General features: G+C 47.2%; 2 protein-coding genes across 2 annotated transcripts; one reads left to right on the top strand and one right to left on the bottom strand.

The window, feature by feature from the left end:
• Positions 1–29,087: 29,087 nt before the first annotated feature.
• COTL1 (coactosin like F-actin binding protein 1) lies at positions 29,088–49,091 on the bottom strand. The gene is made up of 4 exons (XM_083869898.1): positions 48,936–49,091; positions 48,326–48,408; positions 38,770–38,927; positions 29,088–30,420 (listed from the first exon to the last, which is right to left on the bottom strand). Exons 1-4 carry the CDS (start codon positions 49,010–49,012, stop codon positions 30,310–30,312), a joined length of 429 nt encoding a protein of 142 aa, XP_083726024.1. The 5' UTR covers positions 49,013–49,091; the 3' UTR covers positions 29,088–30,309.
• Positions 49,092–49,738: 647 nt separating this feature from the next.
• On the top strand, positions 49,739–69,641 carry KLHL36 (kelch like family member 36). The gene is made up of 5 exons (XM_083870035.1): positions 49,739–49,772; positions 54,959–55,030; positions 58,680–59,753; positions 60,662–60,819; positions 67,627–69,641. Exons 2-5 carry the CDS (start codon positions 54,971–54,973, stop codon positions 68,180–68,182), a joined length of 1,848 nt encoding a protein of 615 aa, XP_083726161.1. The 5' UTR covers positions 49,739–49,772; positions 54,959–54,970; the 3' UTR covers positions 68,183–69,641.
• The last annotated feature ends 596 nt before the right edge of the window (positions 69,642–70,237 follow it).

Raw genomic sequence — 70,237 nt, 5'->3', positions numbered from 1 at the left:
TTGGTGCATTTTCTATGTGCCAGAATTTCAGAGCCTGGAGAGCAGCTCTGAAGTGGTGTGGGAGATTCTCATCTGTTCCTTACACCCTGCTCTGAAAGGTCACTGATTTTGTTGCAGAAGCAAGCACTAATCCGCTGTGTGCACACCTCCAGCCTCAGCTGAGAAGAGCACTGTGAGCTTCCATGGATGGGAGTTTATTTTGCTCCTTCTTGGGATGGTTTTGTCTCTCTGGCTGTTTGCTTGGGCCTGTCTTCAATATCTGTTTACAGTGCTATAAATAGAACTTCATTTTTTTCTGTCCTTGTCCTACTTTATGCTCATAAATGTGCACACAAGGTCCATCAGATGAACTTTGTGAGGAACAGGAGGTTTGTGGAATTCCTTGGTGTGCCCACAATGAAGCAAAGTAGCTCGAGGGATCTCTCATTATATTTTATTCTCTGGATGCTGAATGCATTTCAGGGCCATCTTCCTCTCCCAAAGTGAAATGTGAAAAGCAATTCTGCTCCACCCACTGACCTTCATGTCCTTGCCCCAGGTGGAGCAGGGATTCCTACAGAGCTGATATTTTCTCTGCTTCTGAGGAAAAATTTCTTTATTTGCTCTGAGTCACACTGGATGCTGTCTGTGGCTCTGTGGTTACACAACTCATGATCCTACTCCCTGCCTAGAATTTGCCACAGGATTAGCAGAAAGCAGAAACTGGAGGACCTTTCTAGGTGTGAACACAAATTTTCCTGATTTATCTTGACTTATTCTGACCATTTGCTGAAACAAGTCTCTCTGAGTCCAGCTAAGATTTTACACAAATGTGCAAAAGTTAGAGCAACACATTTCTTGCATCCTTTGGCTGAGAGGGGGACGAGCTCTATGACTGGGGGGAAATAGCAGCTGAAGTGGAAAATAGGGAAAATTGAATCAAAAAGACCTTTTCAGTTCTCTAAAGAACAAGTCTTGGTGAGCTCCCACACGAATCTTGCTTTGGTTGCCTCTTACTTGATATAATGAAGAGAGATCTTGGGGGGGGATTAATTTTATTTTCAAGAAGTAGCAGATGAACATGGCCAAAAGTGAATAGGAACAATCTGAGAATTTGCAAAATGCTAAAAGAAAGTAAAAGCTCTGTGAGGGGTTATATTATTGCCTGAGCTTTAAAGACAGAACGTGCAGTATTTAATCATAGTTTCACAGGATTGTGCTATTGTTGAACAGTGGGGTTGGTTCAGCAGTGCCCTTGATGCCCACTGTGGGAAGTTTGCTCAGATCCCAGGTCTGATCCCAGCAGCTGCAGCCTCTCCAGTGCCAGTTCTGACACGGAATCAATTGCAGTGCCTCTGAAATGGCTGGTGCAGCACGAGGGCTCTCCCACAGAAATAGCTCACCAGTGATTACCCCCTCTGTGTCTCCAGCAGACAGCACAGCAAATGTTTGCAGAGCACAGCAATCCAACAATCATTACAGTATCAATCCTATTGCTTCTGAATGGAAACGCACCAGAGAGCTCCACGTACAAACCCCAAAAATATTTCCTGGGCACAAAGCCAAAGCAGAATAATTTGACTACATTGAAGTGCTTCACATTTGGGGGAGGTGGTTTTTTTTTTTTTTTTTTTTTTTTTTTTTTTTTTTTTTTTTTTTTTTTTTATGCCAACAAATGAAAGTCAACATGTTCTCAAGGCAAGCAGAGGTTTAGTGGAAGCAGTGGTGGCAGAATATTTTTTTCATTGAATTTTGACCCATTTTCCTGAGGCATACTGTTCAAAACTCAGGGGCAGATGCAAATTAGGGGCAAAAGTCTAATTGGCACATGGGTTTGCCACGACTGGAAGAACAGCATGGAAGTGATTTGGGTGTCAGGGGATTAATAATACCCTGGGTGTGAACAGAACGGGGGTGGGAGGGGGTGGGAGGTGGTTCCAGTTCCATTAGTCCTGCCAATGCCAACCCTGGCATAGATATAATTAGCCCACTCGATTAACATCTCAGAATAAAAATGTGAATAGGGGAGCTATTCTACCCTGGCAGCCCCAGGCTGAGGAGCTGGAAGGTGCAGAGAGAGGCTGAGGGTGGACAGCAGAACCTTGTGGGTAGAACAGCTGGTAATGAACTTTTGCTCACTGGAGGCTTAGCAGGACTTCCCTTTCCCTTGTTCATGGCCAAGCTCCAGTCACAGCCTCTTTCCTGACTCTGGTCTCTCTCAGAACCTTGTACAGTCCTGTCCATGCCTGTTCTGCCTTTCAGAGTGCTCTGGAGTCATGGATTTGTGTTCCCTGGATTTTGAGCACTGCAGCCCTCCAGGAACTGCTGAATGCCACAATTCACTCAGACAAAAGAGAGAGCATTAGCTGCTCTTTTTATTTTTTTCCCCCTCTACTCACAAGCAAAATAACCAAGGGAATCCATCCTTCCCCAGAATGTGGAAGTAGGAATAAGTAGCTGTAGAATCCCACAGGGCAGATGTCTGATAACAAATCCATGCACAGCTCTCCCTCGTGGAAAATAAAGGAATATAAGAACTCGTTATTACTCCTGCCCCAAGCAGAAGCTTAGCAGCTCGCAGGAGTGACAGCTCAGATTATTGGTGTATTTATAATAAAGTCTTTTAAGTCTGCCACATGGATTTGTGAGTCAGCAAACAGAGCAAATAGGTCTGCAAGGGCCAGGCCAGCACAGAAGGGAAAACTGTCAGGAATTACTCAACCTTGAACGTGCCCCAGTCTGCCTCCGTTTCCTTTAGCAATAACTATTGTTCTGGGAATGAGAGGTTTATTTTTAATTTCTTTGAAAGCAAAGTGCAGGGAAGGCAGTGAGAAGTGTTGGCTCCTGAGGAGCAGGTCAGGCTGCCTGAGCTGGCACCAGCACAGGGGTGAGCTCTGCACAGGGGGGTTCTCCCAAATCACCCTCCAGGCAGAGGCTGCTGCCCAGCTGACCCTCTTCACCCACATCTGGAAATCCACTGTGCTCTGCAGGTGCATATTGCAGTGGGTTTGGGGGAGCTGGTTGCCTTTTTAATAGGTTTACAGCCAGAGATACCAAATTTAGGGCTCATAGGAAGGAGAGTCCTTAATCCTGTTCAATCCTTGCAGGGCTGAGACCACCAAGAACCCAAAAAAAAAACCCACAAGAGATGGCTAATTATCAGTGTTTTAACATTTAGTAGTTTTTATTATTTATACAATGCAGACTTTGATGGTATGTAATTTTTTTGCACTGAAACTTCAGAAAAAAATGTATCACACTGCTGTGACTGGCCAGAAAGCAGCAGCAGAATGCTATAGCACAAAGGGGAGATTTTAATGAAATGGATGCACAGCTCATACCAAAAGTTGGTTGGAATGGAACACTAATTCACATCAGGATCCTCCAAAGCCTTGCTAAACACAGCTCCTAATCACCCACTGATGGTCCCACTCTGCTTTTTATAGCAGTGGTAATCCAGGTAACCTGGACAAGCTCCAACTTGGGTAATTACGGTCTCCTGGCCTGAATTCTCCTCGGGGTTTCAAATGGGTGCTATTCCTGGGCTGATACCCTTAATAAGCAATTGTGCACTTTGAGTTTCACCTGAGTGAGCTGCCCTGTCTGAGTTGTGGGAGGTTTATAAACTTTAAAAATCCTTTGCAGGAGTAAATTGGGAGAGAATTTAGTGTATTTCGTTTTGCATTGCAATTTACAGCATCTACTTAAAAAACTAAATATTTCTGTTGATATATATCAGTTGTAGTAATTAAATCAGATATTTTGGCGTGCACCCACAATCTGGGATTGGAGTGGGCATTGGAGGCACTTTAACAGGCAGTTCTAGAAATTCAGCTTTTCTTGGCATTTATCACTGGCTTCAAAGAAGGGATGCTCATAATTCTGCCAAACGCTCAGTGATGAGGATTTCAGCTGAGCATTTCCAGCTTGTTCTTCCCAGTTCCAGATGGTCAGTCAGTACCTGAGGCAGATCAGTGGTTTCTGGAACCACCTCTCCTCCAGGAGGGCTCAGCTCAGACTGAAGGACACTTGCAGATAAACCCTCTGGAGGGTTTTTTTGGTTGTTTGTTTTTTTTTTTTTTTTTTTTTTGTGGGGGAAAGCAGCAGGTGGAGGGTGTTTGGGGTTTTTTGTTGGTTGAAAGCTTTTTTTAATAAAGACTCATACATGAGGCAAGAGCCTGAGGGAACTGTGAAGCAGATCTGGTGGATCACCCTGGGGACATCAGCTGAGTCAACATCAGCTAAATTTACCAGACTTTCCTCCCCATCTTGATCTCAGTCTGCTCTGAGTGTGAAATGCTTCTCTCCACTGCTGTCACCTGTCTGATTGGTGTTTTTACCAAAAATCATTTTACTCATCCTCATCCTTCAGCTGGTGCTTGGGCTTTATCTGCCCTCTCTCACCATTTGTCACATCTTTCATACGGCCTGAGCTCCTGGGACATTCCTGGACAGGCTCCCTTCGCCAGCCAGACAAGGACAGGAAAACACCAGCATTTCAGGAAACAAAGAAACGTGTTTAGGAAGGGATCAGAAGGGAAATTGGGGTCAAAGCCCCGGGTTTGAGGAAGGATGGGACAGGAAGGAGGAGGGTGGCTGGAAGGAAAAGCAAAGCTGCTGCTGCTGCTGGTAAAGGATGTGTCAGCAGAGCATGGAAAAGAGGGAAGTGGAGAGGTGAGTGTCAGTGGGTGAGGAGGGAGGCACGAGGAGAAAGGACAAGACCTGGGGCTGGGAACAGGAAATAGCACAAAGTCACTGCTCAGAGGAGACAGGCAAGACTCCAGTGTCCTCAGCACCCCAGCCGTGCTGACATTCCCACCCTGAGTCCTGTCAGTGCAACACCTCCAGTGAGCTCCAGCCATCCACAGTAAAACCCCCTGGTTTACATCAGGGCACAGCCACGAAGCTGTGGCATTGTCACTGTGCAGTCAAATCCACAAATTCTGTATGTTTGACTCTGTTGAGTCCTGTTCTTTGCTTCCACACAGGCACAGCTGCTGTTTTAAACAAATTGAGATGCACAGAACGGGCCAGATCATTCCCCAATGCATTAAACATGGATGAACTTGACCTAAAATCTTTTAAAATTGCATTAACTTCCCTCTGTCACTAGCAAAAAACGTAAGCTATAAATGCTGGAGCCAGCTGAGGCCACCGATTCCTTGAGGAAAGGACATTATACACATAAAACTCTTTGTGATAAGCACAAGAATGATTGCAGAGTTCAGCTCAGGATCTTGAATAAAACATTTCTGGGATTTTGGGGAGGACTTGGTGTTACTGTGCTGTGTTGCTGCAGCCACTCTGTGGGTGCCTGAACCCAGAGCAGAGCCCACGGTGATCTTTTCCAGAGATGTTACAAGAATTAAAAAGAGATTACAGCATCACTTTCAACTGCCTTCCCAAATGGTTTTATTAATGGTTTCAGGATGTGGGTAAATTAAGCAGATTAACTGTTTTTTTTTTTTTTTTTAATTTCCTTTTATTTCAATGGAAAGAAAAGTAGGAAACCCCCTTGCAAATGAGTCTGCCCTGAACTCAGTTCTTCTTGGCATAATCATCTTTTGCTCCTTTTCACTTTTGTTTTTGGACTACTTTCATCTTTCAGTCTTGGGAAGTTATTGGAGGTAGAAGACCCCTGAGCTGCCAGGATTCACATTGTGCTGAGCCCCTTTTTCTGTGTAAGCACAGACTGGAAATGACCAGTTGGAGTAGGAACAGTTTCTGAGAGGAACTGAGAAAGAGGAGAGACTTTAAAGGGAAGTGGATACTGAAGCAAATGACCAAAACTTGGTCAAAAGGCCAGTGGTGCAGCCACTGTTGAGTGTGGGGTAGAACTTTTGTCCATCTGTATCACTGCTTTGAGTCTGTGTTTTTACCATCACCTTCTCCTCCCACCTCTGCACTCTGAAATAGGTGTGAAATACCATTCTTGTGTCAGGAAAAAGAGCTGAAGTGCTGAGGAGCTGAAATATCTCCAGATCTAAAACTTTTCCTTGGGGCCAGAACCACAGAAGTCCAGATGACTCCTATGAATTCCAAAAAGATGCAGCAAAAATTCAAATATGAATATGACAAGTTGAAGGCAAAGGTGCTCTTGGCTTTGGATAATGCCTGGAAGAAATGATCATTCAGAGACACAAAATGTACACCTGCTCCTTAGATCCACGCCTGGGACACAGGGAGCATGTGAAAGGGAAAGAAGATACAGCTCTAGTGCACACTACAAAAATAAAAATTCTTCCCCCTGCCCATAAAGGACCTTTTCACTGGAGAGAATTTTTCTTTCCCATTAATTCTGATAAAAAACCTGGTGCATTTTTAGGGTTTTTGGCAGTCTAGCTCCAAAACTGAAATCTGAAATAAGGCAATTCCTCTTTTTTTTTTTTTTTTTTTTTTTCTTTTTTTTTTTTTTTTCTTTTTTTTTGCACATCTTCTCCTCTTTAGTGCCAGAAGTCAGTAAAATCCCCAGATGTTGGAGCTCCTACAGACGATACAGGTATTTCCTGTGCAATGCAAAAGACAGAGCAAATAAATCCAGGCAGTGAGTTCCCTGTTTCACGGTTACCATAGAGACAACTCATTAACAGAGCTGTTTTCCTTATTCCTGCCAGTGATGGGGAATTAGGCACAACACCATTCCTGCTCTTTTCCCTTTTGTCGCACACAGACAAGGTGCTGAATTGCTGCTTCTGCCCTTGTGCTGAAATGCAGAGTCAGTGCCATCACCTCTGGGGTTCAGCAGAGTTCACACCTCAGCTCTCCCCGCTTTGTTCCTCAAACCTCACTCACGCAATTTCCTGTTTAGGAGCAAAAAGAGGGTTAAAGAGCTCTTGGTGCTTCCTCTTGTAGCTTCAGCACAGTCTCTTCTTCCCCAGAAGCAGCTGAGAGTCAGGATATTGCTCTGATAGACACTTGAGCTATTTTTTCACGCTCTCATCTGTTCAGATGGTTCTTTGTGCAAGCGGTTTCCAACCCTAATTTCAAGTGGCTGAAAAAATAATCAGATAAAATAGGTTCTTTTGAGTTGTAAAAGCATTAGCTGAGTAGGCTTTGCTCGGTGTCAGAGAAGCACAAAGCAGAAGGGACAGAATTAATACCCGAGAAAAGCTCTGTGAGCTTTATAAAGAAGGTACAAGAAATGTGAATCACAATTCTGCAGACATTGCTGTTCCTTTGCTGTGTTCTCTGAGGTCTAAAAAAGGCTTCTGATACTTATTAACTCCTTCAATTTAAACATTGTTTTATTGAGTTCAGAGGTGGAAGCTTTGCAGATGAAGCCCTTTGGTTTTCTGTTCCTCCTCTCTCTTCGGGGAAATCGGAGTGTCACAGTGACCAGGGTTAGCAGATGCACCAAAAGGTCACCAAGACACACCAAATGTGAGCAGTGAAACCCAAATCTCTCTCTCATGGCTTTGACTGAAGTCTTTCCAAGAGAGCAAGACTGAAGAGAAGAAAGAGGACAAGACTTCTGAGAAGAAAACAAGTTTTTAAAGTACACGGGGAGGTCAGTGCAGGCCGGGCGATGGAGGATTCATTACAGGAGCCCTCAAAGGCCTGGCTGCAAAATCTGCTGAGTGAAGGCAAAACCCCTATTCCAGATTCTGCTCCTTTCCCCAGGACTGATTATGTCCATGAGATAAAGGGGCATAAACCCGGTGACATCGTGGTACCACCTTTTCACCACCTTCAATATCCCCTCCCCGATGTTAACCCTGAATCCATTTTCTGCTCTGTATTATTTTGCCACTAATTGCACAATAATTCTTCAATTACTGCAGAGCAGGGAAATCCATCTGCCGAGTGCTCTGTGTCCTGACGCCTCTTCCTGACCTGAATTTGGAGGGGCCCCACTTTGCACCTCCTCTCCATCCCCTCGGGGCATTGACTGCCAGGCACTAAGAGATTAAACTGAAACTCCAAACCCTGCCCTGCCTCACTCCCAGCACTTCATGGGCTGGCACAAGGCACAGATGAGCCACATATGAAGCAGCATCTGAATCAGGCTGTAATTTGTAGACCAGGATGTTCGAGTTGTGAAACTAGAGGGTCTGCCTGCATGTGCAAGGCCAGAAAGTGGTGATGTAAAATTCCCTTTTCTGCTCAGAGAGAAGGAAGCTTTGGATCCCAGGGATATCTTTAGGATAAAGCTGGGGATCTGAATTAGATGGTGCCCCTTTTTTTCCTCACCAGGCAGTGGGATTTGGATGGTGGGATGCAGGACTCACCATCCAGCTGTGTTGATGACTCAGGAGTGGTGTCTGGCATTTATTCTTTTTTAATATACATTTTTACCCTTTGTAACTTTATGATTCTGTTGACTTCTCAAATCCAATAATAAGCTCTCTAACATCTTCAAAGTGCTCACAGATACTATCTCACTTAATCTCCCAGGGAAGGAACATAAGAAAATGATCAGCAACAGATAAGAAAAATGATTTAATTGTGTAAAAGAACTTAAAGGTTGTGAGGAATTAAAGACCTGATGTCAAACTAAATCAAAGCAATGGAAATGAGCTGGAAGCTTGTATCCATCCAAGGTTTCTGGTATCCACTCTGTGGGTTTGGTCTGGGTGTGGAGTCCCTTGTCTGCTGAAAGGGCAGAAGAAAGAAAGACAGAGTTTTTCTGTCACACAGAAAGAGTCACACAAAGAGCTGAGCTGATGTCCCTGGTGAGAAGGGCTGGTGGCTCCATTGCCAGCAGGATGGTGGAGCTGCCAGAGCAGAGAACTCCTCTCCCTCCATCCCCTTGCAGTGCCGTTTGAGCCTTTCCACAGGGGCAGGAGCTCGTGGCTCCCTTGGCAAGTGCCCACATTGCCCTGGCCAGAGCAGCCCCTGCCAGTGTCCCTGTGCTGGGAATAAATGTCACACCAAGGAATAAATTACAGATGGGAGTGCCCAAATCCCAGAGAAGCGCCCAGTTTGCAAATTAACACAAAGATTCTGGCTTGTTTTATTACAGGAGAGGCCAGCTGGATGAAAATATTTCTTTTTGGATAGTAGTTGTGGAAGAATGGGAGGACTGGGGTCATAGAAAGCCAAAATCTTTGTGAGTGCCAAGTGCTGGTTTGAATGCACTCTTTTCTTTCAAGTCCTCCAGCTACTCCCTGCATGCTGGGAAACACTTTCTGAAGGGCCATTTTGAAGTAGTGCAGCACAAAAAAAGCATTCCTCCTTCAGAGAGCACAGAATACTAATTTAGGGTTGGCAAGTCCTGGGAGAAAAAAGGCTCCTCATGGTCCCCTTTCACGAGGATGTTTTTCCCCCCTGTCCTTTTTGAATTTAATAATGTGTCAAATTAGGGTTAAAGTGCTCTGTTTCCTCAGCTCTGCTCTGACTTTGATGCTGTACAAGACCTCCCCAGTTCTGCTTTTCTCTGTTCAAACATAAGAAAGTCCCAAATGCACTCTGTAAAGCTGCTTGTTGAGCAAAGGAAAGAAGTGAAGGGAGCCAGTAAACAAGGCAGGCATCAGCTCCACCCCAGCACCCCACACTGCTGGGAACACCAGTTTGGCATCCCTGGCTTTGGGTCTGCCTGGCCAGCACATCCCAGCTGGACACAGACTCCCTTGGAAAGCCCCCTCTTTTTTTTTTGTCACCTGCTGTTGAATAGATTTTTTGTGAGCCAACACTCTGATATTAAACATCTGGGCACTGTTTGGGTGAGGGATGTTGTCCCCTGCTTTAGGTTGGAGTCATTATGTGCTGAGTAGATTGCTCATGTTCAGAATTCCTTTATAATAAGATGGATTTTGGGGAAAAAAAAAAAAGCCAAAAATAAAATTTCCTGCACAATTCCTGAGAGCCCCCTTGTTGCAGAGCTCAGAGCTGCCCTTCCCCACAGAAATCTCCCCAAATTCCCCCAAACATTCCCTTGCCAATGCAGACACCAGGAAAGTCTAGACTCAGGTTTAAATTGGCAAGAATTTCTGAGCCAGGCTGGGGTTTAGCTTGTAATGATTGTTCATTACACTAAATTATGCCCTTAATGACGTCTTTGAATCAGTTTATTCTTTCCAAAGAATTAATTGTGATGACATTCTTGATTTGTGGAGCTTAAGTAGGAAAGTGCATCTACAGATGTCATCCAAAACCTGGGTTATGGGATTATATGTTAGTCTTTTAGAGCAATGAAAAAATGTGCAAATTAATGTTCAGGTTTTCCCTTGGAGCTCATCCCTACCACACACAGGACAATCCAAATGTGTGAAAAGCCTTGGAAAGGCTTTGTAAAAGTGCTGTGTCTGTGTGGTGATTGGGCCATAAACCCTGGGCTGGTTCACTGTATAAAACACACCCACTGCACTCCCAGACCTCCATAAATCTCCAGATATTTACAGGAACAGTTTCCTTTTCTCACCTGTGATCAAACAGTGCTTTAGAGCAGGGCTGGCTGGTACCTGCCAGGTCCAAACCTTTCACACAGACAATAAAACTGATGGACTGTGAGGGACTTAAATCCCCTTTTTATGAGAGACACTGAAATGACTCTACAGAGCTGTCACTGCCACAGTTGGTGTGACCTGGAGCTGAAGGTATATTCAGAAATCAATCAAACTAAACAAAGCTTTTGGAGGGAGATCAAATGTGAGCTGGTGTTTGGTTCATGTGCTGTGCATTTTCCAGATATGGGATGAATAAAAGGTTGGATGAGGGATGATCAATAAAAGAGTGAATTGCAGGTACCAAATTAACTCACTAAATCCAAGGCTTTTGGCAACATAATTATAATTCTGATGTTATAAATCTGCTGTCTTGCGCCAGCAATGTCAGGAAGGACAGATGACAACCTGGCATTCATTATATTGATCTGAATTCATGCTCAAAGTATTTCAGGTCCTGTGGGTTTTTAGAGATGGATTGTGCACTGAGATTAAGGAGAATGGCCCTGAAAATTACTGGGCTCTTTGTAATCATGCACAGCACACATGGCTGGGGAAAAGTTATCTTGCATTTTTCATCTTTTCTTCTCCATTTTCACACCTGTGAGGTCAAGCCTGGAAATGCTCCCCAGTTCTGAATGGTCTCATACTGGAACATGCAGCTCTGATGTGCACCAAGACTCCTCTGATCTTATCAGAGAGTCTCCTGTCAGACTGAAATGGGACCAGAAACTCTTCTGAAATTCAGCACAGCCTCTCCCTGCCCTCTGGCATGACTCCCATGTTTATATGCATGACCATGTATAGTTATTACATGAATGATACATTTATTTACATAATTAATATCCACATGTATAATCCAGGGGGGAATCACAGAGAGCAGAATTGTATCATCCCAGTGTTTAAAGCTGGCTTTTTGAAATTACATGTTGTGCATGGAGATATCCTGGTGTGTCAGGCTGTGGCCTTGGCTTTGTCCTGCTCCAAGGACAATTACAGGGAGAGTCTGTGGCAGGAATTGTTTGGGTTAAGAAGTTTCTTTTCTTGGTGTAAATCAGAGCCCAGCTCTGACTTAGCTGCAGCATCTGCAGCAGAAATTCCCTTAACCCAGCAGAGTGTGGAGCACAGTTCAGTCCTGTTCTCTTGTATCTCTCAATTCCTTTGGGATGTTTGAAAAATACAGGAAAAAACCCTCATTCTCTCCTTCAGCCTTTTATTTAGTAATTTTTTTCTTCTTTTTCTCCCAATGCCTTCTCAATCTCATTTCCTCTTTTCCTTCCTCGTTTCATCTCGACTCTGTTTCATGTTGAATAAAGTGCATTCCCTGTTAACAGGCAATTTAATTTAAAAAGAGATAACACCTATTTCATTTTTTTTTCCTTTTTGTAGCAGTCTCCTTCAAGTAGGCAAAGGTTCTCTGCACTGTGTTCTGTAATTAACTTGTCTTTTGAGTCAACCCATATGCTCAACTAATGCAAATTATTTTCTGGCTAAGATCATTTATTTGGTTGAAAGGAAATTAATGTTTTAATCAAAGTAACACTAAAAAAATAACTCAGCTGGTTTGGTGATTCTGAAAATTTGGTGAAAAAAAATGAAAAATTTCCAAAGGATGTCAATATTCAGGAAGATTTGATTGGATCTGAATGGGGTTGTGTTCTGCATCCTGCAGTTTTATATAAGCCACATTATATTCCATCTTCCAAAATATTCCACACTGCAGTAGAAAGGATCTTGGGCCTTTCAAAATGTCTTGGAAAAGAATCTTGGGGGAAGAGATGAGAGAAGTGGCTTTTCTCCAGCTCTGACTCCTCAGTCACTGGCTGGAAGGACACCAATGGCAGGCACAGGAGGATTAAAGAAACCTTTTCCAAAACAAGGATCATTTTAGTGTTTCCTGCCTGAAGCAGGGTGAGTGTGGGAGCATCAGCTGGAGCAGGAACACTGCAGAGTGGCTTGGGCAGAGAAGGGGGCAGGGAAATTGAGGATGCTCAGGATCCTGGTGTGAGCGTCCTCCAGCCCCTTCCCAAAGGAGAGTGGGATGGGCTCTCCATCATCCTGAGAGAATGAATATCCTCTCCTTGCAGCCTCAGGGCAGAAATTCAAGCCACACCAAACCTGCCCCATATGTTCTTACAGAAAGTTCAGGTTTCAGCAATCAAATGGGTTTGTTCAAAAAAAAAAATTCAGAGATTTGCTGTTGACTTCAGCCTGACCGAGGCTCCTCTTGTAAACTGCCTTAAAACCTCCAGCCCTTGGCTGCAGTTCATTTCTCTCACAAATCCCTGAGGTCATGATTCAACAAAACAATAAATCCAGCTTAAGGGCTCCTTGTGCCAGCTCAGGAAAGTCATGACACACAATCACACCACGCAGAGCACTGATCCAGAGCAAGCAAACTCGTCTATTTGGGTGTATTAAAAAGTAGTGAGAAGTTTATGTTGGACCAGGAGTCTCTGTCCTAATGAGGCATCTCCTGCAGCTACTGCTCCAGCATTTTTACTGGATCAGAAATGCTCTGTGCTCTTCTGGGCAGGGAAAGTGAGAGTCAGTGCTGTGTCCTGCACTCAGCATTGCACCAGCAGCACAATCCCAATGTCTGATCCACATCCAGAGGGTATTTCTGGCAGATCAGCAGAGCAGGGCTCTGCTATTCGTGATCCCAGAACCAGAGCCTTGCCCCAGCAGCCTGGGAAAATGCTTGGGAAAAGCAGCAGTGCTTTCACAGAGGCACTCAGAGAACAGCAGGGCAGTCATTTCTCCTGCTCCTTCCATCAGGGAAGTCAGCAAAGCTGCAAGGGCAAATCACTGCAAAGAATTCCTCCTGAAGCACAGGGAGAGTCCAGTGAGATGTCACCAAATGGGAAAGCAGCTGTGAGACATTCCAACTGTGCTGCAACAGGGAGTTATTCCTCCCCAGTCCATCCTGTGAATATTCCCTCAGCTGGCCCCTGCCAAACCTGCCCTGGCAGTAAATGCCTGAAGTCAGGCCTGAAATAGTTTAAATTCTTTGTCCCAGCAAGGAGAATCTCAGCAAATCCTGGAGATTCATTGTTAGAAGTTTCAGACTGAGCTCCTTTTGGGAAATAGGATTGATCCCTGATAGCAAATCTGCTTGAGTTTTCTGGATTTTTATTTTTCGTAGCCTGAAGCCATGGTACATTTATTTGCCTTAACAATTTCAACACTTTTTCTCTGGGACTTGTGTTCTCGTGTCATGAATTTTATTATCCATTTCCATCTGGGCACTTTGGCTGACACAGGCACCAGGTGAGCATTTCACACTAACTGGGAACATTCTTTGCTGGCCCCTGAGCCACGCTGCTGAATCCTCCCAGCCAGAGAAATAACAACTGAGACATCTGAGGTCACATGCACAACAGCCAGAACAATCCTGGAGCCTCTTCCAGAAAACAAGGGATTGCAATAAACAAGGGAGAGGCTTCCCAGAATCATTTCACAGTGAGCTCAGTCCATCCTGAGCTGCAGAGGATTGAAGCAGTTTGTGGCAGCATTTCCAGCCATCCCTGATGGAGGGTGAGGAGGGAGCTTTGCAAAGCTGAAGGCTCTGAGTGACATTTTGAGGCTGAGAGTCCATTCTGAGCTCTGCTGTCATTGGCCTGCAGCTGTTTTGGCTTTGTAGCTTTTAAATATAATCTGTGCTGAAAGGGGGAAAAAATGGAAATGAGTTCATTAGTGATAATGCTCATTGTTTCCTTGCACAGTTTGTGTGCAGAGCGCACAGCAAAGTGCAGCCCCAAGACTTTACCCACTGGAGGAGAGGAGCTTTCCCATGCCACAGCACTGACCCCCTGGAGCACAACAGAGTGTTTTGTTCTGCTCAAGCCAAGGTCAGCAGGCAGATAATCCTAAAACCTTTCCAAAAGCAAACAGAATTAAATTGTGTAACAAAAGACACAATTCAAGTCAAAGTAGTTCAATTTCTTAGAGTCAATCAAAATCACAGGACTCCTGGGGTGGAGGGATTCCTGGCAATAAAGCAAAATCAGAGAGACAGGGATAAAAAAAGAGAGAAAGAACAACACCTGAGCATGCAAAACAATAACAACCAATATTTATTTATTTTTTAAGTGGGATAAAAGGAAAGGAAAGATTACAGAAATGTTGGGGTGGTCAAGATCTCACTGCTGATGAGAAGGGGAAGGGCAGACATTGATCTCTTCTCTCTAGGCCTGTGGCAGGACTCAGGGAACAGCTGGAGCTGCACCAGGGGAGGTTTGGGTGGGATTTAGGAAATTGTTTTTCCCCCCAGAGGGTTCAGGCACATTCCCCAGGGAATGGGCACATTCCCAAAGCTGCCAGAGCTCCAGGAGAGCTTGGACACCTTTCCAGGGATGCCCAGGGTGGGGCTGTTGGGGCTCTGTGCAGGGACAGGAGCTGGAGCTGCACTGGAAGACTCTTGTGGGTCCCTTCCAGCTCAGGATATTCTGTGAATCCCTGAAAACTTCATCCAAGCTAATTATCCTTCCTTTGGAACCCCAGGACACCCATATTAACACCAAATTATGGGGGTCTTGAGTGAGTCTCTGATTAACAGTAAAAACATTAACCAGGAATTGGTGTTTTAGGAGATTTTGTCATGGCAAATCAACAATGCCCAGAGTGTGGCACAAACTCATGTTAATACATTTAATTAATCCAAAATGTCCTTTTTCCATTCTTGCAGTGTGCCACAAAAAGCTGTCACAGGTTGGATGGGACTCTAATGCCAGCAGAATACTCAGTTGTTGACAGATGTGGCTTCCTGTTGGAAATAAATGTAAACCAGAATAGCAAAGCTGACCTGGTCCAACTGAGGTCTTTTTAGGGTGAAAAATACAACAATTCCCGGATACAGGTAGATAAATTTTTTTCCTATGGAAAAAAAATTCTGTGAGACGTGCTGATTTTGCACAACTAAAACCTTTCCTGGGAATGTGTCAATTCAGTTTAGCAGGGAAAGAAAAAAAAAAAGATAAGTTGAATATTTTACATTTTTATAGTACTTGTTGTTATTTATTGCTCTTTGAAGAATTAAGAATAAAAGAAACATCAGTGGTGAGACAAAATTTCTTATAGAAGCAGTGTGTCAAAATCAACACTAAATTGTTTGGTTGTATAAATATATATATATTTATATATATTGTTGTATAAATATGTATTTATATATTGTTGTATAAATATATATATGTATAAATATATACATATATATAGCTTTGTTGTAAGCATCACAACTTTTTGTGTGTTTTATTTTTGTTTGGGCTATGTTTTTTTTTTCTCTAAACAATGAGTGTTTTCTGAAGTTTTGGCTGTGTTTAAAAACTTTCATCGTTTGAAATACAGTCAAAATAGAATATATTGAATATATATATTGAACATATATTCAATAGATATTAAATATAAATATATATACTTTATATATATGCAATATAAATATATATGCAATATAAATATATATATTCTATATATATATATCCAATATAAATACATATATTCAATATAAATAGAATATATTGAATATATGGCCAATATAGAATATATGTCCTATTGTCTTTTTATCATGTGGGTCTGTGGGGCAAAGAGAGCAGGATTGATGAATGAACTGAAAATATTTCCAGTTCCTGTTTTCTGGTATTTTGTGCTGTTGGTCAGTACAGGAGACCTTGACCATTTTTCCCTTTGTTGATTTTCCTGCCCCTGGAGGGACATGAAAGGCTGAAGGTTTCCTGTCTGACACAGATTGCCCAGCTGGTGGTGGCCTGAGGTTTCTCCTGGATTTCAGGCACAGCTGGGGAGAGGGAGGAGCAGCAGAACCAATTTTCAGGAGAGCCCAGCACCCCTGGTTTCCACAGGCACACACCAGCAAGGCTGGAAACTCAGACCCCTCCCAGGCCAGAAATAAACACCTGCTGAGAGAAGCTGTCAAGATGTTCCTTCCTGACTTTTAAGAAAATAAATTCTGAAGGCTGGAGAGAACGTGCCCAAAAATCAACATGACAAATCAATTAATAGCTCAATTACCCAAGTGCCTTACATGGACAAGGACAAAATACAGAATAAAATGAAAGCCCCTACCAGAATGGGGTTTTATGTTGCATTCAGGGACACTCAAGAGAGGAGGAGCTTTAGACAAGTGAGGAGGATTTTCTGTTAATCTGGAGCAGAAAAAGCAGCTTCCTCTGTTCCTTACCCTGCCATTGCCTTGGGAGGTGCAGGAAGGCAAACAGAGGAGGTGTATCAGGGGCTCCAGTTCTTGTTGAGGTCTTTTAGCAACCAAATGAAGTTGATCCCATCCTCAGACAGGTCAGAGCAGGTACAAGGACACTGCAGGGTCAGTGGGAATGGTGTGGATAATGAAATTCAGGTCTCAGTGATGGCCACAATCATGTATCACACACCTCTGTCACTCCTGAGTCCTGCAGTAAAGAGAAATGATCAAAAAGGGGTTTTCCACATCAAAATTCTCTTGTTCTGCTTCCTTTGGAAAGGACTGTAGGTGTAGCATTATTTCCACCTTTGTAGAAATATTTCATCTTAAAAAAGAGTCTTATTAAATAATCTCCTGCTGGGATTGACGTCCAGAGGGGGGTTATCTGAGCACTCCAGAGGGCTCTGAAAATAGAAGAGGGTAAATGCTTCAGTGAGGGAGAAAATACACATCTGTTCATGAACGTTATTGTGAAATGTCCCAGTGTGTTGGTGACACAGAAAATCGTGGCTATTGAATTCCTTTTCTCACTAAAAATATTCCAGTCAACTCCAATTACTCTCCTCTCCTGTGTTTCCAAAAGCCTTCTAAAAATTTTACCTTTGAAACCAACTTTTTTTTTTCATCTTCTGCTTTATCATCTTTGCTTTTGGGGTCAGTTTTTCCTTCTTAGTTTCTTCCTTTGCCTCAGGTGTAACCACTGCTGTGTCTCCCACTGAAAACACACCTTGGCTCTGGAGGAATCTCCAAATCTGAACCAGCTCCTGAACGAGGAGTTCATTTGGAGGAACTGTGTTGAGAACTTTTATTTCCATGTTGAGAATTTTTATTTCCATTTATTTTCTTCAACAGCTTGGGGACCCTGAACTCATCCTTGGCCATATCAGTGTCCAAAGAGATTATCACAAGCACTGCACACAGAGAAAAGTTAAATTTAAAAAAAAAATAAAATTAAAAGTTAAAGGTGATCCAGCCCAGGCCATCATTTGTCTTCTGGTATATTGAGATGTACAGGAACTCTGTGTGTCCTTCCCTTTATCACTGGGGAGGCAGCAAATCCAGAAAACACTGATTTCTTTAAAGCCTTTCCCAGGCAAACATTGATGGCTGAAGGAAACAAAACTCATCGTCACTTCTACATTCTTCAGTGAACCTCAAAAACAGCTCCCTCATGTAGGACACTGTTCAGGAGCTGCATCACGGAGGAGGTTACAGCTGCAGAGCAATCCCAGCAGTGGGGATGGCCCTGGGTCAGTGGGAAGCCTGAAGTTCATATAAAACTCTCACACAGAAAAGAGGGGGAAAAATGCAACCACAGTGCAGTGATGAATCTGCCAGTGCCAGAGCAGTGGGATACTGCCCTTATAGGGATCATTTCTTCCCTTTTAGGGACCATTTCTTCCCTTTTAGAGATCATTTCTTCACTTTTAGGCACCATATCTTCCCTTTTAGGGATCGTTTCTTCACTTTCAGGGATCATTTCTTCATTTTCAGGTATCATTTCTTCCCTTTCAGGGATCATTTCTTCATTTTTAGGGATCATTTCTTCCTGAGCTCACCAGCTGGGACATCCTGGCCTGGTGACCTTGCAGAGAAACCCCTTTTCCATGTAACAGATCCCCAGGATGCTCCCCAAGCTCCAGCCACCCCTTTTGCAGCACTCACTGCTTGGAAACCAGTCCAGGACAGCTGCCCTGTGCTCCAGATAAATCAGAGCTTGTTTTTAACCAGCACAGCAGGGGAGCACATGGATCCTTGGTGCTTTTGATTAATGATGGTGAAACCAAATGCAGCTTCTGGTGTGAGAGGAGGTGGGGGGACAGATAATGTTGTTTCTGAATCAAGTTATCCTTTCTTTTTATACTTAATCAAGAACACGATCTCACTGGAGGCTGAAAAGCTTTGGCTTCAGTTTGCACAGACACATCACATCTGCCTGTCCAAATATTTTTACCCTTCCACTTTACAGCAATATCTGGGCCTGTAAAAATGATGGCAAAAAGCCTATTGATTTCATCTGAACAGGAGCCAGTAGGAGCTGATTTTACCTGGACAGTGTTCTCTAACAGATGTAGCTCAGTAATAATTCATGTTATTGAATCCAACATAAAGCCATGAATGCACAATTAAAAAAAAATAAATCACAGTTCTGAGTCTGTTATTTTCCCCTCTGCTTAATCAACAGGAACAGAGAGAAGGAGCAGACAACCTCTAATAAAAGATCTTTACCATTTCTTTGTTGAAATGAAATCATCTTTCCCTCTGGAAGAGCAAGAGGGTAACACTGCACCCTGTTACCATTGATGAGACATTTTCCTTGGTGATGCTTTCACCACACCACGTTTGTCACTCCTGAAACATAATCTGGACCGGAAACTTTGGTGGAATAAAAAGGTTGTTGTTCTGTAGGAAGGGAGAGTGAGGTACAATTTCAGTCCTGGGGTGACAGAGCTGCTCTCAGATGATACCAGCAGAGGAGATGTTGCTGTAATTTCCTCTGCATTCAGAAAACCTGAGCTGGTTTCCAAGCAGTGAGAGCTGCAGAAGGGGTGGCTGGAGCTTGGGGAGCATCCTGGGGATCTGTTCAATGGAAAAGGGGTTTCTCTGCAAGGTCACCAGGCCAGGACGTCCCAGCTGGTGAGCTCAGGAAGAAACGATCCCTAAAAGTGAAGAAACGATCTCTAAAAGTGAAGAAATGATCCCTGAAAATGAAGAAATGATCCCTGAAACAGTTCCTGAAACAGAGGAGCTGTGAGTGTGTGAGGAGACAGACAAGAGTTCTCCAGGTCTGTCCTGGAAAATACCAGAGATCCCTGGGAGAATCTGGGTGCTCCCATTCCCCCCAGGAGGAGAATTTTCAGGATTCCATGGAGGTTTATCCTAAATCCACCTCGTGCCCCAGTAAACCTTGTACATCAGGTGCTCAATGGGAGCTCTCAGCATTCAGAAAGTTCTGAACATAAACTCTGGATGTCTTTTCCTCCTTTCCCTTGAAGCAGAGTGCAAGGGCAGATCTGCCTGTGGATTCAAACACTGAATTCTGAATTTCAGGCCTGTCTGTGGCTTGTGTTGGTCTGTCATGTTTAGAACATGAGAAGTGCTCTGTTTAATGAGAAAGTGGACTCTGTGTTCCAGCTCCCAAACCTCTATTTCCATCTAGACCATGATTCCCTCACAAAGAACCTTTCAAGAGCAAAGAATTTCAAAAATCGCTGCTATGAGAGGTCTGAGAATCTCCATAGTAAAGTCCCCAAATGATCCGTCCTCATTGCAGATTTGTTTGTCAGCTTGAATTTCTTCCTCCAGCAATGGGTCAATTTTCACACACACACACAAAAAAAGATCTTTTGTTTTCCTAAGTATGTGTGAATTTCGTGGAATTCTTCGAGGATACAGAAAAGCATATTTCTATTTTCAAAGCCTGCCATGCCACAAGCAGTTGCTTTGAAAACATCCTCATCCTCTAACAGTGTTTTTCATTAGGAGAATGTGCTCCCAGGCTGAAATCAGCACCAGTTTTCCAGGAATCAATCCAGTGTGTTCTTTCCTTGACATCTGTTAGTATAAATAATGCCGTAAATTGTGAATTTGGAGGAATTATTTGTGTACATTTGAGGAGAGTTGTAACTGTAATTCTGACAGGCTGCTCATGCAGGCAGAGCTGCACTCAGCTCAAATACTGAAGCCAGCAAAAAAAAAGAATTATATTATTGCTGATCAGATTTACAAGTTGCAACCAAATAAAAGCAAGAAGTGTCAGACTGGCACAGGAGTGTCACCAGGAGCAACCTTGGGAACAGTTAAGCCTGGAAAGGAGGTTTACAGTGAAAGCTGTTTTGTTGTTTGTTGGGATTTACATTTCCAACAAAGCTGAACCCCACGGGAGGATTTAGGCCTGTGTGGGGTGTTTGCAAATGGTGAAAGCAAAATGGGGATTTGCTCTACCAGGCAGATTTTAAATTAATCAAAAAATATCCTTGTGGAATGGAAAGAGAGAGCTGTGCACTGATATTAGGGACAATTGCACTACCAGGGCAATAATTAATTGGTAGTTGCCCTACTGGACTCTTCTGAGCTTAGACTGACATTTATTCATTATCATTTTGCACAGGGTTTGCCATGCAGAGTAACCACTGAGCCCTGCCTGGTGTGCTGAGGGATGGGTAAGGGACTCTCATTCTTTCTGCAAACAAAGATCGACTTGCTGGGAGCAATTTAAAGCCTTGAATGGGAAAGTCTGAAAATTTAGCAAACATTTCAGTGCTTTTTACTTCAGTTTTTGAGCTCTGTGCCCTCCTGCCTTGAGTGCAGTGTTCTAGTTCTGGTGTCTGGAGGAGGAGTGTCACAAGAGCCCCTCACCAGCTCTGCAGACACTGGAGCTCCTGCTCTGCTTTGTGCCTCTGTTGAGTGAAGGATTTGTTCTTTCTTGCTGTTTCTCCTGCTCAGAGACTTTCAGTTTCTCTTCCTGTGCTGAGAGCAGCACTCAGTGATGTGCAGGCAGGTTCTGAGCTCTTTGGGGTGCAGCACCTGCCAGGAGGGCAGAGCTGGAGGCCACTGACCAGTTCTGTACCTTGTTTTAATCTGTCACAGCTCTTTCCCAGCACATCTTGCAGACTCTTTTCTACATTTCGCTCCAACGTGCACTAAAATCAAACTTCCTCCATTCCTTGCCTGCTTTACATTTAAGGGGATGGGCTTGTGCTGCTTTATTTTAATACAACATCAGTTCTAAAGTACTTTTTGGACTGGAAGACTCCAGCTTTTCTGGCTGTGCTGAAAGCAGCATTTGGTATAAGCCATAAACCCTACTCCAGACAACTTAATCTATTCAAAATGGGGCTGAAAAGGAACAAGAGCACTACAGCAAACAAAGGCTTGTGTGTCCTTATTTAAGGCTGAGAGTCCCATGGCTCTGAAAGATGAGTTTTTCTTTTGGATCCCTCTAACATGTGAAGAGATTTTATTCCAACTGTTTGCCCAGTCTGGAGCAGAGCTGGCTCACTTTTGCCTTTGCCACTGAAAATGCATCTGAGCTCTGTGAAAATGCTCTTTGAATCATCTCTGGTATTGTTGTACCTGAGACAGGGAAGGTGCTTAAAGTTCATAAGGGAGCTGAGATCAAATCTAAATCATCTGTGCACTGCAGACAATTGTGTTTCCCATTTGTTAAATCCAACTGTTGGTGTTTCATTCAAGCATTTACTGAAGAGGGTTCTTGTTTTGTGTTGTAGTGAAAAGGTTCCTCAGTCAATTGTTTTATTTCTTCCAGAGGTTAATCACCTTCCCTTATAAAATGTTTGTGTCCATTTTGTTGTTTCAGTTAATCTGTTTTCAGCCTTTTGCCATTGGTTCTTGGTCTGCCCTGCCATGTTCAGCTGCAAGACACCAATTCAGCCCCCAGTAAAATTCATCTTCTCTCCTCACCCCCAGCTGGGTCTCACTTACAGCCTGGTGTCCCACCCCAGCGGGTTTTAACTGGATAAAACTGTAATTTGAATCTCCTCTACGTCCCAGGTCAGTGATTCTCAGAATATTCCACCCCTCTCACTGCAATTAAATCAGCAGCCAGGGCAAAAAGTGCTCAATTTATGACTGACTCCTCCGTGCACCCGTGTAATAATCCTGAGATAAACTGATCATGGGCTTGCACTGCTTAAAGCCAGTGTTTATCTTTCCAAGCACTTAAGGCATTAAGTGTCAGTGTGAGAGGAAAATGAAATGTTGGCAGGGAGTTTTAGGAAACAAACATCAACTGGAATATTAAGGGGTTTGATGCAAGGAGCAGATTTATGGTTTCATCTGACAGGTTTGAGCTCTTAAATCAGGGAGATAAATATAATAAATGCTGTAATAGATCTGATTTACAGCTCTGATGTGAGATAAGCTGACTGCTCTATACAGATCACAGTTGAGATTCCCTCTCAAATCACTCCATAGCTGAATCCATATTAAACCTCTGAGAATCCAGAAGTGGGATTCTCCAGAAACTTTGTGTTTTAGAAGGAAGGTACAGCCAGACAAAAGGTGCTTCCTGGAAAACAGATTAAAAGAGAAGGAAAGTGCTGATTTCTGACTTAAAAAATAATTTTGTGATTCAGCCCAAAAAGTTTTCCATCAGTCCTGTCATTCCAACTGAATTAAAAGTATTAGGAGGAAAAAAGACAAATAATTCTCCAATGGAAAGTGGTATCTGGTGACAGCCAGGATGGATATGGAAACCAGCTGCTTGTGCAGGGAATATTGACACACAGATATGGGCACTGAAACCCTCCCACTGCAAAACAGACATCTAGAAAAGAGAGCAGTGCTTCTCTTACTCTTACAAGGCATTTCTAAAAGCCCACAGAATAATTTGTGACTTCGTAATAAGAATCTGTTTTATGACCAAGAGTTACAGCTCTTTTTCTAAAAAATACTGGGAATTTTGCATAAAACTTTAGGGGCTTTTGCAGGATTCTTGCTCTCAGGAATTGTGACAGCTTTTAGTTTTCTCTTAGTTTGGAACTCAGTGTCCTGGGTTGTAGTGCAGGATGTGCACAAAGTATTTATTCTCTCACCATCCCCATGAGCTGTTGGAACCAGGTGGGGCAGTGTTTTCCCAGGCCCCTCCTTTGGGCTCTTCTGCTCATGGCCCATCAATGCCTTGCCCAGGACTCACAGGGAACTCCCTCCAGGAGCTCTCTCTGTTTAATGGGCCATCAAGGAGCCACTGCACGACTCCTCATCCCATTGGGAGATGCTCCCAATGCCCAGGGGGAGGAGCCAAGCATTCCCACCTGGAGAGAATCTGGGATTTGGGACAGGACAAGCAGCCCTGAGCCACTGGATTCCCAGAGGAGCAGAGCTCCCAGACCTTTCTGTGGGATCACTGCTTCAGGAAGAGCCCCTCACCTGGACTGCTCCCCCCACCCTGCTCAGGGTGTGTTCTGACTCTGTCACTGCTCCTTTGTATTATTGCATTGATTTTATTTTACCTTTTTACCTTCTTCTTAAATTGTATTTCTGACTTGGAGCCTCTCACTCATTTTGCTTTCAAACCATGACACTCAGCAAGATTGAAACACTGACGTTTTAAGTTAAATACACTTCTGTGCTCTTTGTTATGGTAACACGCCCTTCCCTGCTGCATTCAAGAAGAGAGCTGAAAATTCACACTTTGCCACAGCGTGCTTTAAATCTCATCTGAGCCCCATGTTCTGGTGTGGGATTTCATCTCTCTTTGCTCACATGGAAGTTTTCCTGGCGCGTAGTAACGCAGGAATCCCGGCGAGAAGGCGGCGTTCACACCTTGGCTCAGGGCTGATCTCACCAGGCTCCTTTGCTCTCACATCCTCTCTCTGCTGAGGACACCCCTGAGACCTCTTTGAATCCCGATTTTTTGGCAAAGCATTTTCTTCCCACGGAACGCTCCTTCCCACGAAAAGCGACGTCGGGATTAACTTCGAGATCCAGCTCTCATTATTCCTGAATCCTGTCACTAATATACTCACTGGAGCCTTGCCCTGGTGTAATAAAACCGAGTTTAAATTGCTGAAAGGCTCAGCTGCTGCCTCCAACAGCTGCACGGCTGTAATTTGCCAATGGGATGTATTACATCCTGATTACAGTTTCTTTTGAGTGATGGGCCGAAATTACAAGGCCGAAATGTGGCTAATCATGATAAAGGAGATAAGTCTATTCATCTCCTGCCTGCATTTAATATTTGCACAGCAGATGCTGTTTGTTCCCTTCAGCTGCCTCTCCACGGAGATTCGCTCTCATTCTGAAGAAGTCTTGAGGTTAATGAAAAACTTTATTGGACATTTTGATGGTGGAGGGAGGGAGGGAGGAAGGTGAAATATCCTGGAAGGTTTTTCTTCATTTTCCAGCCCAGATAAACTTACATGAATCAGCCAACCCTTGAAAGACAAGCCAAGTGAGCTACTCCAGGCCAGGAACAGATGTCTGGGAAAGATGAAGAGGACAAGGATGAAGGCTTGAGTGAGCTGAATGTCATTTATTGCCCTCATTCCCACCAAGCCGTGCACAGGCTGCAATTAAACCTCCTTTGGTGTTTTGGCTCATTGGGCCATAAAGCCAAGCCTGAGATCAGAGAATCCCAGACTGGACTGGGATTGAAAGGGACTTAAAGCTCATCTCCTTCCACCCTGTTGTGAGCAGGGACACCTCCCATGGGCAGGGACACCTCCCACGAGCAGGGACACCTCCCAGTGCCCCAGGTGTTCCAAGCCCTGTCCAACCTGGCCTGGGACACTCCAGGGATGGGGCAGCCACAGCTCCTCTGTGCAGCTGAGGGCTGCAATAACACATTGCACCCTTACAGACCAGAGAGTGCCCCAAAGTCTGAGATTTGGGGCAGAGGAGATCTCAGTAAGAGATGTATTGCCCTTCCAGCTCTTGGATCCAGTCTGGGGAATCTGTGGTACATTCCCGTTTCTACTTGCAGTTCCCCCTGCTCTGTTGAGATGCAGAGACAGCTGTGAGCAGATGAGTGTCCACAGGGATCTGGGCACAGAAACCAGCCTGGAGCTGAGCTAAGGGCCTGTGTCCTGACTGAGCTGAGCTTACAGCCCATACCCTGACTGAGCTGAGCTTAGGGCCTGTGTCCTGACTAGAGCTGAACTTACAGTCCATGTCCTGGAGCTGAGCTTACAGCCCATGTCCTGAATGGAGCTGAGCTTACAGCCGCTGCCCTGGAGCTGAGTTTACAGCCCCTGCCCTGACTGAGCTGAGCTTACACCTTGAAACAACGTCCCTGTTTGTGCCCTGTGTGGAGCACTAAACTGATCTGAGCTGAGACAAATCCCAATTTATGTCGCGCTCTTGTGATATGCCAAGCGTGAGATCTCAAATGCACCACAAATAATTGATCTCAAGCTTTTGCTCTTTGTGTCCCAGTCATTCTCCTGCTCCGTTTTTGCCAATTGTTTCTTGCATTATTAATTATGAGCCAGTCCCATCTCTTCACTCCTCTCCAGACCCCTCTCCTGGTGCTCTGCTGCTCAACCCCTGCCCCACCTGGAGCTGGAGAGATCGAATCCCTGTGGGATGCTCACGGCAGAACCTCCTTAAAGCCCGGGCTAATCTGGCATTACACACCCTCGGGGACAGCAGGCTGTAAACCCCGGCAGTTTCCAGGGGCCAGCACTGCCTGGCTCAGCTATTTTCTCCTCTCCCGAGTCCTCCTTCTTCCTCTGAGTGGGAATGTGCTGCTCACGTCGTTGCAGGCTGCTCTGACTCACTGCAGCCTGGTTTTCTCCATGCTCCAAGAATGGCTTTGCCTCTGGGTACCAAACCTGGGGGCTTCCCTGGTGTCCTGAATACATCCTGGGTTGTCACCTGTTCAACCCCTTCCCTTCCCTTCCCTTCCCTTCCCTTCCCTTCCCTTCCCTTCCCTTCCCTTCCCTTCCCTTCCCTTCCCTTCCCTTCCCTTCCCTTCCCTTCCCTTCCCTTCCCTTCCCTTCCCTTCCCTTCCCTTCCCTTCCCTTCCCTTCCCTTCCCTTCCCTTCCCTTCCCTTCCCTTCCCTTCCCTTCCCTTCCCTTCCCTTCCCTTCCCTGCAGAAACCCCCCAGTCAGGGCTGGCTGGAATGGACTCATCTGCTACATGACTCTGTGTTCATTAAGATTTTTGGAGTTTATTTCACTCGGCTCTGTTGCTTCCTCCCTGCTAAAATTGGATCCTGCCTCGGATCTGCCTCGCTCCTCATGGGGTGGGACAGCAGATCCTTCGGCGATGCCAAATATAAAGCAGCCATTGATCCTTTTCCATCTATTCCTTGCCAGACACGGCCCCCAGAGCTCTGCTGACACTGTCCCAGCTCTGGGAGAGGCACAACAGGGTGTCCCAGCCCTGGGACACACAGGGCACAGCCCCACGACACCAGGAACACCACAGGACACAGGGCTTGAGCCTCAGCAGGTCCTTAGAGCCTGAGGAAAGGGCTGATAAGGCAAAGCCAGGCTTGGAATGGTAAATGGACAAAAATCAGGGCACCTGACTCTGTTAAAAATGCCTTAAAAATGAAAAAAAGGGAATGCCTGTCTCATATGGTGGCTAGCATCAATCCCAGCATTATTGCTGTGATAAGGAGAGCAGTGCACACAGCCAGAGCCTGAATTCCCAAGGTGTGGGGCCCTGGAACACAAAGAGCCTATTCCTGCTCCTGTTTCATGGTGAAAGGCCCTTCCTGAATGAGGATATCATACTCCAGGAGGAACATTAGTGCAGTCTGGTTTATATCAATAGGTAAAAATGGAATTTTTGGGAGGAATTTCTTTGCTGAAAGGATTGTCAGGCATTAGAAGGGATGGAGTCACCATCCCTGGACTTGTTCAATAAACAACTGGAGATGGCACTCAGAGCTCTGGTTATTGTTGGCCCAAAGGTTGGACTTGATGATCATGGAAGTCTTTTCCAGCCTTAATGATTCTGTGATTCCAATCTTCCTGAAACATTCTGGGAACTCCTGATGAGCAGGTTACAGCAAAAAGTGGCATCACCAATTCCTTCTTTGTCTCCACCACTTTGCGTGAAAATACAACCCACAGCAGAGTCCCTGATGCATCTGATCAGAGCAGCCACTCGGCTCCTCTGGGGGTCTCAGAAAGAGACAAATCCCAATTTATTTTGTGCTCTTGTGATGTGCCAAGCCTGAGATCCCAAATGCAGCACGAATAATCAATCTCAAGCTTTTGCTCTTCGTGTTCCAGCCTTTCTGCTGCTCCATTTTGGCCAATTGTTCCTTGCATTATTAATTGTGAACACAGAGGGAGAATGCCTGCAAACACTGTGGGGTAAATACTTTTGTGAGCACAGGAGAATGCCTACAAACTGTGGGGTAAATATTTTTCCAGCCAAGGACTCCAGAGATGAATTTTAGGCTGCAGAACCGATTGTGAGTTAAGCCAGGCTTGTGTAGCTCCCTGGACCAGCTGAGCTGCTCCTACCACCAATGTAAGGGTTTGACATAACCCCAGTAAAGTCAAACCATTCCTAATACTGAAGTATAATTAACATTCTAGAAGCAAAGCCATTTAATGGCTAATTCAGATTACTCCCCAGCAATGAGAAGTACAGAGAGAATGAAACATTTAGTTCTGGAAACACATTTTGCCCCAAACACTCCCAGGCATCCCCCTGGGATGTGCATTCATCAGCTCGGGCTGGGTGTGTTTCCAGGACATTCTTTGTGACCAAGATAATCTTCTGTTCGACTGAGGCTTTGACAAGCAGGGACTTGATTAACTTGGCTGTTGCAGAGTTGTCAGAGGGACAGGACTGTACAAACAAGAACTCCCTGGTGGGTTTTTTCAGCACTGACAATGAGGCCAGAGGCAGAGGAGCAGCAATGCTCCCGTGCATCTCACCACAGCTTTTCCCCACAAAGTCCTTCATAACATCAGCAGGGTGGTATCCCTACACAGCCTGCCCTAAAGGGTGAAATTGAGGTTGGAAAAAGCCCAACCCCTCTGATTCTCTGTAATTACTCTCATACATCAGGCTACTTTCTTTTTTCTCACAAGGATTTATCCTCATATCACAAATCACTAATTCCTTCTCATTTTTCTCATGTGTTGCTCACACAATGCTTCACTAGTGCCTGCAAACTTGATATTCCTGTGCTCAGTGTCAGAGTCCATGTGGACCACAGAGGTCATTCAAAGAGGGAATATGAGATTTTTCATCTTCCAAGAGCTGGATTAAGGATAGCAAAGCAACCAGAGCCAGGGTGATGCCTTCACTTCCCCCATCCCTGGACCAAAGCTTGCCAAAAGCTACACAAGTGCTCCATTTGTCTTGCTGAGATGCCTTTGAAGGCTGAGAAAGCTGATTTGCCTCTGCTGAGCTCTGTCTTGAGCCCCCACCACAGCTGGTGCCGATGAATTTCTTGTGATGGTGCTGCCAGGCTTCGAAACCAGGCTGAGATTTGTGCCACAGGGTGTCAAATTAAAGTTTCTCGTGGTCACTGGAGCAGTAAGGCAAAGCCTCAGAGCATCACAAGCTCTCTGCAGAGCTCCTGCCCATTAGTTATGCCTGTCCCTGCTGTCAATCCTGTAAAAAACAACCCTCTCCCTTCTTTCAGGGCAAGGTCTAGGAAGTCCTGCCCAGGATTGTAATGCCCCATGTGTAACCCTGTGCAGGAAGCTGCAAAACTTGTCTCTAAAGCTTTGTTCTTGTTCCCGACTCTCTTCCTGACCTCTCTACATTTATTTTCCGTGGCTGTGAAATTCTCTCTGACCTAATTACAATTCCCACTTGGCGTTTTTTGGCGCTGGAAATGGAGGTTGTGGAGCTGCTGAACAGAAAGTGTGTCAGGTGCAGTGTGCTCACCTCTGCCTCTCGGGGCAGGGATGAGCAGACAAGGGCTGCAGGCACTGGGATCATTTCACATCTGAGCCACTGTTTAACCCTCCTAATAGCCCCAAGATTGCTCAAAGCTTTGCACCAAAGATGATGAAACCTCCTAAATATGGGCTCGTTGCAGGGAAGGTGAAAGAACAACAGAGTCGCTGAGAACTGTTCTTGAAAAACATTTATTTCTGTAATGGATTTAGAGCGCTGACTCCCAAGCCCCACAGTCTCTCCCAACATGGAATTCTGGGGACAGTCACCTTTGATGGGAGGAAAAAAATAAAAAGCCATACAAAGAAGCCCCCACAAACAAAGAGTTTGGTACCAAACCGAGCCCAGGTTCTCTCTGCTGTTGAATATTTAACCCCAGTGGGGTGGAGCTGCCCTGCTCCACTGATGGTCACTGCCAAAGGCCCCAGAGAACTGAAGATGTTGTGCTGGACTGCAAAATAACCAGGGGGGACATGGGCAGGGAAGGATTCAGCAGCTGCTATTTTTTTTTTTTTCAGACATCATTGAAAAAGGAAATCTATTCATTTCAGTTTCACCTCCTGAGCCCCAGCAATAGGAAAGTCAGATACAAACCCACAGACCAACGTACACAAAATAGTGACCAAGTGTCCAGACATTTCTAAGCCCCTCAGTTGACTGTGCTGTGATGCCTCCAAAAAAAAGCAACAAAACCCACTTTAGGATTGTGCTGGATCTTATTTTTAAGAGGGAGGGACAGAGGTGCAGCACAGAGCATAGCAACTGTCAAGCAATGTTTAAGGCAAAATTTATTCCCATTTATCAGGAGTCAAAGAAATTTTGTTTGTTTGTTTGTTGGCTTTGTTGTTTAAGCTGTTAGAGAACATATCAGCTGGACATTTCTGCTCAGATGATTTAATCAAAAGTTTGAGGGAAGTCATCTCAAGCTGATCTGAGCCTGGAACAGCAAATAATGTTATTCCCAAGAATATCAGTCAGAACAAATTTGTCAAAAATTAAAGTGATCGATGTTCAGAACTCCCCCAAAACTTTCTTCCCTCAGAGACCAGGTTGAGCCCAAGTAAAATACACAGACATGAAGAAGGACACCGTGGCAAAGCCTCTACAAACACAGGGCTGAACAGGACCAAAGCAGAGCCAAACCTAAATTCCACAGGTGTGAGAACAGACAGAGTTATGAGTAAAAAAAAGGGGGAAAAAAAAAAGAAAAATCCAGAGAGGAATGTTTCATGAGAGAGAACAGAAAATAAAAGTCCACTGTATGCAAAAAAGGGAGTTCTTAGGTGCAGCCACAGAAAGCTGGGGAGTTCAGTTGCCTCATCTCTCGGGTGTGTTAGTTTGTTGTGCCTTTGCCCTCCCTTTGAGATCCAGGTGATGGTGCCAGGAGGTTCCTGCCTTTACTCAGTCTGTGCATCATAATTAGCCCCCCCTGCTTTCTTCAGCTCGTTCTTGATGTAATCCTCGTCCAGCTCTTTGTGGTCACTGATCACAAATTCTTTGGCAAAGTTCTGCAAGAGATAAAGAAAAAAAAAAAAGCCTGTTAAGAAAGGGGGCTGTTTTCTAAGTGGCTGAATGAAGATGGGTTATCCAGCTTCCCTGGGAGTCTGAGCTGAACACCCTCATCTCCTGTGGCTGGGATGATAAACAGAAAGCTGTGGATGAGACAGAAGATTAGTGAAGGCAAAACTCAACATTTAACCTGGAAAAATGATCTGTATTTACTTCTACAGTCACTGGCTGCAAGACCCAACCCAGGGCTGCAGCTGCTCCTCCTGGAGATGCCCAGGCCAGGTGAGGTCAAGTTCCCTACGTAGTGTGTGAACTAAACCACTCAAAATTATTGACCTCCTGACCACCACTGACCCTCAGCCTGATCCTGGGCAAGTCCCTAATCCTCTCTGTGCCCTTTTTAGGGCCCCTTCTCCTAAAAAAAGAACAGCCCCACACCAGAGTGCACTGGGGTGTCACACCTGCCACTGAGGGGAGAGTGCCTTGGTGACACATTGAGCAGCACAGGGATGATGGTGATGCCTTAAGTTTTAGCTTTCATCTTTTCCAGATTCTGTACTGCATTGGTGTATAACTCTGAACTTCATATAAAGTGTTAGCAAGTTCTCTTCACTGTTTAGTGAGACAACACAATCTTTTTCCAGCCTGAGAACCAAGGACACCATTGCAGCTTCAGGTACAAACAACAGGGAATTGAGGAGGGCAATCTGGAAGGATGGGACTTCTTGGGACAATTAATCCCAAAATGTAAATGGATCAAAACTTATCAAAGTGTGAAAACTCATGTCCATCTTGGGTAGAGCCATGGCCAGGCTCTTGTATTGGATACCCAAGTCTATCCTTTAAAAGCCTTTTAATAAATACCCACTTTATTAATTTAACTCTGCTCTAGGTAGCCTGATAAGGCCTCAGTGGTACCAGGAGCAAACTCAGCTCCTTCAGTGGATTTAGTGCCTCCTCCCCTCATCTCCACACCCCCAGCCAGAGCCAGGACAGTGCCCCAGGCAGGCTCTGCTCTGCCCCTGCTCTGTGATCCCAGTGACCTCTGAGGACACACTGGATGAATAAATACGCTGGTGTGATGCAGGGCAGCTTTCCCCTTGTTTGAGAGCTCTCTGCATCTCCTGAGAGCTGGGCAAGCCCCGAGCAGAGTGCTGGGAGGTGAGGTTGTGAACACACAAACCCCTTCCTGGGAGCAGAATGGGATCCCAGGGTGCCTTTAGGGCTCTCTGGTCAGAGCAGGGACAACTCAGGGATTTTTCCCCTTGTGGGGGGTGTCCTTCCTGCCTCACAGCAGGGCTGGCATGGCATCCATGTGTGTGTGTGCACAGCCATCTCAGCAAACAGCCTTTCTGCTGCTTGCTTTAGCATTTTCCTCCCCTTCCTAACCACAACTGAGAGCTCTGCATGAGTCTCCCTTCCCCCAGCCCAGGGAGCTTTAGCCAGAGTGACAAACACAAGCACCCACTGCACCCCACCAAAAATACAAATTAAAATCCCAACAGCTTCACTGTGACGTCCCAGGAAATCTGCAATGCCCAAATTCCCCTGGGCAGTGAGTTCCCCTAAAGGTGATGGGAGAAGGAGGCAGAGCTTTGGGAGAGCAGCAGGAATCTTGTGCAGGTTTCCCTGGTGCTGGAACAGCCCTGGCACAACGGGAACAGGGGGTTCTCATTGCTCTCAGAGCCAGGGGAGAGCTCTTTATTTATTTGGCAGCTCTCAAGGGTCTCTGTTTGGGATCAGAGGGGGTGGAGGAGGATGAGGCTTGAAAGAGCCTCAGCACCTCTTTCATGCGCTGGGAGAAAGGGAAGGGAGAGGAAAACAGCTCCCTCCTCCCCCGGGCTGCGGCTGATCGTGTTTCACGCTGGAGGAAAATCCTCCCTGCCGGGTGGGGAGAGAGCTCAGGGTGCTCTGCAAGAACTGCCCGGGTCTCCTGGCCATGGGGACAGAACAGGGACTCACCCACAGCCTGGCAGAGTCCAGGGGAAATGGGAAAGACTTTGCTTTTTGGAGAAAACAAATCCCTTTCTTTTTTATTTTTTTTTTCCCTGAGATGGGAATAAAGAGGCAAACCTGCCCAAACCATCAGATTTAGTCATGCTCATGAGTGACCTACTTCATCTCTGCAAAGCTCAGCTCTTGCTAAGACCAGCCCCAGGATTTTCAGCTGTTTGATGCTCACTGAGGTGTGCTACCTATGCGAGTTTTGAGCTGAGCCTTTGCAATTCCTTTTCTATGGTACCAGGTTTAACAAATTTCCCTCACTTTGGGAAGCAGATTATCCAGGACTACCTGATTTCAGGGGGAGTCTTTTCTCTGCTTTAGTGAGCACTGAGGCAGGTCTATAAAACCATTTCTGAGAGGGATTCCATGCAAAGTGTATTTTATAAATGTGGGGAGGGTTTTCTCCAATGCCCACTCTGCAGAATCCAGAATTTCAGCTGATTCTGGAATTAAAACTGCAAGTGCACTCATGCCCGAACAGAGGAGAATTAGTTACGTGTGCCACAAAATAAATATAATTATTTAGATGCCTTTTCAGCCAAACACTTATCCAGACAACCCCTGGGTGATGGTCTGTGGGTGTCACCCACGATTTCACAGCAGCACCACCAGGACACCTTGCAAGGAATGAACAGCATCCCCCTGGCAGTGGCCAGATGGGTTCTGCTCCCAGCCACTCTTAAATATCCTCTTAGCTGACTGGGCCACCTCTTGTGCCAGATTTGTCCCCTCAGAGTGCGATCTGGGTCACTGCTATTAATAACTCTGCTCCACTCCATCCTCTCAGGGTCCTCCTCACACCAGCTCTTCCCCACCACGGTGTCTCCTCAAGCCTGGCCCCAATGAGGGAAGAGGCTTTTGGTGAGTTTGGTGCCTGCAGTTTCTGATTTTAACATCCTGCTCCACCTCCTCCAGCTACAGCTTCTCCCTCATCATTGTGAATTTGCTGTCTGAGCTCTCTGGGGCTGAGCTTTTGTTCATCAGGGTGCAAATCCCAAGGCACAGTGCATAACTCTGATGCTTGGGCCCTTGATTTGCTGACCTGTGTCTTCACATTACATCCTCCACTTCCTTTTCCCTTCTCCTCCCCCCAACCCCAGGCTTTCCACAACCACAGCAAGCCCTGCCAGTGAATTCTACCCTTTGTCTTCACCCCAGCCACCAGCAGCCTCCAGATAACAAAAACAATGATGCCATTTATCTTTATCACTCTCACAACACAACAGTGGCCACAGTTTCTTTGCTTTGCCTCTCAGATCAGTGAGCAGGACACAGAAATACTGAGATTCACTCCTGGTTCTCCAATGCACCTCTCTGGCTCCAGCTCCTCTTCGTGCCTGAGCAGCAAAGGGTCCCAAATTTGGAATTTATCCCCTGTGTCAACCTCCACAGCAGGTACAGACTGAAAGGGCTCCAACCATGCAGGAGCATGAAATTCCTGCAGAAAGCTCAATCCTTCTCTCCCAGCCAACTTAAAGGGGAAAAAAAAAAGGGTGGAGTAGATTTTGTTCCTCTTCCAAGCCCTGAATGTTTAGCATATGGGCCATAAAATCTCCCTAAATTGCCCAAGGGAAAATCCATGTGGTGCAGATATTATACCACACTAGATCTGCAGAGGCCTTTTTAAATCCCAGCTTGGGAAGCCTGAAGCCAGGAGTAAAATCCTTGTATAGTCTACTACAGACACTGGGGTTTTCAGCAGCTACAGATGGTGCCAGGTAGCTGAGCAGCTTCTTGCCATTTTTTATTTCTTTTATTTTTTACTGGGGCTTGGAGCAGTTTCTGCTGATGATCAGAATCCTCAGTTCTACTGTGCTTGATGTCACCACTGCCATGCACTGGTCACCTCATCCTCAGTGCAGATGCAGCAGAGAGGAGATGACACCTCCCAGGTTTCTTTTGCAGCATGGTCTGAGTCCCAGGCCTACAGCAAACCTGCTCCTGCACTCAGCTGTCAGACTCCCAGCTCAGCAAAAAATCCTCTCTTCAAATCTACTCCCTGCCAGTCTGACATGGACCAGTTCCAGGCACTGAGAGAAGCCAGTCCAAACCTCTGGCAAACACTTGTCTCAGCACTGGGAGCTGCATTTCAGCTGCTCTGCAAATTCTCCCTGTCTGTGCTTCATCCCACTGGAGGAGCCACAAGTCTGTATGTCAGACACAGGGTGATGAGGAGCTGCTCATTCTGAACTAGGAGTTGTTGTAAATCCATCTCCATTTGGTATGGTCATTACAGTAAAGCAGAACAGGAAAAACACTCCAAAAAGGAGAATTTAGTTTGCCTTCCCAGCAGGATCTCACTCACCCTCATGAGTAACTCTCAAACTCACTGTGACAGAGCTGTTCCCTGTGAGTTTGATTTCCTGGCTGCCTCTAACAAAGCTATTAAACCTTCTGGTTTAATTTAGCTATTTAATCTTCTGCTCAGGACTCTGTACTGATATGAGAAAACCAAAGCACACAGAGGGAATTCTGTGTGATCCCAAGATCAGGGACAGGGACCCCACCAGTGGGTGCTCCCTCATGGGACACCATCACCAGTGCAGTGAGGAATCCAGAGGAAAATGGAAAGATGAGCAAAAAAAAAAAAAAAAATATCTGGGCATGAGCTGCAAAGCAGGAACTCAGTAGGGCTGTTGACATCACGACAGCCAGATGAATTCCTCACCAAAAATAATGATGAATAAAATGCCTCGAATATTTGCTCACAGAAACAGATCTGTTTTACCCTGAATATGAATTAGGGAAATAGCAGAGCACATGATTTTGTGGGGGAAGGAGTGCTGATGGAAACAGAGAAGACTCAAAATCCATGGAAAAATCAGACAGCACTGGCAAAGATTGGGCAGTCCCTTTGCTGGGAGAGTCCTGCAGGACATGAATTCAGTCCTGTCAGGAAAAAGACCCCAGTGCTGCCTAAGGAAGAGTTAAATCTCCTGGTAGGAAATGCAGTCAATGAAGGGCAACGAGTTCACAGAGAGGAAGGAACACTCAGAGGGAAACCAAGTCCTGCCTCCAGTTCTTTGGTGTTTGTATCCAAACCACCCCATTTCAGCCTGTGTGCCTCTCCCAGTGCCACAGCTCCTGTGCTGGGCTCATCCTTGCTGTGGGTGACCAAAGTGCAGGGGACACCAAAGCTGTGGGGTGGCTCTGTCCACATCTGCCAGGTCACCCTGTGCACAAGGTGACACACAGCTGCTGCTGCAGCAGATGCAGCCTTGCAGAAGCTGCTGTTCCATAAAGTTCCCAGTTGTTTGGATTGTTCCAGGGGTAGGTTGAGACTCCACCCCAGAAATTATCTCCCAAACATCTTAAGCAAACACCTGCAGTGGGAAATGTTGTGCCACTTCTTGTCCCATTAGATCTGTCCTTGGCATGGAGAGAAGCCCAGTGGATAAAAGATGGAGCTGTGCATCTCTCTGTCTCCACTTGCACAGCAGTCTCACACAACAGCACTTAGCTAGACCCTAAAAAGATACAAATAAACACTCGTTCCCCATCCTGGCCTTACTTCTAATCTGCTCCCAGCTGAACTACTTGGACCAGGCTGGAGGCTGGAGCCAAGATTTCCAGCTGACTTAAGGAGGAAAGGATGGAAAAAATAAATGGCTCTGGGGAAAAAAAATAAAAGCTCCTGATAGTTCCTTAAATGGATTTTTTCTGCAATCCAAAAGAAATACAATAAACTCAAAAAGCCATTTTTCAACAACATTAAAGAGGTAATAAGCTAAGCCCAAGTAGTGCCAGAAGACCTGGCTCTCATCTAGCACACATCAGAAGAACTACAGCTATTTGTAGCAGATGAGGTCCACCCCTGTCATCTTACAGTTATTACAGCTAAAAAATCAATTGTCCTTTCTTCCTGAGAGGTTTTCTGGCAACCTCCTGCACTCACTGTCAGCGCTGCTTCCCCAGGGATTTCACAGCACCTGCTCCCCCTTCCAAGGGAGGGACACAAAAGCCAGGAAAACCCAGTTCCTCTCTCTGCTTTGTAATAGTTCATCCCTTTGTTCAGAGCCCAGAATCTACTCCTCACCAGTTAATATCCCTGGTGTTTTCCTTGTGGCTTCTGGGATCCCAGTGTGGGATTCTCTTCCTCCCAGGGCTGGGCTGTGCTGGCAGGAGGTGCCTGAGCTGACTGATTTTCACTTTGTCTGGCAGGAACAGCAGAGTTTATTGGTGTTTGTTCAGCTCTGAGCAGAGCTCAGCCCCAGCTCATCAGCCCAGCAGAGCACAGGACACAAAGCAGGAATCCCCTCACACTTTGGTCTTAAAGAAAGACCCAGAGTTGCTTTGGCAAATTGTACAAGGTTGTGAGAGCCCTTCAGGTTTTACTGAGGGATCCTCAGAGTGAAGAGCTGCTCTTCTGCAATCCCAGCCTGTCCCTTGTGTAGATCTAAGCTGTACAAAATCCTCTTTGTGCCACCCTTCCACAGGCACCTTGGGCCCTGCACAGAGCCCAACTGCACCTACCTCCTGTTCAGAGTTTGCAGACCAAAAAAACTCCCACCTTAGTTACCTTAGGGCACTGTTTATCCATCACCCAAATGATGAACCAACACTGACTCAGGTTTGTAGTTTGTCATTACAGCAAAGCACCAAACAAGTGTATTTTTTCTATGTATAACTCACAACTGAAATAATCTCTGTTGAAAGCAGAAGACCGGGGATGTACCTGAAGGTCAAGGGAACCACTAAGAGTGAAATAGCTCTGGGATAAATTCCCTCTGTTAAATTTCAGACTTTCTTGTCCTTGACCATTTTGACAGATTATCTGCAAGGTCACAGGCATAAAAAGAAGAAAATAGTTCTGCTTTTATCTCACTCCACTCAGAGGGATTCAGTTGCATATCAAGAACTGTTTAAAATACTTGTCAAGATAATTTCTCCTGGACAGGAGATCCCCATTGCTGAGACATTCAGAAATGCTCTGCAGGGGTTTATAGGCAAGGTTGCTCAGTAAAAGTGCACCAAGCACCAGTTGTATTGTTTTTGTATTTTAGTACAGACTAATTGGAATATGAAAGCTTTTAAGCAACAGCCAAGAATGGTTAATGCTCCACCAGATTATTAACTTGTACAGACTACTAATCAAAGATGAAACAAGTGAAATTGCAAATTATATGTAACAGACCGAGGGACAGATCTGAGCACAGAGCTCAGGAATGCTATTCAACTCAACAAGACTACATTGTCTAAACAGATTTTTAAGAAAATCTGGGGCTTAGTGACTCATGTAAGAGTCATTCTTTAGTACTCTATAATTTCGTCTTCAGCTACAATTACGCAGTTCCAGCTCCTTCCCATGAGCAGAAAGTTGCTTTCCTGTCTCTCAGGTGTCATTCTGGAAATTTCTTTGGAGAACAGACCCCTGTGAGTCGTTTGTCATTGTGAAACATTTAGCACCAGAGTTTATCTTCTGGAAGGACAGGGATGTATTATCTTCTTCATTCTTCTTATCTAAAGGTAATCTTCTGTGTCATATAAACTACCAAAAAGTTGAGTTGGTGCTTCATTCTCACCCTTCACAGTGTCCTGTTGGGAGATTTCTTTACACAGGCAAGAGCTCAGTTACTGAGGGGGATTCATTTAATCATCAGCCCTTTTCTCCAAAAGCACAAACAAAACCATTTCTCAGGCTCTGGCCAGCTGGTTCTATGTTCTGTTGGAAGAGTTAATCTTGCTTTAAATATTCTCTAGGAGAAACATTCCAAACATCAGCATCCTCCCCATCACAGGCAGGTTTCAGCTGTGGCTCTGTGCAGCCTCCCTCCAGTCACTTCTCTCCTGGCTGATGTTTGCTCTCATTTCTCTTCCCCCTGCTACGCCCAAGGCCAAACAAAGCCTGCTCACGTCTAGTTAGCTATTAAGAGTTGGTTAATTGGTGCAATAGGGACTTCAGACTTGGGGTGATTAGCTCCACAAATTCCCTGTGCAAAGACAAAAGGCCTCCGGAGAAGTTTAAACAAGGGTGTGGGTTTTCCTGTTTAATTTTACCTGCTTAACTTCCCACTGCTCGTGATCATTCAATATTGAATTATTTCTGTGTCGAGGCAGGGGATGGGAGAGATGTCAGTGGTGACAAGGAGGGGAGTGCACAAATTCCCTCCTCATGAAATAGCCAAGGCAGCCTTAAGCTCAAAAGGTGCTTCTTTATGCCTGAGTGCTCTAAGGGCAGATGTTAAGCCTTCCTAGGAGGAAGACAGGCTGTAGGAAATTGTCTCCTTTTGTCAAGGATTAACTCCTAAGTTGGAGGATGAGCCAACCCTTCCCTCTCTCTCCCTCCTGTTGGTACAGAAAACAGCGAGGAGAGCTGGTGGTTAGGAGCATAAGGAAGAGGTTACCTGTACTACTTCCTTGACCAGGGTCTTGTCAGTCCCAGTTTTGGCTCTCTGCAGGCCACTGACATCCTCTCCAATCCAGGTGATGAGGGCAAACTTGACTCTCTTGCTCATGGCATCGCCAGTGGTGAATCGGACAAAGCCGAACAATCGCACGTCATCTGCGGGGGCAAAGGAGGGACAAAGTGAGTAAACCCAGGAACATCCCCCTTTTCCCCTTTTCCCCTTTTCCAGGCTGAGCCTGTTGCTCTCAAACACCAAGACAAGGCACTGATCCTGTGTTTCAACACCAGCATTTGGGAATCAGGGTCTCTGTGCTTACAACTCTGCCTGTGTTAGCTCAGCCTTTTCTGGGTTCTCTGAGTTACTGGGGGGAAACTAGTTGTTCTGGACACCCCACAGCACAGTGGAAATGGCTAAAATACAGTCAGCAGGCAGGTCAAGAGCACAGAGTTAACCCCAGTCACACAGTCAGCCTAATGGTTCACCTGCAGGTCTGGTGAAGAAAGGAGGAAAGTGATATCCTGGCATCTCTTACAGAACAGGATTGGGGTCACATTTTATAACATTACCAGAAACTGGCCATTGTGAAAATCTGACCTTTCTCCCTCCTTCCATTCATTTCTGGCTCACTTGTAGTAAGAATTTACAAGAAGGAGAAAAAGAAAACTCTGCAGTTGCTCGCCCAGATGTGTTTTTTCTACTCATTCTGAAGCCCTGGAAGGAAAAGCCCTGGATTTTTAGAACTGTGCTGATCTTTGTTTCACAGCTGGTTTGTGCTACATCACACCAGCCTGATTCAGCCTGGCCATATGTGTGCCAACCTTGTAGACTCTTATCTCAAAGAGCTCCTTCCTCCATCTCCTGGTGACTCATGGAGCAGTTCCTGATCAGCAGCACCATCCCCCTGCAGCCTCAGGCTCCCCCAGGAGTGGCAGAAAGCAGAGCAGATGGACACTTGTGCAACTGTGCAATATTCCCCATGGTGGCTCCTCCATCTCTCAGAGGTCACTCGAGGCCTTTTAAAGGAGGTGACTCAAGGCAGGAGAACAAAGCTGCTGTTTGAGAAGACTCCTGGTAATCCTGGCACACTTGTTGTGACCAGTTCAACGTGCCCGAGAGGGATTTGCTGGGTTGACTAACTGCCAGGTGAAAATGCAGGCTCCAGGTGTAGGAGTGGCTGCCAACATCCCCAGCACACTCCCTGAGCAGCCAGGGCAGCCCCAAGAGCTCTGGAGACAGGGGAGGAGCAGATAAAAATTGAAATTGCTCATCCCCAGAAAATAAGCTGTTAGAAATCAATGTTAAAAAAAAAAAATTAAAAATTGGGATATTCTCTGCAAGCTGACATATCTCAGAGCTTCTTTAACGCTCTGATTTGCCAAAGTGTGGACAAAGTCCCCTTGATAAAAGAAAAGATTTTTTTTTTAAAAGTGTGAAAAAATTCCACTTCTGCTCTCCCTGTTTTGTTCTCTCTGTTCTTTTTAATTTTGTTGTCACTGACTGAGTAATACTGGGCAAACTGGAAAATGGATGTAGGGGGGTGTGTGAGCCAGTAGAGTGTTCAAAACAAACTCCTCTGAAGAATTCAAAATAGACACAAAGAGAAAGATCATATTCAGGGGAAAAAATCCAGATGGATCTTTGGAAGGAGAGAAGGAGTCATGTATCAACAATGCAGGCAAACAAAACTTCTCCCTCAGTTACCCTGCTGCTGGTGAGTGCAAGAAACACACGTGGAGACTCCTGGTTCTGACAGTAAATCCTCTTCCCAAGATTGATTAGAGCCATAAATGAAGCGACAGCCAGGAAATACCCCAAGGGAAGGGAGACAGTAAATCCCCTGATGTTACAGTGAACAGATCCAGGAGCAAGCCTTGCTTCCCCAGCTCTGACAGCAAAGGAGGCCAAGAATTGTTCTGTGGCTCCTCTGGGAACAGTCCTGGAAGGCTCTTTAGTGGCATTGAGTGCTGGGACCTCCTGCACTGCAGTGGTGTCACTGCCCTCCCCATGGGGCCCTCAGTCCCCACCTCCAGCCTGGGGGGTTTTCATCCCTGCCCCTTCCACAGAGCCTGGACACTGGACTATGCTCCTTGATAATAAAGATACTGGGAAAAGATAATTAATGTGAAAAAAATCAGTGTTTTTTCATAGCAGCACAGAGAGGAAGTTCCAGGGATGCTCCGTGCCTGGAAGTGTCCAAGGGCAGGTTGGATGGGGCTTGGAGTGACCTGGGATAGTGGAAATGTCCCTGCTTATGATGGGGCTGGAATGAGATGATCTTTAAGGTCCCTTGCAGCACAAACCATTCGGAGATTCTGTGAATTTGTCTGTCAGAATAACTTCCATTTTACATTAACCCACAGCTCACTGGCAGCAGCAGGATTTGCTTCTCATCAGAACATCCAGTGCTCACCCATCCTGGCTGAGAGCAGCTCAGTGACACTAAAGAGATCCAAACCCAGCAACTCCAGCTTTTATCCATGAGCTCACCTGAGCATGAACAACTCTTACTTCACCCTGTTCAGTCCAGGTAACTTTAATGAGCACCTGAGATTGGCTTGAGGCTCTGAGTCACCTCCTGGGCAGATTCTCCTGGGGCTGCTTCACTTGTGGGGGCTTGAAGGGGTCACACCCCAGCTGGGTCCTGTCTCCTCCTGTCTCCCCATGGAGTTTCCATCCCTGCTGGAGGCAGAACAGGCTCCTCATCTGCCTCAGCTTCCAGCCCAGGATATTTAGCACAAAAGTGATGCCTTAGCTGTGTATGAGTCTCATTGCACACAAAGGGGATGTGAATTGAAGCCCTGAGCAATTAACATGTCTCTGTTCCTAAAAGGGCACCAGGGACAGATGGGGAGGTTTTTAGCTCATGGGGAGGGTTTTAGGTCTTGCTCAGCCCGGGTATAAACCTCTCCAACTGGAGGTCAAAACCCCCGAGCAGAAGTGGCTGAGTTTCACAATTAGTGTGAGGCGTGTTCAGGGTGATAAGGGGATCAAAAACTCAAGTTCTTTCCTGCTCCCAGCTTTCCCCTTTCACAGTTAATCAGTTCTGCCCTGCCGGATCAGCTCCCCACGCTGGGAGTCATCAATGCCATCAGTGCCAATTCCCGGGGAGATCTCAAGGCATTAACATCCACCACCCCCTTCTCGCACAAAACCACTCCCGGTGGTTTGAGGAGTTTGCTGGGAGTGAGGGGAGCAGAACAAATCAGAGAGAGACAGAGTAGATTTCCCCTGAAAGAGGAAATCCTGCCTAGTGCTGTGCCACCCCCTTCCCAGGCACCGAGACAGGAATTCCAGGGCAGAGAGAAGGGAATAACTGATCCAGGAGAACGGAAATAGCGGCTTTGTTTGAGATCGCACCAGATCCAGACAGCAGAAATTAACAATGTTAATTCAATTAATACCGCGACTCCTCTCACAATGGCTGGACAAACAATGAATGCCTTAACGAGCATCACTTGCTATTCCTCTCCAAACTCTTTATTTATCACTGAAGCAGGATTTTCCAAATATCCTGATTAAGCTGCCCTTGGCTGTCAACAGAGCTTGATGCCAAAACTACAGAGATTTCCTTCCTGGTATCCTTCCCTTATTCTACATCCACTCAAGTGCTTTTGGTTCAGCCTGTGGTGAAAATTTCCTCCTTAGATTAAAAGGCAGTGAGTCATCAGTAAAAGATAATAGCTGCAGGAAAGAAATACAGTCACAGTTCTCAGGGTGAAGGCTCTGAATGGCCAAGCCAGAGGAGTGCCATGATAAAAACTCTGCTGAATCAAGGTCACAGGCAGCAGGGCAGGTGATGGACTGACCTGCTTTTTGTTTTCCGTCCAACAGGAATTACTACAGCGCGTGACAAGGTTCCGGGAAGGTTTAATTTGTTGGCTTCAATTGGATTAATTTTAGATTAATTTGTCAATTTTCCACCTCTCCAGTCAGCCCATTGATCCCATGCCTAGGAGTGCAGACAGAAATGTTCCTGACCTCTTCCTGCACTGTTTTTTCCTCTTAAACCCTGCACTGAGCCCACAGATGTCATGCAGGGCTGCCTGGTTCCACCCCAACGTGTTCATTAAATCATCTCAGATGTGTCTGACCCCAGGGCCACCACAGGGCTCTGCTGGAGCACCAAACCTCCTCCAGGTGACTCCAGGGGTGGCTGATGTGAGTGCAGGACCACAAGTGCTGGGAAAATGATTTTCTCTGGTCCAGTGAAGCCACCAGGGGGTTGCTGCTGGCCCAGGGACAGTCACGGTTTCTCTCCTGACCTGGGCAGATGCTGAGGGGAGAGTGGGAGCCAAAGGGGACCCAGCTCTTCCCTGGAGGAAGGAATGGGGCTGTTGCTTGGCCAGGCAGGCCCCAAAACAAAGGTGCAAAGCTCTTCTTTCCCTGCTCCTGTGCCCCCCCCAGGGGATGGCAAAGACAGACCCACAACCACAACACTTTAATTAAACATCACACTAAAACCCAAAGAGTTGCCATCACTGCAGGCCTTGACCCAGTGAGTTACTCCCACAAAAAACAGTGAGAATATTCCCTAAAGCCACAGGCTGTGCACAGCCAGGGCTCCAGCTGGCAGCCAGGAGATGCTGTGACCCTGCCAAGAGCCCGTCCACACAGGCAGGGAGGGCACAGGGGCAGGGTGACAAATGCCATAAGCCACCCGTGGCCCCAGGTCTCCCTCTAAATAGCCAGTAAGGGAAAGCAGGAGAGATGAACTCCAAAGAGGAAAAAAACAAAAGCAGTAGGAGATTGATTTACAAGGCCCATTTTAGCAACTTAAGATGCAGCCACATGCAGATAAGCACCTATCTCATTATATGTCCTCGTGTGTTTTTACAAATCTTTCCTACAACCTCAGGTGCCAACGTAACCTTGGTGATCTCTCAACTCACAGCTCCTGCCTTTAAAATGTGCAGCCCAGGCTTTTCTGAGACAATTGATCTAAACCCTAAAAAAAATCTTGTATTTTTATTAGGAGCAAATTCTGTTTCTATTTTCTAATATTTTATGTCAACCCCAAATGATTTTATAGGGTATTTTTTTTTTTTCAGACCAAAGATTTTCTGTTCTTCCTGCTGCTGAATGCCCAGTGTGGTTTTAGGCTGATCTTTTCAGACACATGAATAACTATCCCATTTCATGCTGTCATTGCAATTATTTATCTGGACTGGGGCTTTCCAAATAAAAGGCTCATTATTTCTTTTGTCAGAGATGCATTGAAAACAGCTGTTCACATATGGCATTGGGGGGGGGAAATACAGTCTTCTGACCACTCCATTGCTTAATGGCAGAATACACACTAAAAAAAAAAGTGAAATTAAACCACAGACAGAGCCAATGTGGTGCTTTGCTGCTTCATAACACAGACACTGAGGCAATGTCCAGGGCAGTCAGGTACAACAGAGACACAAAAGTTCCACAGGATGTCATTTCAGTTGTACCTCATTCCACTCTTCTCAGCAACAGCATTACAGCCCAGCTGTAAGACTTTGAAATTAAAAACATTTAAAAAAAGTCCTAAGAGCTGTCACATCCTTCCATACAATAACCTTCAACTCTTATCTCTTTCTGGCTTCAAATCCACCAGCTCAGCTGCTTTTTTTCAAAGTGCACTGATGGCATGTACTACTAACCACCAAATTAATGCTTCCTCTGGAGCCAGGCCATCTGCAGAGGCAAGAGCTGCAACTGGGAAGCAAAATGGATCAGAAGCCTTGAATTAAGTCCTTGTTTAATGCAGAGGTAATCTGTGCTGTTAAGACCAAACAGTCCTCAGCCAGGAGACACAGGGGGTGTTTAATGACCCTGACACAGGGAATGTCCTTGACTTTGGTCTCCAGACACAGTGAATGTCCTCAGCTTTGGTCTCCAGACTCTCTGGGTCAGAGCAGGGCCAGCACAGGCAGGATTTTGGCCATCAGGCAGCACTGCAAGAGGAAGAGCCCCCAGCAATCACCTCCAAATCATAGAAGGATGTGCTGGTGGTTTAAACCAACCTCCTGGGCTTTACTTTGGGATGGGCTGGAGGAGAGGTGCTCCCACACAGGGGCTTTGGAGGACAGAGGAGGTGAATGCCTGGCTCTAAAGCAGGGCAGTGTTGGAGCTTCTTGGGACAAACAGACCTTGGCAGGATAGTGACTGATGTGCAGAAGTTCAGAGTCCAGGCTGCATTTGCAGCATCACCCTGAACAAAAAGGCACTGAAGAAGCTCTTCTTTCCATGTTTCCCCCCTCTAAGAGTGGCAATTGCTGTCCCCAAACAGGGATGGGGAAAATGTGACCGTTTAATGGTGCTGTTTGTTAAACCTTTCTGTTCCCACACAAGGCTTGGTGAGGATCTAAGGAGGAAAAGGATCTGTAAGGTGCAGGTGTGATGTGGGATGTGTGTGCAGCAGAGGAGGAATGAACCCCCAGCAGGGACAGCAGCAGCTCCTGGCTCAGCTCAGCACCTCTGTCACGTTTGCTCAGGGCTGCTGGAGGTGTGCAGAGCTGCTTCCTGACACGGCCTCCCTCAGCTGCTACTTCCTCTAAAAGAAGCAATTTCAGTTTCCCCCCTTTCCCTTTGTCCCCAGCCATGCTGGTGCCCCGAGGAGGTTTGCAGAGTCAGTGATGGGCACAGAAAGGGTCATGGACAGGGGGGAAAACAGCAAAAACACATCCCTGTTACCAACCAGCCCCTTCCAGCCCCCTGAGCTCTGTCACTGCACAAGGCAGGACATCCACACAGGCAAAAATATTCCAAATTGGTACAAAACCCCTCCCTGGTTCTGGAGCCACAGGAATCAGCAGTGACCCCGCCCAACGCCCGGCAGAGGAGCAACGTGCACCAACCAAGGTGCTTTTAATAAGAATGGCTCTTAAAGAGAGGGGGGACACGGATGTTTGCAGCTCAGAAACAGCCAGGGCACAAAGTGGAGCAGAGCGAGCTCTGACTGGGACTCTTTGCACACTGAAATTTGCAATCCCAGCTCCTGCTCTCACCCCCAACCACCAAATGATGCTCAGCTTCTACCAGAGGCAGCTGCAGCACTATGTGGCTTTCAGGGCAGTGTTTCTCACACAACAGGAATTCAAAAAAAAATGAAGTTTATTCTGATATCAAGTTTTTTTAAAAATTTTTATCACGTTTTTCTGAAGCTGTTTGCAGCGAGAGCAGCTCTTCTCCCCTCCAGTGAAATGTAAAAGGAAATGAAAGAGACCAGGAGGAAAGAGATGTAGCAACGAGGAGAAATAACATTTAAAAGTTTCCCCCCTCCCTTGCTACTCTTTTTTACTTTTGTTTCAGTGGAAATATTCCAACTCCACTTCTACTTTCTTCCAGATGGGAAGGAAAGCTCCAACTCCACTGCTGGCACAAGGTTTGATTCCTGGCTGTGTCTAGCAGGGCAGGTGAAGGTTTGCTGCACAGATGGAGCCTCCAAAACTTGCATCTCTTCCTTCCCCAACTGCAGCACTGAAATTCGTGGGTGGAGGAATATCCTTCTCAGCTCTCAGCCAAGGACCAGGCACCTCAGTTTGCCTTTTTGTTGAGCCTCACCCAGCTGTGCTCCAGAGGTGGGTTTGGGGACAACTTGTTGGCCCTGGTCTGGCAGGGAACTGCCTTCAGCAGGTGCATGCCAAGGGAAAGGGAAAGAAGGAGCAGGGAAAGGGAGCAGTGGAGCAGCTCTAAGGGATTTAGCTCCCCATTAAAGGCTAACAATAAACTCACATATTTAACTCTTCCCTTACTGAGCTTATTTCTAAAATATGGAAAATTCCCTTTTTTTCTGTCTTGGGGTCAGCTTGGTCTGAACACCTTGTTAATAAACCCTGTTTATAAACCCTGTTGAGAACACAAATGTGTTCTCCACAGTGCAGTGTGTGCCTCTACTCATTGTCATCCTCATCCTCACCCAACTCATGCCTGTGCTCTGCCAAAGCCCCTCTGCCTGCTCAGCCACCCCAGAAAAGGATTTCCTTTGCCACAGAATGGAGGGGAGGAAGTTCTTAATGGGGTCCCATCCAGAAAAAATCATTAAAAATCAGCTCAGACAAAAAGAAAGGCGTGGACTGTATAAAGGCAAGGAGAGAAAAGAAATGGGGAAGGGTCCCTCAGGTGTCTGGAGACACCAGAGATACTCAGTTAAGTTGTCCAGGAGAGGAGACAGAGAACTTGGCACTCAGATCCTGAAGTCATTGACCTCCCAAAGGAACAATTAACCACTGCCATGAACTTCCAAAGTCCCGAGCCCCGGGGTCTCCTGGATTCCAGGTAATTGCTTTTCCCTTCTGTTGCCCACTAAAGAGAGTGGAGTGGGAAGGAGCTCCTGCCGTGCAGTGATCAGTGACTCTTCTGACACCAACCACAACAGGACCTTTCTTAGCTCTGAGAATTTTCCCTGCAGGTTCTCAAGAACAGCTGGAAACGAGTGGCTGCATTGATCTCAGTGAGACCCCTCTGCCAACATCACAGCAGAGCAGCCCAAAGCATCTTCATCCCATGGCTCCTTTCCAGGGACTAAAATACACGTTTCTCCTGTGATTGATCCGACCTGTTCTGCCCTCGGCTACACTCCTGGGAGTTATTTCCACTCAATAAAGCACAGACAGGGGCTCTCAGTCCCAGGGACTGCCAGGGGACTGCCTGAGGTCCCCCCAGGAGCTGCTCCACCTTGGCAGGGCAGAGACTGCTCAGCACAATTCCTCCAATTCTGAAAACACAGGTGAATCATAGCACTTGATTCTACAGTAACTGGCCGAGCGAGGAAGACTTTGTTATAATCCAGTATTAGTTAAAAAATCCTCCATATCTCACCTCACTTGGTGACACTGTTAACTACCAGCCAAGACAGGACCTAACTGAGATAAAAAACCAAACCCTGCTTTTGTGAAACTCATCGAAAGTCACCATCAGACGGAGTTAAACCCTCCTCAGTGTATTTTCATCTTCCCCAGGCTTTGTTCCTGCCCTGACTGACTGTTCCACAGCGAGCAGCTCCACAATCGAGTGCCACGTTTAAAACCTGGAGCCGCAACAGTTGTGGTTGTGCAACGCCCCATCTGCGATTGTTTGTTGGGCTGGTATTGTTCACTTCGAGCCCAGCTTTGCAATGAAATGAGCACCCTCCGCTCAGCTTAAAAAAAAAAAAAACCAGCGAGCCTTCCAGCTGCAGTTACTTCAGTGCTCTGATTTTTAGAAGAATTTTATAAGTATTTAATTCCCAGTGATCTGTATGGCCGCACCTTTCTAGGCACAACTGAGTCGGTTTTGCTCTGAAATTGCATTTCCCAGCAAGGAGAGCGTTGCTTATCACGCCTTTTATCTGGTTTATAACCGAGGAGCAGCGAAAGATTGTGCAAAGAGGGGAGAAAAGGCCCAGAGGACTTTAAGTCTAAGGGTGAGACAAAGGACCCGCTGGACTATGGACTTGAGGGAGTTGCACAGGCGATCCTGCAGGGCAGGGAGGGCTCGGACAGCACCAATCCCACTGCCCCGAGTTTCCTCCCATCCTTTCCCCCTCTCTTTGAACAGCAGGAAGGGCGGAAAGAGGGGGCAAAGGCACGGAGACGGATCTTACCTGTGCATTTCCTTTTAAAGGTTTCATAGTCCACCCCTTGGTCTCCGGGGACGATCGTGGAGCCGTTGTATTTAAACGTCACCCTGCGAGGGGGGAAAAGACAAGAGGGGATGGAAAATTCAGTTAAAAGTCACCTTTCCGGACAGGGGGGAAGGAAAAGGGAATAACACATTTAAAAGTCACCCTTTGGAATGAATGGGGGAAGGGAAGGCGAAGAATAAGGCGAAGAATACATTGAACACAGAGGAAAGGAAAGGAAAGGAAAGGAAAGGAAAGGAAAGGAAAGGAAAGGAAAGGAAAGGAAAGGAAAGGAAAGGAAAGGAAAGGAAAGGAAAGGAAAGGAAAGGAAAGGAAAGGAAAGGAAAGGAAAGGAAAGGAAAGGAAAGGAAAGGAAAGGAAAGGAAAGGAAAGGAAAGGAAAGGAAAGGAAAGGAAAGGAAAGGAGACGGGGAAGAATAGATGTAAAAAAAAAACCCATCCTTTAGAAAGAGGGGAAGAAGAGAAGGGAGGAAGGTGTGTAGAAGTCGCACTTTGGGGAGCGGGGAGAGAGGACGGGGGGGAATCCCAGCCCGTCCAGGGTGGGGGGAGATGCCGGGGAGGGGGTCACCTACCAGTTCACCTCGGTGGCATCGTCCCTGACGAGGTTGTACGCCTCCCTGCACGCCTCCTTGTCGATTTTGGTGGCCATGGGGGCCGAAGGGAAGGGAAGGGAGGGAAGGGCGGGCAGCGGCTCGGAGCTGGCGGGGGCCGCGGCCGCCGCTGCTGCCGCACGGCGCTGAGCGAGCCGAGCCGGGCCGAGCCGAGCCGGGCCGAGCCGGGCCGAGCCGAGCGGAGCCGAGCCGAGCGGAGCCGAGCCGAGCCGAGCCGAGCCGAGCCGAGCCGAGCCGAGCCGGGCCGAGCCGGGCCGAGCCGAGCCGGGCCGAGCCGAGCCGGGCCGAGCGGAGCCGAGCCGAGCCGAGCCGAGCCGAGCCGAGCCGGGCCGAGCCGAGCCGAGCCGAGCCGAGCCGAGCGGAGCCGAGCCGAGCCGAGCCGAGCCGAGCCGAGGGAGCCGAGCGGAGCCGAGCCGAGCGGAGCCGAGCCGAGCGGAGCCGAGCCGAGCCCAGCCGAGCCCTGGACCCGCCGCCGTCCCGCCCCCGCCGCCGCCGCCGCCAATGGCTCTGCCCGGCCCGGCCCTGCCCCGGCCCCTCCCGGCGCGGGGGGACCGCGGTGATGCAATAGATGCGATAACCCACCGGCGGCGGGGGCTGCGGGGGCCCGGCCCGGCCCGGACCCGCCGCGGGGATGGTTTTACCGCCCTCCGCCGCTCTGTGGGCAGCCCCCCGATGGTTCGGCAGGCGCTAAAGGCCGGCAGGAGGAAGGAGAAGGAGGCAGAGGCCGGGATGGAGCAGGAGGCGCGGAGGGGCCGCGGGCCGGGCCGGGAGCACGGCAGGTAGCGCGGAGAGGGGCAGGTGAGCGGGGAAACAACAAACAGGGGCGGGGATGGGGGTCGGGGCCGCGGGGCTGAGGGGGCTGAGCATCACCCGCACCCCCAGCGCTGGGGGCGGCCCCGGCCTCGAACGGCGGCTGTGGGGTCACTTTGGGGGGTGATGCTCAGTCCTGACAGGCACTGCTGGGCCAGGTGTGTCCGTGTGTCTGTCTATCCGTGTGTCTGTCTGTCCCTGTGTGTGTCCCTGTGTCTGTCCGTGTCTGTGCGAGCGGCTCGCCCGTTCCCAGGCAGCGATCTCCCCCTGCCGGGCTCCCGGCGCTGCCCAGGAACGGTCCCGCATCCCTGAGAGTCACCGCGGCCCGGGCGGTGCGGGCTGAGCCATCCCTGCCTCCCGCAGAAACAGGGGGCTGGAGCCATCCCTGCCCCCCGCAGAAACAGAGGGCTGAGCCATCCCTGCCTCCCGCAGAAACAGAGGGCTGGAGCCATCCCTGCCTCCCGCAGAAACAGGGGGCTGGAGCCATCCCTGCCCCCCGCAGAAACAGAGGGCTGAGCCATCCCTGCCTCCCGCAGAAACAGAGGGCTGGAGCCATCCCTGCCTCCCGCAGAAACAGGGGGCTGGAGCCATCCCTGCCCCCCGCAGAAATAGAGGGCTGAGCCATCTCTGCCCCCCGCAGAAACAGAGGGCTGAGCCATCTCTGCCCTCCACAGAGATAGGGGGCTGAGCCATCCCTGCCTCCCGCAGAAATGAAGGGCTGGAGCCATCCCTGCCTCCCGCAGAAATAAAGGGCTGGGGCCATCCCTGCCCTCCGCAGAAATCCAGACAGGTCTCTGCTCTGCAGGACCCGCCTGGGAATAAACAGCGCCAGGTGATGTCATGCCCAAGCACTGGAGGTTTTACAAACCAGTCCTTAAAGCGTTTTAGAGGGTTTGTACCCAATACCCGCGGGGCTGGGTTTGCGATTTAATAAAAGCGACATTCCTTGATAAAAAGTATCACATTTTGTTTCTGTTAAAGTTCACAGAGGGTGATGATTGCTTGATTCACATCAGTGCTGGCCGTGGCTGGGCAGCAGGAGCCTCATTACCTCATCCAGGGACAGGAGCCAGCCCTGAGTGTCAGGGAGCCTTTAGTGGCCCCAGGGGCCAGCCCTGCCCGCAGCTCCTGCAGCTGCATCCCCATCCCCGGGTGATGTGGGGCTCCCGGAGCTCCAGGGCCCTGCAGGGCACTGCTGCAGCGCCTCTGGGAGCCCATGAGCTCACAGCGAACAGGGGAACATTTCTGAACTCGGTACAAGTGTAGGACACTGGGTGAATCACTCTCAGTGTCTGTAGGCTCTAGATGATAATATAATCACACTTCAGTACTTCTGGGTTTATATAGATTTTTATATAGATTTTCTTTGTTTTTAGGAACACTTTCATTTTTTCAAAAGCCTTTATCTGCTCATAAATGTATTTTTTTTTGTAGTCTGCTTTAATCATCTATTGGCACTTGCTGCTGTTTATACCTGTAACACTGCTGCTTCTCCTTGTCCTTGTCCTTGCCCCTTCCATCCCTGATCCTCAGCTCCTGATGTTCCCTAGGGCAGAGGTGGGTGACTCCAATGTCATTCCCTTGGGAGGAGAGAACCTCATCCTTGAGCAGGTCTCTGTGGCCTGGTGGCTGGAGCATTAATTCTCTTAATTAGGGACTTCAGGCCTCACATTTTTTAGTGACAGATGCAAACATCAGAAATGCATATTTTCCTTGTGGAACCAAACCTCTTCTCTTTGCTTCTTTTCCTTGTCTTTCTCACCTTTTTATGGATTTTTTTTTTTTTTTTAATGCATGAAGAGATAAGTGTTGTGCTCAATTTCATCAGGCTGTAACTGCAGTGAGGAAATTACTTATTTATTTTGACTTTGTTGAGCTCTGATTTGCTTTTCATATGGCAATTCTGAGACCTCCAGAACACGGGGATTTGCATCCTGTCAGGAAGATGCCACTGGCTTGGCAGAAATTCCTGTCCATGTCACAGGAGTCCTTGGAGAGAAAGCACAAGAGAAAGTGAGGACTTTATGGACTTCCTAAAAAAAAAAAAAAATCTCCAGCAGGCATGAAATCCTGGGAGTCTGGAGTGACCTTCAGCTGTCTAGACTGTACCATGAGGTTCAGGAAGGGTTTCAGATTATTCGAAGGGAGCAAACAGGATGACTCTGCACAGCCATGTGCCCCCAGGAGCATTGTCTTTATCTTAAAATACCCCCCTGCAAGTGCCTTGTCCCTGTGTCTCTTTGCCATCTCCCCCACTTTTTGCTTCTTGTCCAATCTTTCAATATACCTGTCCCCAGTCCTGCTTCTCCATCCCTGTCTTTTCTGTGCAGAGGCAGAGAAAGGAATGGAGAGAACAATGCTCTCCTTCAGGAAGAGGCTGCCTTGAATTTCCAGGTCACATTGAGCATTGGGGTTGTCAGTTTGCAGGTCACAGTTGGCATTGGGGTTGTCAATTTTCAGATCACATTTACCATTGGGGTTGTCAATTTTTGGGTCATGGTTGGCATTGGGGTTGTCAATTTACAGGACACAGTTGGCATTGGTGTTGTCAATTTTCAGGTCACATTTACCATTGGGGTTGTCAATTTTTGGGTCATGGTTGGCATTGGGGTTGTCAGTTTTCAGGTCACATTTACCATTGGGGTTGTCAATTTTTGGGTCATGGTTGGCATTGGGGTTGTCAGTTTTCAAGTCACATTTACCATTGGGGTTGTCAGTTTCCAGATCACAGTTGGTATTGGGGTTCTCAATTTTCAGATCACAGTTAGCATTGCTGTTGTCAATTTACAGGACACAGCATTGAGGTTGTCAATTTTCAGGTCACAATTGGCATTGGTGTTGTCAGTTTTCAGATCACAGTTAGCATTGGGGTTGTCAATTTACAGGACACAGCATTGAGGCGGTCGATTTTCAGGTCACAGTTAGAATTGGGGTTGTCAATGTTCAAATCACATTTACCATTGGGGTTGTCAATTTACAGGACACAGTTGGCATTGGGGTTGGCAGTTTTCAGGTCACAGTTAGAATTGGGGCTGTCAGTTTTCAAATCACAGCATTGAGGTTGTCAATTTCCAGATCACAGTTGGCATTGGTGTTGTCAATTTACAGGTCACATTTACCATTGGTGTTGTCAATTTGCAGGTCACAGTTGGCATTGGGGTTGTCAGTTTTCAGGTCACATTTATCATTGGGGCTGGCAGCAAAGTGGGATTTCACTCAGACAGTTGAGGGTCTTTACCCAGCTCCTCATGGTCAGGGCTGCAGGAGAGATCAAAGCTGGCCAAAACACTTTCCATCTCCAGACTCCATAATCAATAGATGAGTCCAAGCCCGTCATCCCCTCTGGTTCCCTGGGCTGTCCCAGGAGCTGGCTGGGTGCTGCTGCCCCAGCCTGGAGCCAGAGCCTGCAGTGGGGGAGGCTGCAGAGGCTGGGGCAGGGGGAGGTGCTGGCACCAGACAGCTGTGGCACCTTCCCCTGGTGTCACACACTGTGCACATCATCCTCTGCCAGCCTCGGCAGCCCCGACACCACCTGGGACATGTGTCCAAGCTGGGCTGTCCTTGGTGAGAGCAGATGGACACAGAGCCAGCCTTCTGCTGTCCCGGGGATAACCTGTGCAGGATTCCCAGGAATGCTGCCTTAGCAAAGGGCTTTTCCCTTGGAGCCTTGTGGGGGGACCATTGCACTGAAACTGGACCCTGTGGGTCTGTGGAGTGTCTTTGCTTCTGATTCCCCCCTGAGGCAGGGAACTTTCAGCCTGCTGCTCAAGGTGGGTTCCTAATTTTAAGCCTCCTGGGTTGTAATGAATGAGGGAGAGCCCCACTGGGGAGGTGAATTTCCGAGGTCAGGTAGTGTCGTGCCAGGTAAACAAGAGGAGATGGTGATGGGGTTTCTGGCTGCACCTCCCGCACCCACTGCACAGTTAATGACAGTAAATCATCTCTGTCCAAACCAAACACCGCCTTCCCTGCAGCCAATGCCTCAGGCAGGGGTACCCACATCTGCCTCAGGCCCTGCCAGCACCATCCCTGACCCGGCAGGGACAGCCCCGAGGGCTCCTGTCCGTGTATCCCGGGCCAGGGAACAGCCCCGAGGGGTCCTGTCCGTGCATCCCGGGCCAGGGAACAGCCCCGAGGGGTCCTGTCCGTGTATCCCGGGCCAGGGAACAGCCCCGAGGGGTCCTGTCGGTGTATCCCGGGCCAGGGAACAGCCCCGAGGGCTCCTGTCCGTGTATCCCGGGCCAGGGAACAGCCCCGAGGGCTCCTGTCCGTGTATCCCGGGCCAGAGAACAGCCCCGAGGGCTCCTGTCCGTGCATCCCTGGGCAGGAACAGCCCCGAGGGATCCTGTCTGTGCATCTCAGGGCAGGGAGCAGCCCCGAGCTCCCGGGATGTGCTGTCCGTCCATCCCGGGGCAGGGAGCAGCCCCCAGCTCCTGGGATGTGTCCGAGCATCCTGGGGCAGAGAATAGCCCCGATCTCCCGGTGCTGTCCGTCCATCCCGGGGCAGGGAACAGCCTCCATCTCCCGGGATGTGTCCGAGCATCCTGGGGCAGAGAATAGCCCCGATCTCCCGGTGCTGTCCGTCCATCCTGGGGCAGGGAACAGCCCTGAGCTCCCGGGATGTGTCCGAGCATCTTGAGGCAGGGAACAGCCCCGATCCCCCGGGATGTGTCCGAGCATCCCCTGCCCGTCCCCGCTCCCCTCCCGCGGGTGTTCCCGCCCCGCCCCGCCCCGGCGCCTCCCCCGCCGCCCCGGCCCCGCTCCGCTCCCGCCCCGCTCCGGTCCCGCCCCGCCGGCATTTCCTGCCCCGGGAACGGGGTGAGGGGGCGGCTGCATCCTCCAGGAATTTGTCACCGCTTTGTTTTCCCCGTGTTTTTTATCCCCGCGGCCGGAATGGGGCCGGGGCCGGTCGGTGACCGCGGCCGGGGAGCTCCGGCCGGCCCCGGTAAAACATCCCTAAATCCGGTACCGGCTACTTGTTGACACAACCGGCCTTTGGCAACAGCGGGGAACAGCACCGAGGACGGAAAAAAAAAAAATAAAAATATTTTTAAGCCGGACATCCCCAAGGTGCGGTGTGGGAATCGCTTCTCTCCCCGCCCGGCCCCAGAGCCGGGTGAGCTCAGGAGGGGCCGCAGAGCCGCTCAACATCCCCCTGTTCCCTTTTGTTGCAGGAGGCGGCGGTCATGGAGGGGACCCGGCAGAGCAGGATCTGCCGCCCGCACAAGATAAGTGAATCCTCCAAGGTTCGTACGGTTTGTGTCGCCTCTCCTCCCCAAAAAAAAAATCCGGCTATGGAAGGGTGGTGGGGGTAGAGGGGCTGGTTTGGGGCATGTGAGTGTTGGGGGCTACGGAAGGGTGGTGGGGGTAGAGGGGCTGCTTTGGGGGAATGTGAGTGTTGGGAGATTGTAGAAAAGAGGGATGGAAATGGTGGTTTTTACCTGCTCGAGTATTTTTGGTAGAAGTTGCTGCCTAGTGATTAAAGGGAAAAAAAAAGGAAAAGCAGCAGCAAATGGGCATCTCATCTGCTCGTCGTGAGTCATAACTTAGAAACCCACATCATTGCAGTTTCTGTATACTAAGAATTCAGTTATGAAATGTGGTGTGTTTGTTTTTTATGCTGATCCATCTCGAAAAAAAATCCGAGCTCGTTGCAAAAGCAAAGCTGGGGTTGCTCCTTAGATTCAGTCTTGGTTTTGGACAATGTGGGAGTCTTGATGCTGCAAACTGTGGTGAGCCCAGTGAACTCACAGAACCTGAGTTGCTTTCTTAGGTTAGTGGGGTTCATTTTCTCTGTGTCAAATCTCTGTCTGCACAAATACATTGTTTTTATTTGTGAATTCACGGAAATCCATCTCAGGCAGCTCTTTATGCAGGTCCTCAGGATGATTTATAAGATGTTAATAACAGCTGCAATTATTATGTTCACTTTGTTTCATGCCAGTGCAGGCTGCTCTTGGGCTGTGGTTACAGGAACTGCAGAACAGGTATCTTGTAATGCCAGAAAAAAAAACTGGAAAAGAGAAACTTTTCAGTGCCTTCATCTGCCTTACCAGAGCTGAATGAGCCAGATCTCATTTTCTTTTGAACCACTGATGAGCAGCAGTGCTGCATTAACAGTCTGAGGGAAATTAGATTTTTGAATCCGAGAGAAGCTGAAATTCTGCTCTAACACAATTGATGGGAGATAAATAGGATTAATTTTTAAATGCATCCCTACCAATATAATCTTTCCCCCAGTGCTGATCCTGTCTGCCACTTAAATGGTTTAGTCTGAATGTAATGATAATTCATCACATTAAAAATTAATTAACTTGACAGCATTGTTTTATTTGCTTGCTTAGACGGCAGCTGTCACTATCTGTTAAACTTAAGAGTCGCTGGATGATGCTGAGGCTGTTCTACAGAATATAAATAGCTTGAGAAAGATGTTCAAGTTCAGCATGAAATCAGCCTTGCTTTTGAAATGTGCAGCTCTCAGCTCCTACTGTATCTTACTCCCTGAACCAATGAACTCTCAGAGTGGCTGAAATATGTTGCTGTATTCCCAGTGTGGAAGGGGTTGGTGCCTGGTTCCTGGAGGAGCAGCAGCAGCAGCTCCACATGGCAACAGGGATTTTCAGGAGTGTGAGTTGCCAGGCGTATCTGAGGGCAGGATTACGCTGCTGACTCAACATCCAGCTCAGCACGGAGGGATCTCTGGCAAATCTTATATTCCGCTGTAATCTTGTTATGCGTGATGGTGGCATTAGGGAATATTAGAGAGAAATGATCAGCCAGTTCCCAGGGATGAGAGAGAGAGAGGGAGGGAGGATGGGGTTGGTTCAGTCCAAGGATTTGGTTCAATCCTCTCCCCTGTGAGTCAGATTCAGGAGAGGGTGCTGCAAGTTGTTATTCCTTGTCTGTTCATCTGCCACCATCAACTACCCCTGGCTACAGCTGCCACAGAAGTGTGGTTTATCCTTTGCCATATTTATTCTTCTCCCCCTCCCTGTACAATATCAGCTTTTCTCAACCTCAGGAAAATGCAGATAAAAAGCTTTAAAGTCCTTAAACCTTTTTTTTTTTTTTTTTTTTTTTTTTTTTGTTACAGATCTCTGACAGTTTTATTCTTCAGTTTATCCCACTTTGTTGTCTATGCCATAGATCCCTTTTTAAGTTCAGAGGTGTGATGAGTATAAGGCAAATTAAAGAGTTTTGATCCAGAAACCTTTTAATTATTGAAGCCTTTTCCCTTAGACTGGTTTAACTCTGCACACTTGAATGTTCAGAGCCATTCCAACAGCAGGATTTTTGGCAGCTTGGGCTCCATTGTTTAGAGAAGCACATAAGGAAATAAAGAGAATCTGCTGGGATGTCACACTAGGAGGAGCACATTTGGTTGTTAATTTGGGTCTCAAAAAGCCCTTTTGGCTCTAAGAATCAAACAAATGTCCCACTGTGGTTTAACCAGCCCAGTAATGGCTTTTCCAGGCTGCTGTGGTGGTGTGCTCTCTGCTGGGGCAGCCAGGAGAGCCAGAGCTCATTAGGATTTCTAGGAGAAACCACAGTTTGGTGGGGGAAGGGAAGGGGGAGTGTCTGGGAGGCTTGAAGGGACCTCAGGTCACCCTGTGACCTGTTCAGGTGTCACCTCTGGGGATGCAGCCTGGGGGGTTAGGACAGGGCAAAACTCAGACAGGCAGGAGTGTCCAGAGCTGCCTTGGGTAGGATACAGGGATGTGCTTCCATTCCACTCCTTTTCTCTCCTCTTACAAGTTCTCACAGGCTCTGCCTGGGTAGCATTTGGTAATTAAAGTATTTGGTATTTGCATTTACCTTAACCCAGCTTTTATTAAGAGACATCACAAGGTACCTGTCTGTGCCCTCACACATTTAATTCCTCCTCAGGGTGGTCCTAAAACTTCCATTTGACATTCTGGAGTGACCAGCAGTGCTCAGTTCATGTTCTACAGGACATTTGAGGGCTCACAGGATGTTTCCATCTTGACTCATCCTGAGGCTGGTGATGTGAGTCTGTGAGAAAAGAGGCAAATGCTGGTCGCCTCAAAAGCTCAGTGACACGTCCAGAGCTGCTGGTTGGAATGTGGGGACCAGAGGGATCCCAGGAGGGCACTTCATGGATGTGTCCTAAAGGCATTTTCTCTTTTCTTTAAAAGAAAAATATCTGCTCCTATTCATTTAAACAAAACCCACCTCAGCTTCTGGAAGGGAGGAAAAGCCTTGTGGGAATCAGTTCTCCACATGTGTGGCTTTGCACATAAATAAACAGCTATTACTTCTGAGTGCAGTGTGTGTGCCTGGAATAATGTGGGAAGAAAGAGAGGGATTTTACCCTAACAAGCTTAGAAATGCAGAGTTCTGGAAAGATTTAAGAGGGGGTAGCTGTCAAGCAAGAAGTAACCCAAACAATACATGGGCTGAATGAAAATTCAGAGAACTGCTGCCTGTGTGTCTCCCACTCCAAATGCTCTGTGAGCAGCTTATCTGGGAGAACTCTGTAAGGAGTCATTTGGGGGACAAAGAAGAAAGGAAATGTCAGCAAGATGTCTCCGAGACAATGAGTGGAAGAGTTTCAGAAAATTGTGCCTGCATAACTCATCAGGGAGGAGGTTTCAATGCAGTGCTGTGGGGGAAGGAAGAGTGAATTATAAAAGAAGGGGAGTAGGAAGCAGTAAAAGTTTCCATAGGCCTTTCAAAGCGAAGGTGAGGAGCTCAGGCTCGTACTGTGTCACTTGCCAACTACTTCATGTCAGAATTTATTACAAATGCAAACATGCAAGACAAAAAAGCTGTCTCTGACTTAGGTACGGCTGCACTTAGTGGGGAAAAGACATAACACTCTGGAGCTGATCTTGGTGGAGGTGCCACCTGCCTGACACTGGTTTTGTTTCCCAGGTGTACAGGTGGGATGACCACTCCAGCCTGGTTCTGCAGAGCCTGAATGAGCAGAGGCACCGAGGCCTCTTCTGTGACATAGTGCTGGTGGTGGACGAGCAGCGAGTCCCGGCCCACAGGAACCTCCTGGCCGTGTGCAGCGACTACTTCAACTCCATGTTCACCATCGGCATGAGGGAGGCCCACCAGAAGGAGGTGGAGCTTTTCGGAGCCTCCTACATCGGCCTCAAGGCCGTGGTGGATTTCCTGTACGGCAGCGAGCTGTCTCTGGACGGAGGGAACATCGACTACGTGCTGGAGACGGCTCACCTGCTGCAGATCTGGAAGGTGGTCGACTTCTGCTGCGAGTACCTGGAGAATGAAGTCAGCGAGGAGAACTACCTGTACCTGCAGGAGCTGGCCTCCATCTACAACCTGAAACGCCTCGACTCCTACATCGACTCCTTCATCCTGCAGAACTTCGGCACGCTCTCCTTCACCCCGGACTTCCTGCAGAACATCTCCTTGCAGAAGCTGTGCCAGTACCTGGACAGCAGCGACGTGCAGCAGGAGTGCGAGCACGACCTCCTGCAGGCTGCCCTGCAGTGGCTGACACAGTACCCGGAGCGGGAGAACGAGGCTTACCAAGTGCTGGACAACATCCACTTCCCTTTGATCCCCAAGAGCGACCTCCTGCACCGGGTGAAACCGGCCGTGTGCTCGCTGCTGCCCAAGGAAGCCAACTGTGAGGGTTTCATCGAGGAGGCTGTCAACTACCACAACAACGTGACGGCGCAGCCGGTGCTGCAGACCAAGCGCACGGCGCTGCGCACCTGCGAGGAGCGGCTGCTCTTCGTGGGTGGGGAGGTGTCGGAGCGCTGCCTGGAGCTCTGCGATGACACCTGTTTCCTGGACACTGCCAAGGGACAGTGGGTGGCAGAAACGCCCTTGCCGGCCAGGAGGAGTCATCACTGCGTGGCCGTCTTGGGAGGATTCATCTTCATAGCCGGGGGCAGCTTTTCCCGGGACAATGGAGGGGATGCGGCGTCAAATCTCCTATATAGGTATGATCCCCGCTGTAACCAGTGGATAAAGGTGAGGCTTGAGCTGTATTATTTCTCTGTTCAAAGTTGTTTACGTTTAGAGGGGTTTTTCTCCTTTGCTGGTGGAAGGAAAGGGCTTGTTAGAATAGTCAACATGGCAGCGCTTCCAAAGGAAAAGTCAAGTTAGTTAAGCTGGAGCTTAACTTAACTTACTTGAGTCCTTTGTGGGAATACTTAAATTACACAAAGAGCAAAAGAGTTTGGGGCAGATACTCAGCGTCATTTGGGATTTGGGCATCTCAGCTGAGAAATTCCTGATCAGCATCCACCTGCGATTCTCTAGATTGTTTCTGGGAATGGTGCTGGAATGGACTTAGAGGGGATTGCTTGGTTCATATTCCTCAAGCAGTAGTACATATAAGTCAAAAATGGGTGTGATGTAAAAAGGAAATGTCTCTGACAATTGTCAAGTGTCTCTGTGCTAAATGTCCTTTAGAACAAGCCCTTGGCTCCCAGTTCTGCCACAAAACCTTTCATCAGTGTGGGTCACTGTGTCAGGCACTCCTTGTTCCTATATGGACCAATCCTGGTTCCCATATGGACCAGTTATGGTTTTTATATGAACCAACCATGATTCCTCAGTGAATCAGTCATCCTGGATGGTTCACTTGTTGTTTTCAGTGATTCCAATACCTGTTTCTTGCAGAATTTGGGAAGGAGTTCCTATAAACACAAACATTTAGAGTGACCTGTCTCTTAGACATTTCCTGTTTTCCCCTTGTTTGAATAAGGATGCTACTGCAGAAAAACAAGTGTTGTATGGACATAATGGTCAAACCCAGAACCTCTCCTTCCAACTAAAGGGGAAAGAACAACTTCCCCATCCTCACACATGGATAGCCCTTCAGTCCCTTGCTTACCAGGCACTGGAAGATGCCAGCAGGTTATTTTCTTTGCCAGATTGCCTCCATGAGACAGCGACGAGTAGATTTCTACCTGGGAGCGATCACTGACATGCTGGTGGCTGTTGGTGGCAGGAATGAGAACGGGGCCCTGTCTTCAGTTGAGACCTACAGCCCTCAGAAGGACTCCTGGACCTACATAGCAGGACTGCCCAGGTAACTGAGCTGTTTGGAAGATCCCCTGTGTTTGGAGAGGTAGTAAAGGGAGCTTGTGTGACTTTAGCTGATGAATGGGAACCCTGGAAGGGAGGGAAGGGGATGTAAAACCACTGTGTGCCTTGTGTCAGTGAGGTTTTAATTTTCAGCCCAAGGTGCATCTGGAGGATGGGAGGGAGAGCTCTGATAATTTCATTCTACAGTTCTTACAAAGCTTTTCCTGAGGCCACTTGGAGTTGAATGCTTTCAGAAGCACTTTCCACATCTTGGTCAAAGGGGGTTGTCATTTCTTTGGCCTTACTTTGTCACCTTGGTGTGATGGTTTTCCTTGTGGGGTGTTTCTTTGTGTTTGGCTGCTCAGGTTGGCTGTCACAGCTAAACACTTTTACCTGTGTTGGAAGTACCCTGACAAACGTGAGCTCTCTCCCTCTGTCTGAGTTAAAACTTGGCTGGTTCTGCTTTTGAGATGTTTAAGCCCTGCAGCTCTTGTGGTAACAGAGAGGACATTGCTGTGTCTCGAATCAACGTCACAGCAGTGACTTTGGAAGGACAGCAGGACTGCATTTCATTTGCTGGCAGTGACTCAGATTTTGTGATGTTTCTCATTTGTGGGACTCACAGGGACAGTGGCTGTCTGGCTGGTGTTTCCATGATGTCTGAATCCTCAGCAGCAGTGCTGGCTTTCCTGATGGCATCACAGAGCAGGTTCCTGCAGTCTGGTTGGAGAGTCCAGGGTTTTTCCCTGGTCCCTGAGCTGCAGAGCTGCAGAGCCAGAGGCAGCCAGTGAAGGCACAGAAGCCTGTTGCCCAATTCTATTTTGGGCAGGTGCTGCCATGCAAGGCTGATCCAGGCTAACAGCTGGGCTCGAGTGCTCTTCACAAGCAGGATGCTGTTTTATTTCTGCTCACACAGGCAGATCCAGCAGTTGGGGCTAAACACCACAGCCCTTCCTGGGAAGCTGTGTAAGAGAGTATCTTCAGGTCCTAAATCCTTCTGTTAACTGGGGTCACCTGTGGGGTGTATCCTGTATGGATATTTTTACTCATAAATGATCCTGGAGAAGTTCACACAGTTGGCTTAATCCACTCAGGCTCCCAAAGGGGCAGTTTGTCTGCATATTCCAACTGCTTACCTATGTGCTGGCTTTGGGAATTCTGCAGCTGCAGCATTTAAAGTGAACTTTGACTTGTGGGTGTTAATTTTTTATTAGATTGCCTGGCTGACCTGCTTGGGTAAGGCAAAAGTCCCCCCTTAGGGGACAGACCCCTCTTACACTGCAGGGAGTGGGATGAATTATTCCTGCATCCAAATAACTGATTTGTCATCCTCTCTTCCTGTTGCTCTGTCCCTGTGTCAGCTCAGCTGTGTGGTGAACTAGACAGCTTCCCACTTTTCCACGCAGCTGCTGCTTTGCACATTTAAATGTTTTTAGTTAATTCTTAGTGGACTCTTGACACTTTTGGATTTTTTGTCTTTTCTGCCCTTTTTTTCCCATTTGGTGCTGGGCAGTGAATTGTTTTGCATGTTTCTGCACATAAGGAATGAGGCAAAAATAACTTTATGCAGGTTGCAAAAGGCCAGGCTCAGAGGTGAGCAACAGGAACCTTTCTGACACAGGTCCACTGTTTGAGCTGGGTGAGCAGTGCAGATTTGGGGCTGCTGAAAAGGGTCTGGGCAGCCTTTCCTTGAGGGACTTCAGGTGGAGCTGTTGGAGCAAGTCCAGAGGAGGCACCAGGATGATCAGAGGGATGGAACCTCTCCTAAGAGGAAAGGCTGAGAGAATTGGGATTGTTCAATCTGGAAAAGAGAAGCTTCAGGGTGACCTAACTGTGGCACTCCAGTGCCTGAAGGCAGCTCACAGGAAAGATGGAGAGAGACTTTACAAGGGCCTGGAGTGCCAGGACGAGGGGGAATGGCTTCCCACAGGCAGAGGGCAGGGTTAGATCAGATATCAGAAGAAAATTCTTTGCTGTGAGATGGTGATGTACAGGTTGGCCAGAGAAGCTGTGGCTGCCCCATCCCCGTGAGTCTGTGATTTACTGGCAGTGGAGGAAGGACAAGAGAGGATTCTGTGATGCATTCAGGACTAAAAGCATTCTAGCTACAGTTCCTGCTGGCTGCTCCAGTCTTCCCTTCAGCTCACTCCTCAGCTGATCTCTTTTTTCCCGCTCACCACATGGTTTTGTTCCTCAAATTTAAGTTTTGTTCCTCAGATTTAAGTTCCTGTTTCACTCAACATCTCCCCCAGCCCTATTCTAGCAGCAAGACTTTTTTCATAGAGAAAACCAGAAGCTCTAGTCCTCTGTTTCCTGACAGGCCATGTATCCCAACAAAGCCATCTCTTTTCCTGTGTTTTTGTGTCTTCTCCCCTCTGAAGAGAACATGTGCAGGTGTTTTGGTCCTCCTGGGAGTGTGACCACCAGAAGCAGGCTTTTTGGTGCCATTCCTGACTGTCCCAAGCCAGCAACTGCCTGGAATCCTGTTCCCTGGAGTGACCAGGCTCATGTTGAGGTCATTCTGGGGTGTGGGCTTGCCTTGTTCCACTGGAGCTGTGTGGGGTGGGACTCTCAGAGGTTGTTTGTTAAAGCTTCTATGCCAAACATCCAGAAAATGGGTTTGTTTTGTTGCTTCCCATGGGTTAGAGCTTGCTATGTATGCAGGGGAAAGGCAGTGTTGTGTCCTTGAGCACACACACCAGCACCAAATCCTGCGTCCACGCTGCTGTTCACAGTCTGGCTCCTCTAAGGAAGAGCTTTACAGGCTCTCCTTTATCTCCTCTTACCCCAGTCTCCTTCCCACCCTATATGGTCAAAACAACACGTTGTTTTCCTTAAGCACTCTCTTGGAAGGAGCTGAGCTGTTTTGACTGAACTGAGGCTGTCTTGCTGGAGAAGCAAACAGCCTCTCGGGGCAGATGCTTCGCAAGGAAAACTTCAGCCAAGTTGTCTGAAGGGTGGACCTGCTCCAAGCCTGCTACAAGGGAATTCATTTTGCCTGACTTTGGTTGTGGGATACCTTTCCCTTTCTTCAGAGAGGTCCTATATTTTTTTGCCCCTTTTCCCAGAAACTGAGAGCAGTTTCTGTCATAGTTTCTAGCCCGGCAGGGAGCAGCGGTGGCTGACGAGCTTGGCAGAGCAGGAGGTGGGGCAGTGTGTTCTCACCCTGAACAGACCATGAAAAGGTCTGCTGCAGACAGCAGTGAAATTAATTGAGTGGCCCTAGGTTAAAGTTTGGCAGAACAACTGAAAGCTGTTGTGTGAGGAGCTGTGTTGGGACAGGTTGGGGAGAGATGGTATCTGCTCTGCCGGTTGGGTCATGAACGGTCTCGCAGGGCTACAACAGGTGGACAGAGAGATTCAGAGCAACCACAACTCACCTGGACTTTGGTTGGAGTAGGGGATTCCCAAAGTTTAGTGAGTTATGTGTTCTTCTGGCTTGGACAGTAAATGGTAGGTTTTCTAGCATTCGAATGGTGTTACTGGGTCAGGAACTAATTTTTCAGCACTCTATCTGGGTTAAGGCATTGAAAATCAGCACCAGGCTCCAGCAGATGTTAAACTGACATCTCCTTTCTCTTAATGCCTCTGCTTTTTTCTGGCCACTCTTGCAGATAACACTGCCAAAACTCTCAATGCTTTTTGTTGGAGGATGTCTGGACCCACTCTATTGATGTGCCCCTTCTGTTGCCCATTTAGAAATGCCCCTCTCTCAATCACAGGCCTTGTAGAAAGGATTTGTATTGATTGGTTTCAATGTAGCATCTGTTTCATGCAGTTCCTATGAAAGTGATGCTATTTCAGATGAGCTTTCAGAAGTGAGGCAGAGTGAAACACCTCTGGTGCACTTCAGTGGGTAATTGTCCTATACTGGACAATAACAAATTGATGGTGGATTTGGTGCTTCAGATCTGATTATTTCTGTCAAACCACTCTCTCAGCTGTTGCTGTTCCCTGGACACAGCCATTGACTGAGGCAGAAGAACCAGATCAGTGTTTTTTCTGCAGCTGCCTGTGCTGAGCTCCATGCCTTGTGCTTGAGAGACAATGGCTACTGCTTGCTTACCTGTACAGAATTCCTCCAGAGTAGGAGAATATTTAACCTACTTCTCCAAAGGCCATGCAAGTTTTTATTAACTGAGGGTCATTTTTTTCTTGAATGGTGAATGCAGTGTGATTGCCATCAGCAGTGCAGTAATGCTGGGGTGGATTTGATGTCCTTGCACTGTCCTCCCTCCTGGCTCCTCCAAACTCCCTGCTACAGCACAGCCTCCAGGCAGCTTGGTTTCATGTGGGTTTCAAGTCTGCTGCAGTTTGAAATGAACTGAACTCCAGCAGTCCATCCCATCCCCAGACTGAGCATTTTGTGAACCCATTGCTGTGTGTGTAGAGAAGCACAGGCTCTGACAAGCAGCCCAGGAACCACTGGAGATGGACAGTCCTGGTTTTTGTCTGTAGGAGACCTCAGACAAGTGGAGCAGCATCTCTGGGCACTTCACCTGCTGTGGTATTTCTGCCAGGGGTGAAAACCAGGGCTTCATGTGCTCAAGGTACATCGTGTCCACCAGAAGCACTGAGCCTGAATTAACTGCTTCATCATGAGGCACATTGAGAGCTGTGGAAATTCTGAGTTGGCTTTTTGGATAAAGTCCATAACTTTACCAAAATTCTGTCATTTTTTTCTTCCTGTCTTTTCCCTGAGAGGCCAGAAGAAGCAGAACAGCTGTGAAGTCACCTCTGCAAGATCTCCAGGGCTGGTGCTCCAGCCCCCATAGTTCAACAGACTGTCCTGGTCACTCATCATTATCCAAGTGTGTCAGGGATTTTTCTGCTCCTTGTAGCAGGAAAATATTAAAATACCTCATTCAGACAGGGATCAGAGGTTTCAGTAGGCATCTAGAATAATAACCACCTTTTAGCTCATCTCAGAAGCGTTGTGCTTTCAGGGTAAACGTGGGGTTTCTTTTCTAGTCCATCATTTTCCCTTGGCACTCAGGTGTAGGGAAGATGTTCCGATAGCATTTGCGTGGCTCAGAGAAACCATTAGCCTGCGAAATAAAAACAGCTCAGGGTTCTCTCCACACGGAGCTGCAGCATGTTCAGGCACGGTTCAAAGGCTAAAGCAGTGCTAGCAGAGGTTTGTCTGCCGCGGAGGATGCCTTGTCTCGAGTGCCTGACTACAAAGGATGGTGGTAGAGGCTCGTGAGTGCAACGTGATGAGTACATTGCTCTGTGCCCTGTGGGTATTGAATCGTTCAGGTTCCTTGTGAGAACCAATTTGCTGTGGCTGGTGCTGCAGCTTTTGACTCCCCCAAAAGAGGAAAAAAAAGACATGTAGGAACGATATGTTCAAAGCTGCTGATGCTGCATCACCTTGGCTGTCCACTTCTGAGAGCTCAAAGGGGTTTTGGTCAGGGATAGCCTACTGTGAAGGGAAGAACAGTCTGGAGATTTAGGTTTGTAGTGGCTTTGTTATAGATGATCAAATGGGGTTTCCCTCTGCCCTGTGGATGCAGCACACATGGTGTTGCTTCCACCATCTCATTTTCTCTTACTCCATTATGATCTGTGATGGACTGGACTGTGATGATCTGCTGCCTTGCCCTGGGGTGACCAAAGAAGTTCCCACCTGTAGGGCAGTGGTGGTAGAGCAGACAGGTGGCTCATGGAAAGGACACTGCCTGTGTTGGGGCTGCAGGTGAACCAGCCAGAGAGCGCCTGTGGGTAAGGAATGTGACCAGTGATCCTGAAGCTGTGCAAGGGCAAGGCAGCAGCAGTTTTCTTCTTGGTTTCTCTTGGTTTATCCCTACTGGTAAGTCTGAGAGGTGTCATGATTATTTCCCCTTTCTGTCACGGAAACTCTTACTAAGATGTGGATTTTTTCCCTCTCTGGCCCTCTCAGACTGCTGAGAGCCAAGCACTGGAGCAGAAAAACGGGAGTGAAGGTCATGCCAGTAGAGCAGGATGGGCTATTTCTGTTGTGTGACACACTCTAGAGGATGCATTAAAAAGTGACTGTCATGCCTTAGTGCTCTGTAGCGACCAGCTATGGAAAGGCTGATTTAAAAGTGGTTGTCAGGCTGTGCACTCTGCAGTGCAGGGTGAGGCCCTGGGAATGAGAGGAGTTACCGGGTAACTGCCAGATCAGGGATTCTTCTGCCTTCAGTTATTGTTTATTTGCTTCTTCAGCACAGTCCCTGCTGCATGCTTGTGTTGTAAATGTGTTATAAATGTTATAAAGTTGGCTTTTTGCAAATATTAGAACGAATACTGTATGTATAATTGTACTGTATTGTATTTTGTTAATAGAGTTTAGAAAGGTGATGAATGTATTTTCTGATTGTGACATAGTGTGAATAGTGTAAAGACTAGGTTTTTTTCTTCTTGTGACATCTGAGCTGACCAAAAAGTATGGGGGAGGAGGTGTCACCTTGTGGCCCTATATGAAGGCTGCTGAGTTTCTGAGTTTTTTTAATCAAAATAAAAACAGCCAAGACCCATTTTACCAGACAGAGTGGAGCCACTCACAAATAAATCTATCAAATAAGATGATTGGGAATACTTGAAACAGAAAATAATGTTTTCATATCTATTGAATATGTAAAACAGCAATCCTTAAAACACAGTGATTGAAAGAGAAGAGAAATTGAAATGTTCCCCAGCTGGAACATTTGCCCTTTCTGTCTCCTAATTGTCTATTTTTTATTTTTTTATTAAACTTACAAATTTTTAAAAGAGAGTGGAGGTTGTTTCTTACACTTGTGTGTCTTGATAAAATCCAATAAGGATTGTTGCTGTCTGCCTGCCCCAGGTTTACCTACGGCCACGCCGGCACGGTCTACAAGGAATTCGTGTACATTTCGGGAGGCCACGATTACCAGATCGGCCCCTACAGAAAGAACCTGCTGTGCTACGACTACCGCACCGACGTGTGGGAGGAGAAGAGGCCCATGATCACGGCCAGGGGCTGGCACAGCATGTGCACCCTGCAGGACAACATCTACTCCATCGGCGGCAGCGACGACAACATCGAGACCATGGCTCGGTTCGACATCCTCAGCGTGGAGTCCTACAGCCCCCAGTGCAACCAGTGGACCCGGGTGGCCCCTCTGCTGCAGGCCAACAGCGAGTCGGGGGTGGCGGTTTGGGAAGGCAAGATTTACATCCTGGGAGGTTACAGCTGGGAGGAAGCTGTCTTCTCCAAGACAGTCCAGGTCTATGATAAGGAGAAGAATAAGTGGTGCAAAGGGACGGACTTGCCCAAAGCGATTGCCGGAGTGTCCGCGTGCGTCTGCGCCCTGAAACCCAAAACAGAGGACAAAAAGAAAAAGATAAAAACAAAGAAACATCAAGATCGGGGAAGATGACCCTGCTCCTGGATGGCCACCCTTGGATGGTGGACTCCAAAGGGACCTTGTGTTTAGACATTTCTATCTCACCTTTATTCTTTTTCTTTTTGAACAGGGTGGGGAGGGCATCTTCTGAAGCCTCAGAAAATGTACACTCAAATGTGGTTTTTGGATTAAACTGATGTTTAAGGTAAAAACAACAAAAGACACCAAAAACTCCCCCTCCTACTTTACAAAGGGTGATGTGGCCAGAGAGGTTCCTCTGCTCTCCTGAACATTAAGGCTTAGGCTTTTCCTTCTGTGGTTCATGGCATTTCCACACACATCGTATTCTATCGACATTTTGAGGAAGTTTTTAAAAACAACTTTTATACTTTTTTATACCACATTTTGCTAACTCAGTCTCTCGTTTGCCATATATTATTACGTTGTTGACTATAGAAGCTGCTGCTCTGTGCTCGTGACCCCGTTGTTGGCATCAGGAGCTCCTCGTTTGATGATCTTTGGTCTCTGTGTGGCTTGGCCAGGACGTGGTGCAGCTGTTGGAGCAGCACTGGCATTCCCAGCATTGTCAGGCAGTCAGCTGGAATTGGGACTATTGTCACAATTCCAGCTCCCCCAGAGCCCAGCTCGCCAGCCATGCTCATAAACACGCTTTATTTCAGTGACTGCTGATCTGCTGAGTGGACTTCAAGGGCTTTGGTTTAAAGTTCAGCTGTTGATCTTTGCTGTTATTTTTTTTTTTTTCTCGGTGCTCCTCTCCCATCTCCCTTTCCATGTATTTCAGATTTGCCTTCTCTTCCATCTGGTGTATGTGCAGGTGATATCCTGCTACCCTCATTCTTTTGTCTTTATTTTTTTTTCCCTCCCCAACTACTTGCCTCAATAATTGGAAAACACTAAGAAAACGTTTTTGCACTTAATTTCATTTGAAATGCTGGTAAATCTAAGACCTGCTACAAGCACACGTGAACTGAAAGAGGTAACAATAAATTTCTGGGGTGCAAGGAGGTTATAGGTTGATTTTTCAATGCTAAGAAAACTAGTTGGAATTAATTTTCTGAAACTCTTTGAGGTTTTTTTAGTGTTTTTTTAATTTAAAAAAAAAGCCTCAGGAGTCAGTCTTTCATTTGCATTAATGCATTTATTTTAAAGCCTTTGTATACTGCATGAGGTAATGGTTATTCTTTTTTAGCCTAAAAATAATTTTAAAATTAAAAAAAAACAACAAATGAAACATTTTGGTTATGACAAACTCATTGACAAGTTTTTGGCATTATTTTTTTTAATATCTGAAATCCTTGCTATGTTGACTGACAACTACTTAACTTTTTGGGGACATTTTCATGTGTAAGTACAGAACAAAAATTTCAATGACTTGCTTTTTTTCTGTTACTGGGTTGCTTGTTACTATATCCCCTCTTTTAACGTGTTTATGTATTACATTAATGTCTGGGAACAATAAATCCAGTTTAGAATATTCTATTCATCACAGTCTGATGTCTTGTGTATTGATTTCACTGAGGTTTTCTTTTTTGATTAATTGGAAAAAGATAATCCTGTAATCATTTTTCAGTGGAATTCATAACGGTGGAAACATTTTAGTGGGGAAGGTAAATTTAACAATATGAAGTAGAAATAGAACTTATTTAGATAATTCATCTTTTCTGCATTTTTCTGCTCCAGTCAATCAGAAGAGACAAGGGAGAATGGCTCCCCACTGCCAGAGGGTGGGGTTAAATGGAATATTGGGAAGGAGTTCTTCCCTTTGAGGATGCTGAGGCCCTGGCACAGGGTGCCCAGAGAAGCTGTGGCTGCCCCTCGATCCCTGGAAGTGTCCAAGACCAGGCTGGACAGGACTTGGAGCAGCCTGGGATAGTGGAAGGTGTCCTTGTCATGGCAGGGGGTGAAATAAGATGAGTTTTAAGGTCTCTTCAAGCCAAACCATTCTGTGATTCTATGAAATTCCTTTTCTCATTTTTGCAGGTCTGATGAAAGATCCAATCCAGTTTGTAGGGTGGTTTCACAGACAGTATTTAATGGTGTGTAGGTAAAACAATTTACACTTTCTTA

Source organism: Zosterops lateralis (assembly GCF_965231275.1).
Source record: "Zosterops lateralis genome assembly, chromosome: 12".
Taxonomy (NCBI): domain Eukaryota; kingdom Metazoa; phylum Chordata; class Aves; order Passeriformes; family Zosteropidae; genus Zosterops; species Zosterops lateralis.
This window is presented reverse-complemented; position numbering and strand designations above follow the sequence as displayed.

What these genes read in the sequence shown, in the direction of transcription:
- COTL1 (XM_083869898.1), bottom strand. Translation starts at nt 49,012, where the DNA reads ATGGCCACCAAAATCGACAAGGAGGCGTGCAGGGAGGCGTACAACCTC. An exon ending in GATGCCACCGAGGTGAACTG is followed by an intron (nt 48,409 to 48,935) that starts GTAGGTGACCCC and finishes CCCCCCTCGCAG; the next exon opens with GGTGACGTTTAAATACAACG. An exon ending in CTTTAAAAGGAAATGCACAG is followed by an intron (nt 38,928 to 48,325) that starts GTAAGATCCGTC and finishes TTGCCCCCGCAG; the next exon opens with ATGACGTGCGATTGTTCGGC.
- KLHL36 (XM_083870035.1), top strand. Translation starts at nt 54,971, where the DNA reads ATGGAGGGGACCCGGCAGAGCAGGATCTGCCGCCCGCACAAGATAAGT. An exon ending in AGATAAGTGAATCCTCCAAG is followed by an intron (nt 55,031 to 58,679) that starts GTTCGTACGGTT and finishes TTTGTTTCCCAG; the next exon opens with GTGTACAGGTGGGATGACCA. An exon ending in GCTGTAACCAGTGGATAAAG is followed by an intron (nt 59,754 to 60,661) that starts GTGAGGCTTGAG and finishes TTTCTTTGCCAG; the next exon opens with ATTGCCTCCATGAGACAGCG.